The 72,089-nt window shown below is 42.4% G+C and overlaps 1 long non-coding RNA gene across 2 annotated transcripts; it reads right to left on the reverse strand.

The window, feature by feature from the left end:
- Positions 1-30,299: 30,299 nt before the first annotated feature.
- LOC134735751 (uncharacterized) lies at positions 30,300-45,536 on the reverse strand. Of its 2 annotated transcripts, XR_010119176.1 has the most exons (4): positions 44,920-45,536; positions 44,587-44,761; positions 35,466-36,425; positions 30,300-33,204 (listed from the first exon to the last, which is right to left on the reverse strand). It is a non-coding gene; the product is annotated as an uncharacterized lncRNA (long non-coding RNA). The 2 variants fall into 2 exon arrangements; XR_010119177.1 differs by having other exon boundaries at positions 44,587-45,536.
- Positions 45,537-72,089: the final 26,553 nt, after the last annotated feature.

Below are 72,089 nucleotides of genomic sequence, written 5' to 3' on the forward strand. Positions count from 1 at the left end.
TTGTGTCACAAAGACTTTGCTGACTGACAAAATACTTTAGCAGTGAAGCATGCATAGTTAAGCTTATGAATGGGGCAAATGGCTATTAATACATTGATTACTATTTGAAAGTAGATTATGATCCAGGCCTTAATACAGATTATTAAATTTTATTTTCTTAGAGTTTCTTTATCCATGAAGTCTCTTTAGAGTTGTTTATTCTAATAGAAGATCCTGACCATCCATGGGATACCATTCTTGAATACAATTGCAGAATAATTTGGAGATCAGTCAATCACAAAAGCTTTTTTGCCTTTGCGTATACACAATTCAAACCAAAGCCATGTTTCTTTTTTTAAATGAAAATATATTTACTATTTCTGATAATTGCAAATAATATGTGCTCCTTGTAAAAAAGTGAACAGGAAATAATCTGATGTGTATTCTTCCAAAGGCAATTTAAATTTGTATTTCAGCAAATTATTACACTTCATGGATATCTGAATGCAGTCATGCAACATGTAATCATGTTTCAGTCAACAACAAACCACATATAGGACGATGATCCCATAATATTAAAATACCATATTCTTACTTCACCTTTTCATGTTTATATCACAAATGCTATTGTGTCACAGTTGCCTATGATATTCAGTACAGTAACATGCCATATAGGTTTGTAGCCTGGGAGTAATAGGCTATATCATATAGCCTAGGTATGTAGTAGGCTAGGTTTGTGTAAGTACATTCTATGATGTCCCCACAAGGACAAAGTCACCTAAGGATGCATTTCTCAGAATGTAGCCCCACCATTAAGCAGTGCATGACTGTAGTTGAATCAAATGTGAAATCCTGGAATGCCAAAGCTAATAGTAGAAACCCTGGAATGCTAATAACCATAGTTCCCTTGTGTTGAGTGCCTACTTTCATGAGCATCTGGCTAGGTGCTCTGGCAGTATTATGCTCTTTACATATTGTAATTGATGGGGTTCAGGACATGCTACCCAAAAATACGGCACCTTGGCATTTGAGAAAACCGCAGAAGCAAGAAGGTCTCTCTGACCTTCTCTCACCCTTCTCTTTTGAAGCAGATCATAAAAGAATTCCCTGAGCTTCCTCTAAAGCAGGTCTTAAGACCCTGCTCATCCCAGAGGTGCCCTCCTTATACCTGGAGGAAAGGAATGTCCTTAACTCTGAAGACACAAGGATACAGAGAAGAATCTGAACAAACAGGCCTTGCTAAGTTCCCTCCTGTTTATTACATCAGACCCCCTTTGTCCAATCACAGTTCTGCACAACTGTCCATCCATCACCAAACCTAAGCATAAGAATACACATATTTTTCTGTTTTTTTTTTTTTTTTGGAGGGGGGTCTTCATTTCTAAAGCCTCCCATGTTACATAAAACGTAAATACATTTGTATAATTTTTTTTTCGCTAATCTTTTATTGTGGGTCTCTCAGCCATGAATCTTGCAATAGGTGAAAAGACATATTACTTTTTCTCCCCTTGATAATGATCAGAGCTTCTGGATTCAAGCAAAAGACAATACTTATTAATTTTGAGCAGAAAAGGAATTTGTTGGAAAAGTGTCAGTAATTCATAGAATTGACCCAAGGGCTAGAAAACCAAGCTCTTAGCATGAGTCAACATGAAGGAGAGCTGGGGAGTGGGGATAATGTGTGGATTTTGTCACAGGTTCTCTCCGCTTAGGATCTGCTTCCAGCCTCACCACCATCAGAACCTGGATCCCTGACGCATCTGTATGGGTGAAAAAGTAATAAGTCTTCCTTAACCGTTCCAAGGTTTATGGCTGACACCCCTATAACAAAAGACAGATTAAATGCATAACACATTTATCAAGTTTTACATGACATAGGAACCCTCAGAAATGAAGGCCTAAAGACACAGGGAAAACTGTATTTTGATGCTAAGTCTGATGAAAGAAGTGGATAGTTGTGGAGAAACTCAACTAGACAAGAAGGGTATGATCTAATGACATAAAACTGAGTGGGAATCCCAGCAAAACTATTTGTTCATATTCTTCTCAATCTCTCCACGTAACATTCCTTTCCTCTGGGTATAGGGCAGGACACCTGTCACATGAGGATCTTATGACCTACTTTTGGAGAGGTAGGTCAGAGAGTGACCTTTCTGTGTTTTATGGCTTGCTTTTGAGGAGAGAGAGGGGCAGAAGACAGGAGGGTAGGAGAAGGTCAGAGAGACCTCCTTGCTTCTGAGGCCTTCCTGTCTCCTTCAGCTCAAAAATAATCAGCACCCCAAGATGCCATACTTTGGCATTCTGAGCCCCGACACAGCCACCACAGGTAATTTTGCAGCTGTCCCCTGGAAGGGAGAACCTGGAAGAAGAAATATGAAAGGTTCAGCTTCCATGGTGGCCAGAATCCTACCTCCCCATCAGGACTCACACAATACAGGAATCCAAAACAAGATCCACCACTTCTCATTATCTTGTTTAATTCTCACACCAAACCAGAAAGGCTGCTGTAATTGTTATTTTAAAGAAGAAGTTACTGGACCTCCTGGAGGTGAGGTGACTTGCCCAGGAAGCCAAGAGCCAGCCATTTAACCCAGCACTGTCTCACCCCAGAGCCTGTACTTGCCCACTTCCTAGTTCTTGGTGCCACTCTTCGCCCTGCCATGGAGAGAGTTGCACACCATTCATCTGTGTGTCTTTTGGATCATAATCTTATTTGTTTTCTAAGTGGGTGGGCAGGAGAAGAAAAAACCCGCACAAAAATAAAGGAATTGGGTTTCTTCCCTCCTTCTGATAACCTTCACCTGGAGACTTTAGGTAATGGTATTAGTCTTTCAGGCTCATCTTCAAGGGAAATCCCCTTCCTGCCTCCCCAGCCCAGGGGCTCCTTCTGCAGCTGGTATAAATCTTAGATGTTCACCACCAGTTTCACCTTATGGAGTGCATTCAGCCCTGAAGACCTAAAAACGACCCCTTTGCTAATGATGGGGTTCAGGACGTGTCGACCCAAAATATGACAATAAGCACCAGAATATGCCACCCCAAAAAATGTCCTTTTGGCATTAGGATTATTTTGAGCTGATTATTTTGAGAAACCGTAGCCACAGGAGAGGCTCTGGAAACAGCAGAAGTGACCCTTTTATAAGATAAATTTGGCCAAGTGTGGTGGCTCACGCCTGTCATCTCAGCACTTTGGGAGACCAAGGCGGGAGGACTGCTTGCCTCCAGAAGTTCAAGCCAAGCCTGGGCAGCATAGAAAGACGCCATCCCTACAAAAGTTTTTTTTTTTTTTTTCAGTTTTGCCACTCGTTGTGGCACATGCCTGTAGTCTCATCTATTCAGGAGGCTGAGATGGGAGGATCACTTGAGCCCAGGAGGCAGAGGTCAAGGTTTCAGTGAGCTATGATCACACCACTGCACTCAGCCTGGGTGACAGTGAGACTCTGTCTCAAAAAAAAAAAAAAAAAAGAAAAAAGAAAAAAGCGAAATTCACACGTAAGAGAAATCTCCATTTGTAAAGGTGTCTCCCTCTCTGCACAAGGAAGAGAAGAGTGACTCAGTCAATACAGACTCTGATCAAGGGAGAAGGAACCAAATTAAATGTGCATAACAAACCTTGCTCTTGTTTCTAGTACTTTTCTGGTCATCTTCCCATAACTGGCTTTCTCTACCTGCTTCTTTCTTTGTTTTGGGAAATGATGATATTTAAGCCTGAAGTCAAAGCCACAGCTTTGAGATTTACTCTTGAAACCCACTCATTTTCCCTGCATGTTTCCTGTATACGTGAGATGTACATGTTCATAAACTTCTGTTTGTTTTTCTCTTGCTAGTCTGTCTTTACAGGTGTCTGTCCCAACTAAGAACTCAGAAAGGGCAGAGGAAGCATTATTTTCCCCTCCCCTTTACTGTGATAAGCTATAGCATGGGAAGGAAAACCTTTTGGTGCAGTGAGGGCTCTGGAGTGAGTGGCTCATTGTTCTAATGGAACTTCTAGCCCAGACGTGACCTGGAGTGTTGGCTTTGTTCTTAAAAGGTCACAAAACCAGGATTGAGGAGAGTGCAGGGTGCTCATGATAAACTGAATTCCATGGCTCTCAGCCAGCCAGGGCACTCTATCAAGGTGCCTTTGTGAGGTTAGAGAAAGAGAACGACTTCATATATTTTCTGAATTCTGGAAATGAAATTTTTCCCCTATTACTTTCACAGTGCTCTGGATTTCACTTCCTCTCCCAGCCTTATTCCCACTTTGGTAGAAAGAAATGCTAAGATCAGCAGAAAGATTAATATATCAGCAATTCTGTTATTGTGTGTATTGATTCTCAAGGGGCCAGAACAGAACCTCAAAGGTGAGTGTAAGTGGAAAATACATGCAGCAATATTCCACCAGTTGTATTTATGAGCCATTTAGAGTCTCCCAGGAGGGCTCCAGTTTAATATCTATCAAAGCTTTGGGTTTTCTCTTCTTCCCAAGGAGATGCCAACAACTGTTTATTTTGCAAGCTCCTATAAGGTCTGAATATTTCTCATGAATGGTACCTGGAAGGAAAATAGTGATTGTCCTGCCTATAAATGAGAAAGGCCCAGTAGTTGGGGGAAAGAAAACCTGTGATGTATCATTCTAATGTTGAGAATATGACATTCCAAGCATGCCAGTTACTTTCAGTCTTACATATGATGAGTTTTATCATTATCTATAGGCATGCAATGTTTTAAGAACCAAAATATTGAATCCAATTTCTTTATTTTGTTCTTTTCCCTGTTCTGATCGCCTCATTGTTTAGAATGGCCTCTAATCTCCAATAGGTCCCAAGAAACAGGCCCGCTGAATAACGCACAAACCAAGCCAGGCTATTTAAAGATGTCCATTAATTCCCATTAATTCATTCATCCAAAACACATTTATGTAACATCCACTCCATGCCAGCTTTTGTTCCAAAGTTCGGGGATACAAAAATAGTCTCAAAAAGAGCTCACAGTCCTGAGGGGAAGACAGACAAGTGAGCATGATCACTGTACAGTGTGGGAAGTGCTAGAATAATAAAAAAAGCTACCATTCTTGAACATTTGCTTTTTTGGTACTACATATGCTAATGTGTATTATCTCTAATCCTCCTAGTACGCTGCAAGAAGTTTTGCTATCTCTTTTTTTAAGGAAATAGACAGATATTCAGAAGCTTGCTTATGGTTACAATGCTATAAGCATTAGGACTGGGATTTAAACTCAGGTCTTGAAGGCGCTAAAACTCCTGTTCTTTGCATGTTGCTCCTAAATGCACTGACAGAGGGCAAGGATAACTAATCCTGACTCAGGGAGGGCTCAGGGAAGGTTTTTAAAGGAGATAAAGAGGAAGAGGAGAGAGCCCAGGGGAGGGGAGAGACTTGCTTTCCCCATGACTCTTTAGACAAAGCCTCATAACAATGTGCCCAGACTTCCAAGTTGTAGGAAAAGAAAGGTGACAATCCCAGCTTTCTTTGTTTGCTATAGAAAAACCATAACTAGGTCAGGGAAGGAACAAAGACAATAACCAGCAAGATGGCACAGCGGGCTCAAGAGGCAGCTGCGGTAGGGAGAAAAGGTGAAGCATCTCTTGGCCATAGTGGGCCTGGAAAGAAGGGGCTGTCGATGGGTAATAGCCAACAGTCTACAACCACATCGAGTCAACTCTGATACTTTGAACAACCACACCTCCCTCCGGAATTAGCTTCCACTGACTCACTTGTCCATGACTAAAGAAAGCTGCTGAGGAACCGGGTCCAAAACCAATACAGTAAAATCTTACTATTTTGAATGATGGGAGATTGTGAGTCCCAACTGAATTAATTTTTATAAAACATTCAAACTCTAGGATGTGTTAAAAGAAACACCAATAATTATGTTACATGTTACAGATGCTATAAACTCAGAAATAAATGGGGTGCTAATAAGAAAAATTGGCTAAACGAACCTGAGATTACAATTTATAAAAACCCTGTGGCTTCTGTATAGTGCTCATAAAAGTACAGATTTCTAAGTTACAAGTCTTCTTTCAAACTTCTTACCCAATACAATCACTGTGTTGTAATTAATACAAATTCCAAAATTCTGGGCCCAATTAGAGAAATTTTACTATACAGCAAAGAATGAGGTGAGTTGTTGTAACGTTGTACTAATGTGAGGAAAGACCTCTTAAAATAGTGGTATCAAAAAAATTTTAAATCAGTGGGGGAGATTTTGTGCATATGCTGTATTGTGTCAGAAGTCCCTAATTGCCCTGGGACTGCTTAACTTTTTATTTACTGGTCCCTGAGTGCCTACCATGTAATCAAGTCTATACATATGTGTATGGCCCAATCATTAAGGTGCTAGAGTCTAATATGCCTCTCACACACGTAAATGTTGAACGCATATACAACACACAATCCACATCCTTCTATGGCCCCATTTTCCCTGGAGAGTGAGTTCTGTACTTGGACAGAGAGATAAACTATCCTACTGAAAGAAAGCGTAGGGAAGGAAAAAAGAATTTTCTCTCTACCCTTAGGTTTTAGTTAGAATGGAACCCTGTAACAAAAGACAAATTAACAAAAGAAAAACAGAAGTTTATTAACATGTCTTTCAACTATGCATGGGAGATACCCAAGGAATGAATCATTTTCACAGAGGGCTTTGATTTTAGGCTTATAAAGCCTCTTCAGCAAAGAACAGAAGATTGGCAAGACAAAGGAAAAGAACCTTGAGTCTCCAGGAGCAGCAAAGTGTGAGAAGGCAAATACAGTCATGCAGCATTTAGTGACAGAGATACATTCTGAGAAATGTGTCACTAGGCAATTCCCTGATTGTGTGAACATCATCGAAGGTACTTAACGCAAACCTAGATGGCAGAGCCTACTACATACCCGGGCTGTATGGTACAGCCTATTGCTCCCAGGCTATAAACCTGTACTGCTTGCTGCTGTACTGAACACCGTAGGCAATTGGAACACAACGGGGAGTATTTATGCATCTAAATATAGAAATGGTACAGTAAAAACACCACGTGAAAGATAAGAAATGGTACATCTGTATAGGGCAGCTCTATTATAATCTTATGGGGTCACCATTATATATGTGTTGACCAAGCAACATTATGGGGAGCATTACTATATACGATAGTGGAAGGCTAGTTAGTGAAGTTTGTCATGTAGATTCCTCTAGTGGTGGTCTCCAGATAAGTGATCCTTATATTTATCCTCTCATTGGTAAGGATCCTAAGTTGTCTTTAGAGATCAACCTTTGTTCTTCCTGGCGAGAGGGGAGAAGGGACACTGTTGTCTATATAAATGGATGTCCTGCTTTTAGGCAAATGGGGGAGGCGGAGAGCTTTTCGTCTGCATCTTCTCAATTGCTTTCAGCTCAGATTAATCCTTATGCCAAAGAGCCATCTTTTGGAGTGACCTTGTCTCCTACAGAAGGTAACAATGGCTTAGAATTCTTCCACCATCTCTCCAGGACCCAATTTCTAGGAGAAATATCAAGGATGGGAAAATCAGCCTTTTGTAAACAGATAGAACCTGAAGTATGCATCCATCAGGAAGGGTTCCAGCTTTGGCTGAAACAGCACACTGGGATCACAGATAAATGGGAAAGAAAGGAATACAAGGGAGGAGGAGTGTGAGGGTGAGAAAGAGAAACAGAGAAAGGAAGGTGGGGAGAGAAACAGAGAGAGAGAGAGAAAACCAATGCTTTCTACGCTGGAACTTGCTTTTTAAAGTACCTTATTTTAATTATGTTAATCCTTTTAAACCAGTCTCAATTCCCAGCTTAATGATAAGGAGAGTTGAAGGATGGAGAAAGAGGACCCTCTTTGCATCCCCACTCCCAGGCCTGTGTCCTCCTGCACAGTTTATTTGCCCAGTGATCTGACCCACACACCTCCTACATAAGAAGGTGAGGCCCTTTCTACTGGGAACTGAAGGGAAGGAACAAATTGCTTAGTGTCCTCCAAACTACTTATGGGATTTTTCTAACAAAGATCAGAACTGTGCCTCCATCTCAGCCACAACTCTGACTCAGTGGCCTTGATAGGTTTTTTCACATGTCTCAATTTGATGCCAAAAGTTTCTGATTATTTCCTATCTCTTACTTACAGTAGGCACTTTCTGCAGCTGGACAGATGAGCTAATTTCCCCTGTAGGTTTCATGGCTCCCAATTTCCCCTTCCTCTCCCCATAATCCCTTTCCTGCTTGTCGGCACCCACACAACTATTTTCCCCATATTTACAATACAATTTATTTATTTTTTTCAATGCGTAATTTTATTCACCTATTCCTTAAACAAACACTTATGAAACACCTATTGATGCCAAATTCTGCACTGGGTCCTATCCCCAAGTTGCTAAAAATCTGCAAGTGGATGGGTAGAGGTGTCATCAGCCTCAGTACTGGGTGGGCTGACTGCAGATTCCTGTCTCTCCAGCTGTGTACAGTTGAATCCATCCTCATGGAAGCTACCCTCAAGAATTCTGTACATAAATATGGTTATAATTAAGCATTAATCAGGCTGCACTTTGACACACTTCCTTGTAACTGAAAGTCACAGTACACTAGATGCTGTCCATTCGCATCCCCATTGTTCCTATAGTTAGGATTTCTGACGTGAGGATTATAGGGCTTTTGCTTAAGAATTGCTTAAACAGATTGTGAATTCTCATGGAACAGGTGACACCAATCTGTTTGAAGACCCCTACAGAGAAACTCAATCAGCAAGAGGATACAGTTTCTTCATCTCCCTGTCCCAAGATGTCACCTTGCACTCTTCAGCCAACCAATGATACCACTCTTCAGCCCACTCCAAAACCCTTAAAATCCCTAGCTTCAAGCTTCTCTGGGAGACAGCTTTGAGGTTTCCTCTTGCCTCCTCATTTGGCAGCCCTATAATTAAACCTCTAACTCTGCTGCAACTCAGTGTCTCATTGTATTGATTTGCCATGCACATTGGACAACAGATCTATTATTAGAGAAAGGAAGATGGGGAGAGAGAGAGAACCAATACTTCAGCTTTATATGGTTGAGGAAATCTCATAGTCTCTCTGAATTCTCTTTCCTCCTCTACTCATTGCACTCGGAATCAGAACACTCGAGTGTAAACCTGGATACCAGGTGATTTGAACAAGTTATTTAACCCTGCTAATCTCAGTTTGCTCCTCTGTAAAATGGGCATCTGCTAACATGTATCTGACAAGGCTATTCTTACCAGTACATGTGATAATATGTGCCAAATGTGAGTTTTCTTTGAAGTTCAAAGATGCCTCCTTCTCTTTGTGAAAACACCTTTCTCTACCAAAACAGATATATAGACCAATGGAACAGAACAGGGGCCTCAGAAATAACACCACACATTTACCACCATCTGATCTTTGACAAATCTGACAAAAACAAGAAATGGGGAAAGGATTCCCTATTTAATAAATGGTGCTGGGAAAACTGGCAAGCCATATGTAGAAAGCTGAAACTGGATCCCTTCCTTACACCTTGTACAAAAATTAATTCAAGATGGATTAAAGACTTAAATGTTAGACCTAAAACCATAAAAACCCTAGAAGAAAACCTAGGCAATACCATTCAGGACATAGGCATTGGCAAGGGCTTCATGACTAAAACACCAAAAGCAATGGCAACAAAAGCCAAAATAGACAAATGGGATCTAATTAAACTAAAGAGCTTCTGCATGGCAAAAGAAACTATCATCAGAGTGAACAGGCAACCTACAGAATGGGAGAAAATTTTTGCAATCTACCCATCTGACAAAGGGCTAATATCCAGAATCTACAAAGAACTCTAACAAATTTACAAGAAAAAAAACCAACCCCATCAAAAAGTGGGCAAAGGATACGAACAGGCACTTCTCAAAAGAAGATGTCTATGCAGCCAACAGACACATGAAAAAATGCTCATCATCACTGGTCATCAGAGAAATGCAAATCAAAACCACAATGAGATACCATCTCACACCAGTTAGAATGGCAATCATTAAAAAGTCAGGAAACAACAGACGCTGGAGAGGATGTGGAGAAATAGGAACGCTTTTACACTGTTGGTGGGTGTGTAAATTAGTTCAACCATTGTGGAAGACAGTGTGGCAATCCCTCGAGGATCTAGAACTAGAAATACCATTTGACCCAGCAATCCCATTACTGGGTATATACCCAAAGGATTACAAATCATGCTACCATAAAGACACATGCACACGTATGTTTATTGCGGCACTATTCACAATAGCAAAGACTTGGAACCAACCCAAATGTCCATCAATGATAGACTGGATTAAGAAATTGTGGCACATATATACCATGGAATACTATGCAGCCATAAAAAAGGATGAGTTCATGTCCTTTGCAGGGACATGGATGAAGTTGGAAACCATAATTCTCAGCAAACTATCATGAGGACAGAAAACCAAACACCACATGTTCTCATTCATAGGTGGGAATTGAACAATGAGATCACTTGGACACAGGGTGAGGAACATCACACACCAGGGCCTGTCAGGGGCTGAGGGGCTAGGGGAGGGGTAGCATTAGGAGAAATACCTAATGTAAATGATGAGTTGAAGGGTGCAGCAAACCAACATGGCACATGTTTACCTATGTATCAAACCTGCACATTGTGCACATGTACCCTAGAACTTAAAGTATAATAACAAAAAATAAATAAAATAAAAAAAGAAAATACCTTTCTCTTTCCTAGCAGTCCCTACTCTCTTCTTTCATCCCCCCATTTGTAAGGATTTTCTTTCCTAATGATTTTGTTTCCTCCCTCTCTTCCTCCTCTTTCTTCATCTTCATCTTTATATTATTATTATTAACCAAAGTCCAACATCACAGATTAATCAATTTAAACAGAGACCTAGAAGAGGCAAAAGCAGTGGAGGAGGTGAAGAATCAGAATCGGCGGCCAGTCAAAGGCACAAATCAGATTGACGCCAAGTTATTAGAAGTGAATACTGTTAAGATAAGTCAACTTGAACTTTCTTTGAGACAAGTTAGTCACAATAAGAGTGATGCATTACTTCTGCACTGGCTCTCAGCCAGGCCAGCCCTGGGAAGTGCGGTCAGTCTCTCTAACGGAACTTGGCTCCAGAAATAGAGGTAAACCTCTTTGACAGTAGGAAGAGTTTCCCCTGCCCATTACACTATTTGCAAAAGAAAAGAGAATGAGAAGTATAAATACTGGAAGATCATAAATACTACTAATAATGGATAATGCAGTCCTCCTCTGGTCTGCACACACATCCAGGTCCTTGTGCCTCCCTTCCTCCAGTCATAGGGTAGCTGTGTGCAATTTGTTCCCTAGGTCAGGGTGTGGCCGGGTGAGGGGTGGTAGGGTCAGCCCTTTCTGCACTCATCAAGCTGTTTGCATGTTGGGCTGCACTTACCAGGAAGAGGTACCATTTTCTAATTCATACAAAGGCATCATGGTGTGAGCTGGCGTTAGCCTACTCTTCCTCCATGTTTCGTGGAGAAAGCCTTTCAGAAACCACTTTCTCCTTGTGTATCCCTGGCATGCTTTAACCCATCTGGATATCATTCCATCTTTTTTCTCCCTTCCATGCAGTGTTTGTGGTGGAGAAAGTGTAACTATTTGAAGTCAGACTGAACTCAGATTGAATCTCACATCTGCTGCTTTCCATCCAAATGACCATGTCTGCATGATGTACCTTTCCCAAGCTCCTATTTCCTCATCCACAAAATAGGCGCAACAATAGCTGTTCCTGAAGGATTGTTTAAGAATTAGAAATGGTTTAATTTATATATTTGGCACAGAGTGAGTATAGACATGTAGTCAGTAAATCACCAAGAAGAGAGAAATGCCTTTCTTCAAGTTTCTAGAAAAACAAAACAAAACAAAATAAAACTTCTGGGCCTGGCCCCTATCTTAAACAAACTATACCAACTGGAGTAGGTTTTGAAAAACTGTCTGCGGCTCATGCTAAAGTAAACTGAATGTATAAAAATACAGATTTACCAAACAGAAATAGGTCGCATCCATTTTTTTATTTTCTCTTTATAAAAATACAAGCTGCCTACTACATTGAAAGAAGGATTTGATTTGCAGTTCCTTGATTTGTTTATTGTTTTCCAAGGGAAGCATATAGTTTATAATTAAGTATACCTCTAGATTTTGGATGTGGACATGTCTCTTACAGAACTGAATATTACGAATAATGACAAAGGTAAAGTGTCCGCAAATGACAAATGAATCAGGGGCAGAGAAACAAGCACCACAGATTAAGCAGTATATCATTGGGAGAACCTAGGGCCTAGGATGAGAAACACAAGTCAACACCTGAAACTTTCAAAATGGGTCTCAGGCTTCATTTGTCTAGAAACAGGATTGAAATAAGGAACTCAAATGCATTGATGAAGTGCTAGAGATGAGAAGGACCTAGACATGATACGGCCTAAACCTCTGGTTGCACAGATGGGGAAATAGGCCCAGGGAGTCATATCACTTATTTTGTGGCAAAGTTAGTGCGACTACCCAGGTTTTCTGGCACTCTGGCCACTGGAGAATTCTGTATTTCGTCTGTAGTGATATCACATATTTTCCTAAAAGGCCCATCATTATTCTGATGGTAGAGGAAAGAAATTTAGGTTTAATCTTCTCGGCCTGCACTTGTCCAGGTTATGTTCTTCAGGGGGCAGCCCTAACAGAAGAGGAAATGCATGCAGTGGGGAAGGGGGGCTCGCTCTCTAGTTTTCTGTGTGGCTTACCATGTCTCCATGCTAGCACAATGCCTGACATATGGCAAGAATTTAGTGACTCTTGACTGAACAAATTTTGAGTGCACACTTTCAAATCTTGTTAGTTTAAACAATGCAATGATCATGACCTTTTGCTAACTTTCAAAGAAAGAGAGCAAGGAAGTGGGGGAGGGTGGCTGATATAGCGTAAGTAGAAAGCTCAGGGTCTAGGCAGTCAAGAAGAGTGGGTCTCCTATCCTGGCTTCACCACCTACCTACTCAATAACTCAGGACAAGTAGTTACTTGTCTTTTTTGAACTTTGTTTTTCTCAAGTGTAAAATGGAATAAAATGTCTATTTCATGAAGTTTTATGCAGATTACATGATAATATTTATTAAGTGCTTGGCATTGTACCCGGCATAGGCTAGGAGCTCAATAAATATAACTGAGACAAAAAAGAAAGAAGATATTGTGTAAACAGGGTCCTGTTGGGTTTTAAGTGCATGCAGAGAAGTAGCTTCATCTTACACTACATTCCGGCAAACTGTGGATGCCTCCCCACATCAATTCAAATCCAGCACATTTGCCCTTAGACCTAACAGGAGGTGGTCTCCGGTCTCCAGTCTCCACCGTTTCTCCCTTCCTTTTGCTTCTTCTCAATTTTTTTTTTATTTTTTCAGGTTTTGGGTGCTCCAGTGGCTCAGGTCTCTGAAAATCCATACAATCAGGAAAACTGAGAGTTGGTGGAGCCAAGGACGAGCCCTCTAGTCCCAGAGGGACAGCCATGGCTCTGTCCTTTCAGCCCAGTATGGGTCTAGAAGCAAGGCCCTGAAGCCACTTGTCTCTAGTAGGGACCCAGGTCAGGAGAGGCTCAGGGGGAAGGCTACAGTGCTGGAGCCCTGCTTGGAAGGCAGGCCCACTGGGGCAAACCTCTGAGCAGCTTGGTACTCCTTTCCTAGTGACCAGGGTAATACTTGAGGCACTAACCTCACCACAACTTCATCCCACCCACACCCCTAAATGCCATCTTCTGCAACTGCTTGAACCACTTCCCTGTTTGCGAACATGGGTTCAAACAAGCAATTTAAAATCAAAGCAGCGGGAACAGTTTGCAGCAGCGAGCGAGTCCACAGGGAGAGCCTGTCAGAAGAGTTACACCTGTGTAGCTACCAGCAGGCAGAAGCCCACTGCTTAAATGTGCATGCTTAGGGAAGATGCAAACTCAGGCTGTAAATGCACCCACCTGACCCTAGAAACCATGCTGCCTCCGTGCTCCCATGTCTCCTTGGCACTCACAGTTTGACAAGGGCTTTCACAGCCCCATTTGCACCTTAAGGAAGCATGATTCTTTCAGGCATTATTACTTCCATTTTACCATGAGAAAACCTGATGCTCAGAGAGGTAAAGTGACTTGTCCAAAGTCACGAATGACAGAGTGGCAAAACTCGACCTAGAACCAAGGTCTGCTAACTGCTAATCAATCCAGAGCTCTTGACTCTACCCCAGTAGGTTCATGGAGGATCCTCTGGAGCCCATAACCGTGAGATTTGAAAAGGGGTGTTTACATTGCTGGACTGTTTTCAGTGAGATGGACTTAGAAAATTCCCTTCTAGCCAGCCTCTTTCTGAAATCTCACCTGTGGCCCCTGGAGTTCCTTGGTTGCTTTCACTTGTCTCTGTGGCCTCTCTTGGGAAGGAGGACATTGAAAAGTAGGAGCAAGTGCACTTGATTTTCTTCCCTGTGAAGCTGGGAGACAGTCCCCGCCTTCTGACAGAATGACCATAGCAGGGGCTATTGCCTAAATGTCTGTGATCCTCCCAACGTTCATATGTGGAAACCTAACCTTAAAGGTGATGTTATCAAGAGGTGGGGCTTTTGGGAAGTGATTAGACACATGAAGGTGGAGGCCCCATAAATGGGATTAATGCTCTAAGAGGCCCAAGAGATACTCATCAGCCCTTCCATCATGTGAGGACATAGCCTAAAAGGCCATCTATGAACCAGGAAGTGGACCCTCACCAGACACCAAATATGCTGGTGCCTTGATTTTGGACTTCCCAGCTTCCAGAACCATGAGAAATACACTTTTGCTGATTACAAGCCACCTATCTATGGTATTTGGTTATAGCCGCACAAATGGATGATGACGCAGGTTCCCCACATTTTCTCTAGGAGAAAATCCTTCCTTGCCTCTTCTAGTGTCTGGTGGCTCCAGGCTCGTCTTGACTGTGGCTTCATCACTCCAATCTTTGCCCTTAAGTTTCCTTATAAGAGGAAGGCAGAGGGTGTTATGAGACCCACAGAAGAGGCAAAAACACACACGTAATGTGATGTGAAGATGGAGGCAAAGATTGGAGTGACATATCTACAAGTCAAGGCAACCTTGGAGCCATCAGACACTGGGAGAGGCAAGGAAGGATTTTCTCCTAGAGGCTCTAAGAGGGAGTATGGCCCTGTGGACACCTTGATTTTGGACTTCTAGCTTCCAGAACTAGAACCAGAGACTAGAATAGCTTCCAGAACTAGAGAATAAGTGACTGTTGTTTAAGCCACCCAGTTTGGTATAATTTGTTACAGCAGCCTCAGGAAACTAATGCCTTTGGGAAAGCTCATGGTTTCCGTTCCTGTTTCCATCATGCTCTGGCCATGCTTGGCTTTCTCAGCTGGAGTCCAGGAATCATCAGCTTCTAGTCTCAGCTAGATCCCTGGGGCCCCGCTGTGCTGTGACTGGCCATGCTGCCTGCAGAGAAAGCTCCCTGCTGGTGCTGGCCCTGGCCCATCAATGACCCTGTTGCAGGGCTGCTCTGGGATGCTGAGACCATACAGTCCTGGATTATATGTAGTTCACAGACTCCTCAGAGCCAATAGACCAGAAGAAAGGAGTCAAAAGAGCCCAGGGGACAGGGACAGCATGGGATGGTTAGTGAGACCCTTCTGGATCCTTCAGGACTTGCAGAGCCTTTCCCCTCCTGGGGGTGTGCACTTGAATGGGCTCCTGCTCTTTGTTGCTTGGTGAGGAGGTTACAGCAACAGAGCAAGGATTTTTCTGTAGGAAAACACCCCAGAACCCAAGAGCTGCCTTGGGTTGCCAGTGGTATCCTTGCTGAAAGGATCCACAGCTCTTGGCAGAATAAGTGCTGGAAACCTCAAAGGGAATGAGGCCTCTCAAAGCCAGAGCTTTGTTATTTCTCAAAATCCACAAGGGAGCCCTCTTTTCAGACATGGGACTCAAGTGCCGGCTACAGCTGAGCGCGGCCCAGTTCCCCAGCAACCCCATCAATCCCAGCCCTTGGGTCTGTGTTTCTTTGTAATGTGTGTGCTTTATATGACATTAGTTATAAGCATTTCTGTGCATTGGTAGGCAGAGGCTCTCCTTCCCTGATTTGGACTCATCTTTCCTCTTTAAAGCTTTCCCCTCGGCCCTGCGTGCTCTTCATTCAGACTAACAATAGCCCTGGCAATATCGAGGTGGCAGCAGGGAAGAGCTACAGTTTAATAAAGCCAGGGCCCAGCGGCCTCCCCCTACCCACACTAGGGCTCTAATAAAGCCCTTTCATCGTTCCAGGCTGCGTTTCCACCCCAGTGTCTGCAAATGGCTTTCTCAACTGAAAGGACGCTTTGTTTGTACTTAGGACGCAGTTGAGAGTGGTCACAGATTTCAGCCACCGTTCGTGGGATGGGAAAGAGAGTCAGGTGTGGGACTGCGTCCTGAGAACCCAGCTCCCACCTAATCAACTGACAGCACATCCAGGGACTTTGCAGAGTCTGGAAGGTTCTAGAAATGCCTAGCACAGATCATGTCCAAGTTCACCTTTAGTCAAAAGTCCAGGTGGGCTACTTCCCTGCCTTAAAACATAGCTAGCTTGTTCTCCAGACTTTCCCGTGTACAGAAGCTGTCTTTTCGCTGTCCTTTCTGAAATCATGCAATCAAACAGAAATGAAACTCTATGAACTGTCTGCCTTTCTCCAAATTCCACCATTTGATAGCACTTTATAGAATGTGAGCCAAGAGCTTTCATCACCCTGGTATATTTACTCAGTGAATCCTTGTGCTGTTACTACACATGTTTGTATGCTGTTGTTATAAAGTGTTACCTTTTTTTAAATCACAAAATCATACATGACATTGGTGAAAAATTCAAGCATTCGTGAAATGTATGATTTAGGAACTGAAAGACCCCTGTAATCCTACCCTTCCAACACCTGTGTAATGTATGTGTGTGAGGTTTTATTTTAATTTTCCATCTTAGTCATGGGGAAAACAAAATGATGGCTGTCTGGATGGGAAATCAACAGGAAATCCACAAACCGAATCAGGTAGTTATCCTCAGCACACCACATTGAGCCTCCTTCCCTGCAAATGGGGACAGTTTCAGCCTCTGTAACAACTTTCTCCACTCAGAAAAATACCTACTTTCAGCAGGCAGGGTACCTAGGAATCTTGGCTGCTGTGGAAAAAGGACAAATGGATCAGTGTGGGCCGGGATATGTTCTGAAATGGGGTGCTATGGGCTGAACTGTGACTCTCACAAATTCCTTTGCTAAAGCACTGACTCTCCAATGTGGCTATATTTGGAGATGGATCCTTTGTGGAAATAACTGAGGTTAACTAAGGTTATAAAGGTGGGGCTCTGATCCAATAGGATTAGTGTCCTTTTAAGAAGAGACAGGAGAGAGCTCACTCACTCGACCACGTGAGGACACAGCAGGAAGGTGCATGCGAGGACACAGCAGGAAGGCGGCCACCTGCAAGCCAGGAAGAGAGCCCTTACCAGAACCTGACCATGCTTGCACCTTGATCTTGGACTTCTAGCCCCCAGAACTGTGCGAAAAACAAATTTCTATTGTTTAAGCCATCCAGCTTGAGGTATTTTGTTATGGTAACACGGGCAGACTAATGAAGTGGTGAAGGAGTGGGGAGTATTGTACCTGGTCTAGCTGCCCCCCCACCAATCTTTGCCTCTGCCCAATATTGATACATTCACATTTCTTTCCCTACTGTCACCCTACTGTCCCTACTGTCCCTAGAACTCTGAAAATGGAGGACTGGGTGGGGGTAATAGGAGTGTCCTCTTAGAGACATACGTGTCTGGACCTAGCCTCTTTCCTCACACTGGGACCTTTGCTTCTCCTTTCTCTTCTGCGGCTGGGGGCCACTGTGGCTAAACTTGATGACAGTAGGACAGAGAACTTTGGGGGCATACACTGGGCACCCTTGAATCACACTGACAGTGCATTTTGAGCTCTCGGTAGTCTTAGCTCAGAAACAAATCCGCTCACCAAAACCAAATACCTCTGATGGCCTTGATTTAAAAGTTTAAAATTTCCCCTTCCACTCTCGCAAGTTCCTAGCCTTCTCTAAGTGAAAATAATTGCATTACTGATGCTTTAGCCTCTTGCTCTCCCTGTTTTGCCCACAGATCCTATGTGTAGACTCTAGGTTTGCCTCCTCAACTTCAGGACACACAGACCCTACAAGCAGCTTCAACAACACAAGGCCCACATGCAACCCCCCAAAATTAAATAAACTAAATCTCAGGAAGCATGTGGAGTTGAAAGGAAGATTTTTCATTTTTGCTGTCACCTTTAGGAAAAATGTCACCAGTACCACTTAGGTGTATCCCAAGATGCAGGGTGTCTTTTTGAAGTGGCTGTGAATGGGGAGAAGGCAAATTTGAGGAAACAGAGTGATAGAGGAGTGGTCCCTTAAATCAGTGCTTCTCAGACTTTTCTGTTGTGACCTGCAATAAATACGCTTTACATCACCACCCAGCAGTCTGTGTACATACACACATTTCAAAAAATAATAACTACCCTTATTACCTGGGGTGCACTGATACTGTCTAGTCTAGTCTGATCTGTTTCACTTAAAATGTTGCTTGGGAACTAAATTGATTTCATTCATAGACAGCAGCATTTGTTAGTATTCCCAAAGGTATGGAGAAGGATGGGTGTTTACATTTTAGCAACACACTGATCAGAGAGAGCATAGGACAGTGGTTGAGACCCTTGTCTTTGGAGTTCAGCAACAGCTCTAGGTTTGAGTCTCAGCATTGCTGTTTAAGCAGCTGCACAGACGTGGGTAAGTCCTCTAAGGTCCCTGTTCAATGGGGATAATGAGGCTTTCTTCATAAGGTTGTGATAAGAGCTTTGAAAAGTAAATTACATGCGATGTTTAGCACAGTTCCCCAGAAAGAGTAAGTTCCTAAGGAAATAGTTATTATTATTAATGGGCATTGAGGCATTTCAGGTGCCCTCCCTGGAGAGACACATTGCTCTGTGTCATCTGCGTTTGCTGTGAGCTGATGCTATGCTGTAGGGTGAGCAGTGAAGTCTGTTTTAAAGGAGTCTCTGCGACGGAGACACTGAGAAGTTTATTAATAATTATAAATGGAACATCAGTCATTTCAGCTGCTAAACATGCTCATCCCCAAACAGACTAGCGTCTTAGATCTTGGTTTCTGCTCTGCCATTTTGTGTCATCCTGTAGCACCATGATCTTTCCAGGGATGGGCACCAGAAGGCTGGAGTTCTAGTCTCTCTCAGAGGCTAATGTGTTATATGAGCTTATACAAGGCATTTCATTTTTCTGTGCCTGTTCTTGTAATAATGGGGATAATAATACCTGCCCACCCTGTCTCACAGGCCAGTTGAGAGGCACAAGCACATTTAAAAATACAGAAAGAGGTATGGAACCACTCACAGAAAGGCATAATATCAATACAAAGGCTTAACTATTTATTATTACTGTCTATCTTTCCTTAGTATTCCATTGTGAAGATTTGTGGTTAGCACTTCATTTTTTTTTTCTTCCTTTTTAAAGGATAAAATTCATCTCTAACTACCTTTTGAAAGTCAATTTATGCTCTGGTCAATTGATTTATAGGAGTGGGGGAGAACAGCTTCCCAATCAAAGTGCTTTTGAATAATGCAATACCCGACATTAAAAGAGGAGCGTCGCTGCCTGATGTGGTTTACTTTCTCCATTGCAGAGAAAATCAGAGCTGCCCTACAGCATGGAGGACATCTCGGTCCAGCCACCTGGCATCCGTGTTCTCCCTCTCCCTGCTCAAATGAGTACTACCAGTCCCATAAATGGCTGCGCAATTTGTGCATAAATATAAAAGCCCAGTCAGGACCAGCCCAGCCCTGTGCCCTGCCTGGGGCTGAGGGCCCAGACTCCAAGGAAGGGATGTCTTTCCTAATTGGTCCACCCCCAGGAGCTGCCATTTTCAAATTTACACAAAGTCACTGTCTAGACTAGCAAAGGTCTTGCTACTAAGTAAAAAAGTTTGGGAAAATATGAGGCCAGGCAATGTCCCTGGATAGACTCTGTGAGTCATAGCTGCAAAGGCCTTGCAAATACCTGAATGCAACTGACATCTGGACTGCAGAGCTCCAGCGTGCAGGTGGCCCCTAAGTTGTCTGTGTTAGCATAAAGCAGGAAAGACAGGAGCCGCTTTCCTCTCTCCTTCCAGGGGGCAGCGCCTGCAGTCCTTAAGACTGTGGCCTTGGGTATTGAGCACACCTGAGGTGAATCCTTGCTTGGCCTTCCAGGGGACTTGGCAGCTTAGAGTAGTCAAGCTTCAATGTTCTCATTTCAAAGACTGACATGTATATTAAGTGAGATATGAGGACATTATGACCATACTGCTCAAGAAGTGCCAGCTATTGCTCCCTTCCCTCCACCATTCATTATCCACCTCCAACTCTTTCCACTCCAGCCCCTTTGCCCTGTTTCTTCCTTCCTCCTCCTCTCTCTCCTCTTTTCTCTTCCTGAATCCAGGCCTTTGAACAGTTCCCATAGACTCCAGCTGTGTCGTGCATCTAAAATTATCCCCTGACGTCAATATTCTAGCTTGCTTCCTCCTTCCTTAGTTTTCTGGCTTTCTTTCTTGTTTACCAACTTCCTTCCATTTTAAGGGTAAGATAAATGAGAGTACAGATGGTGGATTTTTTTCCTCCTTCCTTCTGGAAACTCTATGCTAACTGCTTCAAAAGCAAAAGTCCTACTGTGTGCAGTGTACTCTCCCAAAATGAGGCTGGGGTCCCTGAAGCCACACACATGTTAATGTTGGTCCTAGTGCCGCCAGGCGCTCTATGGCCATGGGATCCCAAATCTGGCTGGGCAATGGTGGCAGCTGGCAGTGAAGTTCAGATAGCACGAGACCAATTTGGAAACAGTTGTTTCCAAGGGCTGGCATTAGGCATAGTCAAAATCTTAGTGCTCAATATAGTATGTTTTGAGGAGTATCTAAAAGTCTACTCTTGGAATTGAGTCCTTCTATATTAAACACTGTTCTAGAGGGGTCTTATTTTACAATTAAAATAACTTACTACACTTTACTGCGACTTCATTTATCAGATTATAGAGGCAGAAGAGACAATTCAGTCCACCTAACAATGACCGGTTTTACCACAGTATAAACTTCTAAAGGCAGAGACTGTTAGAAAACTGTCTTCTCAGTACCTCCTGAATGCCCAGCGCATGAGTCTCTCTCAACAAATGCTTGTAGAATGAATAAATAAGAGAATGATGTGTGCTTCATATGAAGCCAAACTCCTTGGTTTACCAAGATGAGAAGGCTGGTAATGGAAGCCCACATAACCATACACTTACAATCTGTTATAGTAACTATCATAATAGTGGATGTGTAAAGACTTTTGGAAACACAAATGAGGAACAATGAATTGAGTGGCGTGTGGACTGGGGAGGGTGGGAAAGACCATTTACATAATTCAGAAAGAGGCCAGAATTTACCTCCTGGACAGACAGACCTCATGTCAAAATAGGACATCTTTTCAAGTCACACATAAAAATTTTAACAACAGAAAAACATTTTAACTTAGGGTAATACAAATTCCCTAAATACAGCTGAACACCACAGGACAACTATACACCAAATGATAGCAGTGGGTCGTGAGGGCGGCAGCCTCCTGTCCTGGCAGCTTCTTGGGGCTGTTCCCCTGAGCCCAGCCTTACAATGGGGCTTAGGGTTTTCTGGACCAGCCGTCCCAGAGTGGAAACAGGCTCCTCACCACCGCTACGCCTTCCTTCCTTCTCCGTCAGAACTGGGAAGAGACTTTAGTAATCAGCTGTGTAACCAAATGAGTGTGGTTGCATTTTCTTTGATTCTTTCCTTGCCTGTGGTAACCCAAAGCAATGAACCACCTTGGGAGGCTTAATAAGAATGAAAATGACTGGGCTTCACCCCAGATCTATTGAGTTAGAATCTCTGGAGACGAAGCCCAGGGATCTACATCGTATTAACTCAACTGCCCTAGATGAATTTTTTTTAGTGAATGGACTTTACTTTTTAGAACAATTTTAGATATTACAAAAACACTGAAAAGCTAGTGCTGAATTCCCACATACTCCTTGCTCAGTTTCCCCTATTATGAACATCTTGCATTAGTATGGTACATTTGTTACAAGTAATGAACTAATAATGATACATTATTATTAATTAAAGTTCACAGTTTATTCAGATTTTCTTAGTTTTCACCTAATGTCTCTTTCTGTTCCAGAATTCCCTCCAGGATTACATGTTACAGTCCCTAGATGATTTTTGTTTATTTTTAAAATTAATTTTTAATTATAAAATAAATACATGAATATATTCTCTTGTTAAAATTTAAATATTACTTTGTGTGTGTTTTGTTTTGTTTTTCTGAGACAAAATCTTGCTTGGTTGCCCAGGCTGGAGTGCAATGGCGTGGTCTCAGCTCACTGCAACCTCCGCCTCCCAGGTTCAAGCAATCCTCCTGTCTCAGCCTCCCAAGTAGGTGGGATTACAGGCACCCACCAACACACCCAGCTAATTTTTGTATTTTTAGTAGAGACAGGGTTTCACCATGTTGGCCAGGCTGGTCTCAAACTCCTGACTTCGTGATCTGCCTACCTCGGCCTCCCAAAGTGCTGGGGTTACAGCTGTGAGCCACCATACCTGGCCGAAAATTTAAATATTACTATTGAAGAAAGAACTCCTTTAACAACCCTCCAGTTTCTAACCCTTTCCCCAGAGGCAAACAAGGTCGCAGGTTTAGAGCACATCCTTCCGGTTGTTTTTCTATATGTTCATATTCATAGACACATGTATTGAAGGATATAGTATTCTTTTGCATTTCTTCAACATAAGTTAAATGATATTGTTCTATGCTTGTCATTCGGCACCTTCCTTTTTTAATTCTATAAGTTACTGGTGAATGCTCAGTGTCAGTATAGTGGGATCTACCACATTTTTTTAAACTAAATATTTGTAATATGAATATGTGATATTTTATTTGGCTACTGATAAACATTTACGTTGTTTATAATTTTATTCTGCTATTACACGCTTGCAAAGAACACATCCCTATGCGTATTTGTGAGTTGCTCTCAGGCACTGTATTTGTTTGCTAGGGCTGCTGTAACAAAGCACCACAAACTGAGGGGCTTACATTTATTTTCTCACAATTCTGGAAGCCGAAGTTCGAGGCCAAGATATCATCGGGCCGTGCTTCCTCTGAACCTGCTTGTAAAGGGTCATTAACAAGCCTCTCTCCTAGCTTCCAGTAAGTCCTTGGCTGTGGCAGCATAACTCCAACATCCACATGACATTCCCATTCCCCTAGTGTGTATTTGTCTATGCCCAAATTTCCCTTTTTTTATAAGGACACCAATCATATTGGGTTAGGAATCCACCTTACTCCAGTATGATGTCACCTTCACTTCACTAATTAAATCTGCAATGACCCTATTTCCAAATAAAGTCATATTCTGAGATATTGGGGTTTAGGACTTCAACATATGAATTGTGGGGAGGCACAATTCAACCTATGACAGACATTGATTTCTAAACTTCTCTGATCCTGCCACCCTATCAGTAAAAAATATGTTTGCCCATGTACCAAAATATATGTGCATTTAAGTATTTGCAAATTATACATGTGCTTTTGTACTAATGTGTACATTATGAAACTGCTTTCGGTCAGTTCTCCAGAGTGCAGACACTGGGGCTCTGAGATTTGTATGCAGAAACTTTACTGGGGAGAGCGGAATGGGGTGGAGAGGAAGGTGAACTGCAGTATGGATGCCACAGAGAGCTCAGAGGATCCAGAGTTCAGGAGCACAGGAGCCAGGATGGCCTTCAGAGCTGTCCAGAATTGAGGCCAGGACTAGGCTTTCTACCCACACACTGACCAGTCATTGCATACACACTGCCCAGGATGAACAGATCCCTTGGCCAAGGGCAATCTCCTATGAGCTGCTCAACCATGAGCCATTGGTAGCCAACTGCCCCGCCAGCTGAGTCCTGAAAGGGCATCTAGATGGTGCTTTATAGCTGACTCCTCAAAAACAGACCCTCAACAAAAAATTTAAAGGGCTGGCATAACGTTAAACATACACAGAAGTTATCAAATCTTCTCTGATAATCAATAAATCTTGCATATCCCCAAGATATACAGAATCTACCTTTTAGACTACTGCAGGGCTAGACCAATGCTGAACATATAGAAAACGAACATTTTAAGTTTTAATAGAAACTGGGGCCATGCGCAGCGGCTCACGCCTGTAATCCTGTAACTTTGGGAGGCCAAGGTGGGCAGATCACTTGAGATCAGGAGTTCGAGACCAACATGGTAAAACCTTATCTCTACTAAAGTCTGGCCAACACGGTGAAACCCCATCCCTACTAAAAATAGACAGATTAGCCAGGCGGTGGTGGCGGGTGCCTGTAATCCCAGCTATTCAGGTGGCTGAGGCAGGAGAATCCCTTGAACCCAGGAGGCGGAGGTTGCAGTGAGCTGAGATTGTGCCACTGCACTCCAGCCTGGGTGATGGAGTGAAACTCCATTTCAAAAAAAAAAAAGTTGTAATAGAAACTGGTAATTGTCTCCTAAAGGGCTACACTACATGACACTCCCATCAAGAATGTAGGATGGCACCCACTGCATTTCTGCCCTCTCCTACCAACACTTGATATTATAGAACTTCTTAAATTTTTACCAACCGTGGGTTAAGAACATCTCATTCATTTAATTTGTGGTTCCCTAATTCCTAGACAAGCTGAAAATCTTTCCTTTTTTTTTGTGAATTGCATGTTCATACCTTTTGCTCGTCATTATTTTACGTTATGTGTCTTTTTCTTACTAATGAGTAGGCATCATTTATATTTTTGACTACTAAATCTTAATTCATTCTTAAGTGTAGTAAAATCTGATAGCCATAAATACTCTGCCTTTTCCTCCCTAACTGTCTTCTCATTTTCATGTGATGAATTTCTCTATGAGACTAGCCAGACAGCTCTGGTATTGTCTACTTGGAACTGAAAGATGTGGAGCCTTGGTCCTAATATTGTCACATTCTAGTTGGGTGGTTGATTGATCTCTCTGATCCTCAGTTTTTTCATAAGAAAAATGGGAATAACCCTACTTCCCAGGGTTGCTATGAGAACTTAATGAGATTATGTGTGAAGAATTATTTATCATTATGTTTTATTTTTTAGCCTTTATTATAAAACTGTAAAAGTCCAGATACATTCTATCACCTACAAAATCCATTCATTAATTCATTTGTTCATTGCTCACTAAATGGAAATTTATTATTGCCAACCACTAACTCTGTTATGCATTAGTGGCTCCAGGAGGAGAGCCATAGGAGAAAAGAGATATAAAAAATAATGAAAGCCCAATTTGATGAAGATAATGAAGAGTACTGCATTCCTTCTGATGTTTTACTCTTAGACTCAAAGAAAGGTATTACCATACCTCCCAGACGCAGGGGAGGAAGGACCACAGCTATATTTACAGATTCCCTCTGTGTCCCAGTAAATCAGAACTTGTCATTCCTTGAGCAATGCCTTAGCCCTGGGCAGGGTGACTGCTCTGTGAAAGTTCTGTAGGTAAAGTCCTAACTACTTTTGCACATAAGCCTCCCTGTAGCAAATCGTGTAGGCATGCCTGGCCATCTTCCTCACCTTGCCTCCCCTTCCTTCCAGTGACTAGGTGAAGGATGTTGGCTGTGTCTGGAAAGGCGACTGCCTCAAAGGGATTTGGCATTGGCTCTGCAGGCCTAGGTATATTCTTCTCTGTCTGCAAGTGCCCCCGAATATGTAAGTTACCAATCAGATATTTGTAATGAAAGGTAAGGGTAGATGCAGCCCTGAAAGGAACCATGTTTTCCAATCATGCTTTTATCAGAGAGCCCTGCTTCTGCAGTGAGCAGGATTTTGTGCATCTATTAATACAGGACTATGTTCCCATTTCTCTGTCGTTCTTGAGTTAGTGCTCGCCTGGTTATAAAGACATAGTTTGCTTAAGATGTAGAGAGAAATTTCATGCCATCGAAGCTTCAATAAGGTCCACTGGGTAGAGGTGCTGGAAAGGTAGGTTTCAACTAAATTGTAAATGCCTTTGTTTTCCAGACTTTGCAGTGGTGGGAATCAGTGTGTTTAAAATAGGAGACTCACATGTTCAGATTTCATTTTTAAGAACACGGCATTAGTGTGATAGAGTGACAGGTGGCAGGAAACTTCCATTGTCAGCATATTCTTCTTCCTTCTCTAGCCCTGTCTCCTCTCTTTATCCTAACAATCCCAGGACTATCTGGAACATAGTGCAAATAAGCCTGCCAACTCTCTTGCCAGCATTCTGACCACAAGGTTAGGAGATAGAAACATACTTAAAAGGAAATCACAGAAAACATACTATAAGGCAGTAAAAGAGGTATAAAAGCCGAAGTTGCCCTTGAAACCTAACTTTCTTTTTTCAAGTGTTTTTCTCTTCATTCACAGTGGCTGCAACTGAGGCCTGTGTTGTCCAGGCACCTGCCACCTGGCCCCTGGCCCACACTCTCTCCAGCTGCAACTCTTTCTCTTTCTCTCTCCTAAGGTTTTAGTGTCTTGTGTTTTCTTTTCCCTGTGGCCTTTCATAACCTTCCACTTGGATGTTTTAAGATGCAGGTTTTATTATCATTCAGGTATGGTGAGGCCAACTGATCAGGAGACAATTGTCATCGAAAAGATAGTTTGTTTTACAGTCAGAGCCTGAGAGGAGAGGAACACCATGCCGTGGGAGAGGAGGGCACGCAGAGAAGCACCAGGTGGGTCAGGGGGTGGAGGGAGTGAGGGGAAATGTGACAAATCACAGCTTTGATTATGGTTTTGTGTGAAGCATTGTAAGCAGGATTAGGATTGGCTAGTGTGAATAATTCCAGTGGGCTCTGGCACACAGGGGCTCTCCCTAGTTGTCTGGTGTCTGGTCTTGGGGTGATCAGGGCAGGTGGAAAGTAGCCCTGAGTGTAATAGACCAATATAGGGAGCATGGGCTCTGGATTGGTTGGTTTGCATTTGAAAGGTGCACTTACATACAGGCAAGTCCCTTACTCTCTCTAGGAACTGGCTAGCCCTGGAAGGGGCAATCTCTTCAGGCTAAGCAAGGCCGCAAGATACCAAAGCACGAGAATAAAAGGACATGCTTCATATGCCCATATTCTTCATGGAATACAAAGAGTTTATTGGGCACCATTTTCCCCCATGGCTATCCTTGTCTTTCTCTATTTTTTTTTCTTACTAGTCACAAAGTTAATTCTCTTTTAGAGGGCCTCTTTTCTACCAACTCATGACCCCCTTCACTCAGCCACCTCTTTGTTGAATGTTCCCTATAACGAGACACGGGTCCACTGGGTCAATTTGCTTACGGTTGTGTTTAGGCACCATTTTTATGGACCTGCCTCTCCCTAGACTGAAAGCAGAAACAATGATTTGTTTGTTTTGGTGACCCCAACACTCTCCACAGTACCTTGCACATAGTCGGGACTTAATACATGTCTGTTAAAATAAATGTTGACTAAGTAACATATCTATTAGTATCAGACCAAGATTCCTTTTTGGTCAGTCACCTGGCTTTATCATTGAAAATAAAATCTTTTGGAAAAAAACAATTTACTCGAGGTTGCACAGCAAATAGTAGAAGAGGAAATGTTAGAATCTATGCTTGTTAGAAATTACAGATTGGAGTGACATGAAAAGATGATCATTGTGATTATTCACTTGGGTATTTTGATGGTATTTGGGCCAGAAATTTTTAGAATGTGCACATTCTGTCCTCAAGTGGTCTTACCTCCCCACAAGACCCCCAGAGGAAATATATGCATGGAGAAATACCATGCAAAGCCAAGCAACATTTTGTCTTTAGCCGAGACTTCAGCCCCTAAAACACAATGCACCTACCTGAGCTAGGCCAGGTCCTGTCTGAGTGAGCTCTGCCTAGAATCAAAGCAGACAGTCCTGGTGTCATTTGTTTCTTCCCCCAAACCTAAGCTTTCAACTATATCACCCTGGAGAGACTAAAAGCCAATCCAAACTTCCAGAGACAGCCAGAAAGTAAGTGAGAGCTCTGGCCCAATGCTAGAATGAAGCTGACCTAAATTTTCTGCCCCAAGCTTTCTTAGGCCAGCCAGGTTCCCATTCCATGGGGAAAGAAAAAACATCTAGAATTGTTAGTAAGAGAGGGATTGTTTCAGCCAGGAGAAAGGAAGTGCCAAAACAGGGACAAGCCTATCTTTTAATGCACAATGGCTTCATCTGTAACACTCACTCCTACATTGGCCAATGAAATATCACAAAATGTGACCAATGACAGCAACACTTCCTTTTGAGAATGAAGATTTTTCCTCCCCTCAAAGAAAAGGGGATATCTCTGTTTTCAAAGGAATGGGAGAGTGCTGAGCTTTTTCTGGAAGAAGATGGTATAGAGTGCTCCTTCTAGCTTGCACCAATCCCCACCCTGTTGCCTCAGGTTAGGAGTTTTAATGCAATTTTACTTCTGCTATACCTTTACCATGCACTCTGGTTACCTCCCTTTGTAATCAAGCACCTCTGTTGATCAAAGCAGGTAACGGTGTTAAGGTTTCTCTCTCCACAGAGAAAGAATGGAATGTGTGTGTAGAAAAGCTGATCACGGCCAGGTGTGGTGGTTCACACCTATAATCCCAGCATTTTGGGAGGCCGAGGCGGGTGGATCACCTCAGGTCAGGAATTCGTGACCAACCTGGCCAACATGGTGAAATCCCGCCTCTACTTAAAAAAAAAAAAAAAATACAAAAATTAGCCGGGTGTGGTGGCAGGTGCCTGTAATCCCAGCTACTCAGGTGGCTGAGGTAGAAGGCTCGCTTGAACCTGGGAGGCAGAGGTTGCAGTGAGCTGAGATTGCACCACTGCTCTCCAGCCTGGGTGATAGAGTGAGACTCCATCTCAAAAAAAGAAAGAAAAGCTGATTGCAAAATTAACCATAATGCATACAGCATGGTGTTGAAATACTTAAGCAACTGCTCATCCTGTTAGGCAGAAAATGTTCTTAGATCTTGAAGTCTACTCTAGCCTGTATATATGAATCCACATTTCCTGTAAAAACACATCTGCCCCTATTTCCTGGTGGCATTGGGAAGAGCGCATATTGCTTTTCTTCTACAAAGCTACCGTTCTGTCATTTCCTTTAGTTGTGAGGTCTCTTATCCTTTTTTCCAGTGATTACTGGGATTCCCCAGAAAACCTTTTTTGGCTAACTCCATCAAGCTTCATTCACAGAGCCATGCCCATCTCGTTTCTCTTCTCCTGTGTCCTAAGTCTTAGTACTTATTTATCTACTTTTATCCCACTAAGAAAAGTTGGGTAACTGATTCCAGCTTTCCATACCTTGTATTCATGTCTCACACAATTTGGGTCTCTTCTTGTTTTCTTCTTGGAGTAGATACTTCTTAAGACAGGGATAATTTCTGGAGCTTTGCTTGGAGTCACCCAGAGCCTAGTCAAGAGCAGTTCTCTGCACAGAATGAGCATTCAATAAATATCAGCTGACTCTGGTGATGAGTAAATGAGGATGTACTCAGGATTGGTAGAAAAACTAACATGTAGTCTTCTTGCCTACTTTTGCTAGCTAACAAAGCCCTAGTTGCTTAGGTTATTTTTTCCTATATAGTTATAATAGTTACTTTCTAGGACTCTTCCCTTAGCTTAGCTAATAATTCTTCCCTTAGCTTCAATACTTTCTCCAGATGTTGTTACTGAACAGGAAAAAATACATATGACCCTGATCTTATTAAACAGCATATTAATCAGAAGCCAATTATTCTGCCCAATACAAATGTGTATTAGTTTCGTATTATGTGCAAATATTTAGGCATGGGTCCGTGTACACATATATCCATTAACTAGTCAAATACCTAAATTAAAAATGGCAAGCTGAAAAAAATTCCAAGTGCAAAGGTGTGATTGCTTTGAAAATAGCCAATTTAGGAAAGTTTGGCCTTTAATTGGCCAAGCTAAACAAGGCACAATTACTACTAACTTGGTCCCCAAAGATTGGCTCTAATCACGTCATGTTTAACTTGGCTGGTTAAATTGCAAATAGTATTCTCTTTTTCTGATTTGGTTCATTTGGCTGATATAATCTTTCTGTGGCTTTTTCTCTCCTGACTTAGCTCTTTCTGTGAATGGAAACTCCATGGATTAGGAAATACAGATCTATTTTTTTAAAAACAGCAAAATATGTGTGTGGTTTTTGTTGCTGTCTTAAACAGTCTCTGAGAAAACTTTATGAGCTCATAGTTATAAAACATGATAGACTCATCACAAAATTAGTATGCATATGTCAACGGTTTTATAGACCTGATATCTCAAAATATTCTTGCATATTTTTGTTTTGCTTTACATTACAGGTGAGGAAGAATTTTTTTGTACTAACTCTACCGTCTTCTGTTACTGACAGATGAGGACTCTAACTTATACATTCAATGTTAAATGAGCCAGCCCAAGGAGGCCACACAGTTCCATGAGGGCACAGAGAAGGATGGTTAAACATTTATCTCTATTTTTGTCTGAGAGCATCAGAATTCAAAGAAGTCCAATTTCTTAGTTCAGAATGGTCAATTGCATGCATATTAGATGAAAAGGGCATCTAATTTCCTATGTACTACCATGGAATACATCAATCTAAGAAACAAGAAATTATTTTCTCTGGTAGAGAAACACATATACACGGGTGTGTGTTAAATACTCACTTATTTACTAAAAACAATAAACATTTAAGGAGGAATTACAGTGTGTCAGGTTCTATATTAGGCATTGGATATGCAGAAAGGAGTAAGACAATTTTGCCTTTAAAAACCTGTAGCATATATTATATGTCTGTATTGGGTTATTTGCACTGGATAAGTCAGAAAAATAATAGCTTTAGATTCCAAATTTTAGCTCCCCCTGCTTCTTTTTAGTTTATAACATAGGTAGAGCTGGTCTTCAGCATCTTTCCCTTGCATACCACCACGTGATTCTGTTTGTGCCCCCAGTGACATTCCATCTCCCATGCCAGTTTCCACTGCTTTCATGCTTTCTCCAACCTCAAAATGAACTCTTAGGAAGAGCTAATTAGTCTACCCTGGTTATAAGGAATTTCTAATAAGAACTTTCTGTATTAACTCTCCCGTGGTTATTTGCCTTGAGGCAAAGCCAGCAAAACTGTACGCTCATGAAAGAAAGATAATTTTCAGATACCTTCAGGTATATTATTTACTTGTGAGTAAGCCACAGCTACCAAATCATTTCCATCTGAATTCACAGCTAAGTCTGAAGTTTAACACTTTCTACGTTTTCTATTCCACCAAATGTCCTGCTTTCAGGACAAAACCTGTGTTGTGGGTGTGGAAGGGAGGAGAGGGGATGCCCCCACAGTATTTCAGGTCTACATACCAGGCTGTGGGGATACTACAGTTTGTACATTTATTATCAAAAGTAATATTCTGATGTGCCTTTATCAGTTGTGCAGATGACCCCCAACTTACGATGGTTGGGCTTTGGTTTTTTGACTTCACAATGGTGTGAAGGCAATAATCTTTCAGTAGAAACTGATTTTCGAATTTTGGATTTTGATCTTTTCTTTGGATAGCAATATGTGGTATGACACTATCTCAAAATACTGGGCAGAGGTAGTGAGCACATGGCCCAGTCAGCCTTGTGAACACAAGGTGAAACACCTGATACTCTACAGTGGACTGTGTTGCCAGATGTTTTTGCCCAACTGTAGGCTAATATAAGTGTTTGAGCATGCTTAAGGGAGGCTAGGCTAAGCAGTTATGATCAGTAGGTTGGGTATATTAAATGCATTTTCAATTTATGAAGCGATGGGTTTATTGGGACGTAACCAATCACAAGTCAAGGAGCATCTGTATTCTTTTGGAAAGATCCAAGCTTGTGGCCCAAACTGATCAATTTGGTGCATCAGCATATTGTTCTATTGTAAAGTTTTGATTTTCAAGTATGCATATGAAAAAAATGATACTACATATAAAATGTCTGCTAGCCACACTGATCATTAAACAGAAAGCAAGCCAACAAATAAAAACCAGCCAATAAATAATGAATGGAGCATGAAAACCAGAAAGCCCAAAGTGATAAACTGTCAACAGTATTGGACTCTATACTGTACATGATAATTTTACAATTAAAATAGAATTTTTTTCTTCTGGGACTCAAAGAAAAGTAATGATGGGATATGATGATGTGTGTTTCCAGGCATGTCTGACATCATAGGCATTTTTGTTGTTGTTTTTCCAACAAAATCTTACCAGAGTAAGTGGGTTACAAAGAGTCAATCTTATCAAAGTTGGGGGACAAGATGTTAAGCCTTGCCTCCATTACACATGCACATACATGTGCGTATGAGCCACACACACATGCACACACTCACATGTGATTATAACCATGCAGTGGCTCCTGAGGAGGCTTCACAGGGCACAGTCAGAAAATCTCTGCCTTAAATATTTACCCCGACAGAACCTGAAGCAATAATAGTTGGGTTTCACTCAGTGCCTGAACTCTAAGTTTGTAATTAGTCCCAGGAAAGAAAAAAAAAGATTTTCATGAAAAATGAGTTTGGGAGGGAGGGTGGGAGAAATCTGGTTTGAAATGTCTGTATTTGCTTATGGGGACATGTGCAGTTCACTGGGAATCTTGAGTCTTGGGTTTAACTTTGGCTGCTAACTAATCTGATGACCTTGAACAAGTTATTTAAGTTCTCATATTTATCATATTTGTCCCTATTTCCTCGTACTTGTAACCATAGAATTGCAACAAATGATCTCTGTTGACGATCCTTTATGGAGAAGCTGTGTGCTACCATATGTAGGAAAATATATTCCAAAGACAAACACGAGGGTGCCTAAAAATTCTTTCCCACGAACATTCCGTTTACTAGGCAATAAATAGAAGAAAACAAGGTCGTTCTGCAAAATACAGTCTGTCATTTTCAATAACTCTTGTCATCTTTCACCAAGCAGTCCCTGCTGGCAGTGGAACCAATTCCTGGATTTAGAAAAAATTTACAGCATGGTGCTTCAACTTCACCAAATGTCTTAAGCTGCCATCCATCCATGGCAAAAAGGAATCCAGCAGTGGGGACCAATCCCAGTGTGATGCTCCAATGTCTGGCCAACCACTGTATGTGCAGGACCTTGATCTTCTTGCTTTCCTGGATTTCCAAGTGGATCAACCCTACAGCATGAAAGGCATTATTAGACAAGAGAAGCATGTCATTGGGATGGACCAAAGCCAAGTGAAGATGACTTAGAGCTCCATGTACATGCTCAAGCATTCATACACAATTAAGTGAGACAACTTGGAAGTACAGAACCCCTTGAAAGGTCCGCAAAATATACTCATCAGTTTCTGCCCAAAGTTATCTTGTCCAACTCCTGTTGGAGCTCTTTACTTACAGTTTTCCTAATTGTTTAGTTGATGCCTTTCCGCCCATGTCTTCGTTTTCCTCCAGTAGAAGCAAGAAGTTTGCTAATTACGCTGTTGTCATTACAGATAATATTGACTATATATTCTGAATGTTATGGTCAGCCTAATGAAAATGAAGCCCGTATAAAAGGCACATAGTCAACAGACATATTGAAATATGCTTCAATATGACTCCAAATATGTTTACATATCATTCAACTCATGCTCAACTAAACTATTCCCCCTTGTTTTTTGGAGACAGGGTCTTACTCTGTTGCCCAGGCTGGAGTGCACTGGCATGATCTCGGCTCACTGCAGCCTCAACCTCCCAAACTTAAGTGATCTTCCCACCTCAGCCTCCCAAGTAGCTGGAACTACAGGTTTGTGCCACTACGCCTGGCTAATTTTTGTATTTTTTGTAGAGACAGGGTCTTCCCATGCCAAGGCTGGTCTCAAACTCCTGAGCTCAAGCAAAGTGCTGGGATCATAGGAGTGAGCCACTGTGCCCAGCCTAAACCATCCTTTTTGGGGAAGATCTTTTGAGACATCCTATTATAACAATTCTGGTACTATTAATTTCTGAAATTATTGGATAATCAGTTCTCTTTAATTAGCTTGGCTAATTGAAATTTTCTTATATAAGATTAAGAATGTTCACCTCGACATTGGGTTTTATAGGTTGTGTAAGTTCAAGTGAATAAGCAGGGCAGTTTGTGTAACTTAAGATCATGCTCTATGTGAAGAAAGAAGGAAAATAGGGTTTCCTTTCTTTAAAACAACACTAAAACCTAATTTGATCAATTCTAAATTCTAAATCTGTACTCTGTATAGTAAAGCTATACAGACTATATATATATATATGGAGAGAGAGAGAGAGGAAGAGAGGGGGTGCACATGACAGAGAGGGCATGAGAGAAAACGCACAATTAAAAAAAATACAGCTGGGCGTGGTGGCTCACGCCTGTAATCCCAGCACTTTGGGAGGCCGAGGTGGGTGGATCATGAGGTCAGGAGATCCAGACCATCCTGGCTAACACGGTGAAACCCCGTCTCTACTAAAAATACAAAAAAATTAGCCTGGCGTGGTGGCGGGCACCTGTAGTCCCAGCTACTCGGGAGGCTGAGGCAGGAGAATGGCGTGAACCCGGAAGGCGGAGCTTGCAGTGAGCTGAGATGGTGCCACTGCACTCCAGCCTGGGTGACAGAGCGAGACTCCGTCTCAAAAAAAAAAAAAAAAAATTATTCATTTATTCATTCAACATTTATCAAGCAACTACTATGTGCCAAGCATTGTTCTAGGTGCAGAGTAGACAGAAAAGAGTAAAACAATCTAATCTTGTGAATTTTTTTGTAACAATATTTTTGACATAGGTAGCACATTGTAGAGAAAAATAGATTTGAGAAGTTACATTCAGTCGTGTCTTCTTAAAGTTTTAGTGCAACTATATGTAAAGGAAATGAGAGCTCTGATATTTTATCAGAATTTACCAGTAAAATGAAAATGGGCCAAAACATAGAATAGGTAGGGGAAATTGTCTAGATTTAATAAATTCCTATAATATTAGTTATTATTGCACAGCAGATTTTCACCTGAAGTTACATTTGTGTGACAAAGAAGTATTACCTAACAATCAAAACTATTTGTCATAAGAAATAGGAGACATAATGGGAAAAAGCAGTAGCTCTTGCTTGTAGTTCTGGGAATGGGGTCCCTGAATCTCAGTGAGCCTCAGTTTTCTCCTCGGTAAAATAAAGGAAAGAAATTGTCATTCTACCTTGGAATTAAGTAATATCTATAATTAGTGTCTTCTTCCAGCACAAGCTAAATTTGTGAGGCCAGAGACCACACCTGTCTGTTCCCCTACGATGTCCCAAGTAGCTCACTTAGTTACGAATTCTACAAGGCACTCAGAAATATTTGTTGAAAGACAGCAAATGTTTGTTAAAGATTATCCTGAGGGTGAGATGAGAAAATACATGACAAATTACTCAAACATTGTGAAACATTATTCTTAAGTTAAAGAACTCACTTCGTATCCTGCTGTTTTGAGATTTTGCAGTTTGGGCAAATGCTTGATCTCTCTTCAGGGATAAGTTGCTCACCAGGAAGACCTCTGGGCCTAAACTTTTGTGAACAAAATCTGGCTTAGTTGCTAGCAGCATTAGTATTTCCCAACTTTGCCCTGAGCTGGCTTATCATTCCCAGGCATTTCAAAACCAGGTTTCAAAATGAAACTTCATCTAAGCCTCTGAAAGCATCGTCCACTTTTGGCACCAAGATGGGATTTTATGATGTTCAGGGGCAAAGGTGCAGACCCCAGCAGTTTTGCCGAGTCTGTCTTTTTTTTTTTTTTTTTGAGAGGAGTCTTGCACTGTTCCCCGGGCTGGAGTGCAGTGGCGTGATCTCGGCTCACTTCAACCTCTGGCTTCCCAGGTTCAAACAATTCTCCTGCCTCAGACTTCTGAGTAGCTGGGATTACAGGTGCCCGCCACCACGCCCAGCTAATTTTTTGTATTTTTAGTAGAGACGGGGTTTCACTATGTTGGCCAGGCTGGTCTCGAATGCCTGACCTCGTGATTCGCCCGCCTCGGCCTCCCAAAGTGCTGGGATTACAGGCATGAGCCACTGTGCCCGGCCTGCCGAGTCTGTCTTTGAAACAAACTGCTTTTATGTAATGAATGACTAGGAGGGAAACCCATACAAACCTAAATTAGGAAAAGATTTGGGCAACCTCCTGAGAACGCAATTGCAGTACGTCACGCAGCTTTAATCAGTAGTCAGTTTCTCCCTGTTGGTCTTCAGAAGAAACCAAATTCTTTCCCAGTTGCCAAGCACAGCAATTCTTCATCCACGTCTACTGTACTTGGTTTCCTATGAGGCAGTTGTTTGTCCCAATTCCCAGCCATCTTCCAGGCAGAGGACCGTGCTGATTAATCACTCACGGTTCTAGGCGAGCTCAGTGAAGAAAATGCATTTTCTTTGAAGGTCCCTATAAAACAACCGCCCTCACAAATGACCTGTGAGATCTCTGGTCCCCTAGCATCTTCCTCCCACCTCCACCCCAGATGGCAGCATTGCATCTCCAAGCCCCTCCTTGCTGCGCTATAGACTACCAAGTCCCTGCCAACCAGCAGGCTCCATGTCATGACTGAGCGCGCTCCCAGACATGACCATCTCTTTATCACCCTGCCAATTCCATCTCAAGCCAAACCTCATTCCAGACAGTGGCTCGTCGAGGTCCCCTCTGAACTCCAATCCCTGAGTATCTGAGAGCTGGCTCCTGACCATTCTGCAACGCTGCCCCAGTTAAACTGTGTGCCGCAGCTTGATGACCACATAGTCTGGTATCACATCTGAAGCATTTCATTTATTTCCCTTCAGGGACATCAATAATATATTTTGTCCTACCTTCAATGAATGCCCTATTGAAACCCCTACGGAAAGACAACTAACTGTTAAGGACATTTACCATCAGCATGGAAGTTCTGAGGTTTTATGATGTGTCTGACAGAATCAGACACAGATATCTTATACTGGGCATTTATAATTTTCTGGAAAGCCAGCGTTGCCCTGCTTGCACCTGGAGCCCTGCTGAGTGTTCCTGACTGGCGATTGTGCCCAGATGTCATACTTAACTGTTGATGTTCAGTTTCTGGGTACTGAGTAATGTAAGACCAAGACAGGCCCAGGGAAATCTTGTGTAAGGAGATGGTCTCCATTAGTATGTGTGCATATGTGTGTGTTGTGTGTGCGCAGCTACATATGTGTGTGTGAGTGGGTGCGTGTGTGTGTGTGTGAAGGGGTAGTATTCTAGCAGGGAAGGATTAATTCTTCAGAAGGGCTAGGGAACCCCGGAGAAGACATACCTGATAACAATGATTAGGGAAAAAAACTCTTTAAAAGGTTCTGAAGGTCAGCACGCTATTCCTGGAGAGGAGAGTGAAAGCAGAGATGTCCCCTCACCTCCATCCCCTCTCCTTCCCTCAGTGTCACACTCAGCTCCTTACTGGAAGGGAGTGCTTTTTGTGCCTACCAGTTCAGAGCAGCCCGTAGTCACCAAAGTGCTGGGAAGATGCAAGGAGACAGCCTGGCTTCCTGAGCCACCCCGCAGCTTCCCACAGATGCGCCTAGCCCCATGCCCACCAGCCATGGCTGCGTCCCAGGTGACTGTCTACAGAGACACAGCAGCAAGGCCCCTGGGCCCACTGACAACCCGAGACAAGGCCAGCGGTGACAAACACCAAGCAGCTGGAAGAGAAGAAGGGGGACTTGGGGAAGGAACTGTGTAACTCCCGTGAAGAAGCTGAAGTCAAAACTCTGCAGGGAGAAAATGACAGTTTATCAACTATTGGAAAAATAAGCCACTACTGCTTGATGCTAAGAAAAATGAGTGGTATGTATTTATTTATTATTTTGAAATAATTCCAGACTTAGAAAAAAGTTGCAACAGAACAAAATATTTCCAAAATAACTTTACCCCACATCCCCAAATGTTAGTATTTTGCCTTTACCACATTTTCTTTGCTGTATTCTCTGTGTGTGTGTGTGTGTGCACCTACATATATATATAATTTTAATAATATATCTAAGATATATAATTTTCTTTTCTGCACCTGATCTTAGCCAAAAGGCCGAGAAGCAGTATATACTTTTCTTTTCTGAACTGTTTAAGATTAAGTTGCAGGCTGATATGGTTTGGCTCTGTCTCTACCCAAATCTCATCCTGAATTGTAGCTCCCACAATTCCCATGTGTCATGGGAGGGACAAAGTCGGAGACGATTGAATCATGGAGGTGGGTCTTTTCCATGCTGTCCTCATGATAGTGAATGAGTCTCGTGAGATCCGATGGTTTTATAAAAAGGAGTTCCCCTGCATAAGTTCTCTCTTCCCTGCCGCCATGGAGAATGTGACTTGCTCCTCCTTGCCTTTCGCCATGATTGTGAAACCTCCCCAGCCATGTGGAACTGTGAGCCAATTAAACCTCTTTTCTTCATAAATTATCCAATCTCGGGTATGTCTTTATCAGCAGCGTGAAAATGGACTAATACACAGGCATTATGTCCTTTGACTCCTAAATTCTTCGGTTAATATCATGTAATTCATAGACTTCGTCCAAAGTTTTAAATTCTCCTAATCATATACTTTATAGCAAAATAAAATATTTTTTTCTGGCTCAGGATTCAGTCCAGGATTGTGTGTTGCATTTAATTGTTTTGACTTTTCAGTCTCCTCTAAACTAGAATAGTTCTGGAGTATTTTATAGTCTTTGTCTCTCATGAACTTGAAATTTTTGTAGAATGTCCCTCAGTTTGGATTTGTTTGCTGTTTTCCCTGTGATTAGATTAAGATAATGTGCTTTGGGCAGGGATGTCGCCACACAAGATGTGACTCCCTCATGCGCTGGGTCAGGAGGCACAGGACACTTATTTGCTGGGTAAGTGATGAGGTTAACTTTGATCATTTGGTTAAAGCTCAGCCTGTCGGGTTTCTCCACTATAAAGTTACAACTGGGCCTTCATAATTAATAATAATCTTGTGGCAAGATAATTCACAACTAGGTCAACATCCTGTTTGTCATCAAACTTTTGCTCGCCAATTTTAGCACCCACTGATGATTCTTCCCTCAATCCACTATAACCATGATGTTTGTCAAATGATAATTTCCTAATTTTATTATTCCTGTGACACTTATTTGTTGGCATTCCACTTCCTTTTCTCTTATTTTTTATTTTTATTTATATCAATGTGGACCCACAGATTCTGATTTTATTCAATAGATAATAATCTGTTAATGTGGTACTGATTTTTAAATAGTGACAGTAAAACATTGGGATCTGGAAGGCCATACAGAAGTGTTGCCTGACTTTTGAAGAGTCCTGGGATCCAGTTTCCTTAGAGATAACTGGGAAATGGAACTTGGGAGATGTTGAGATGTTGTGAGACGAGTGAGATGTTGGTTTGGACTGTGGTCAATGAAGGAAACTGAGCCCACGTGCCCAGCCTGCAGCTGTCCACACTAAGTGGAATTAGGAGATAACATCTCCTCCAGAAACCCAGTATTTGGACCTTCAGAAGGTTGCAGTACCTAATGGAAGTCAGAAAACAGGAGCTGGAGGGTATGCTAGCCAACCTTATGGCCATGAAGGTCAAGTTGGTAAAGGCTTCTCTAATTTTGGAACTAATTTGACCTTCATAAAAGGCAAGCTGAACAGTGACCGAATCTGAATGAAATATGACCCAGGGTCAGGAGTGCCTTTTGAAGGAATTTGTTTTGGCATTCTAGATTCTAGGGCCCTCTCATCGTCTAGGCTTCCTTTCCCCTCTACTGGCTTCCTCTTTCATCTGCCTCCTGCTTACCTTTTCCTTCTCATCATCAGCTTACTTTTATGACTTTTCTTCATTCATTGGCTTGTGCCTCACACACTCAGAGGCATGGCTGTCTCCAGAAGGTTGGTCCTCATATCGGAGGATGTCGCTTACTGAACTCTCCTTAGAATTGGAAATACCTGTCTGTGGTCATCTGCAAGTTATGCTTTGCAGAAACTGTGAAGGGTCTCGTATTGGTCAAAACTCTTTGGTTGCATGAAAGAGAAATCAAATCAAGCTCATGTTAACACAAGAAGACATTTATTATCAACATAAAGAAGTGTTGGAATGAACCCAGGAGCAGAAATATCAAGAGATCTGGGAAGGGATTAAATCGTATCTGAAGAGTTGTCCAGACCCTCTGTGGTTTTGTCTTTGTACCTCTTTTGACATCAGTTTTATTATCATTTCTCTTCTCCACAGATTGAGTTTCCCTGCATCCCTGGTCCACATGGTAGAATATGCCTACCCCTTTGGATCCAGAGTTTACAGGAGATGGTGCCATTGAAATTTAGGGAAAGAGAAATCTTTGTGCATTAGGCAAATAACCCCATAAATATCCCCTATGGTATTACCTCCAAATTTACTTAATTTATGTCTTAAATTTCACTATTGCTAAGTCACTATTTTGTGTTAGAAATCCTTTATCAAATATATTTAAAAGAATTTTAAATGGGATTTAAAAGTAAATTGGTGGAAAAAAATTAAAGCCTATGCATAATCTATCATCTAGTGATAGTACTGTAAGTTTTCTAGTGTACATTCTTCTATCCTTAACTCTGTGTGTTTGTGTATGTGTATGTATGTGTGCATATTAGCCACATGGGAATAATATACATATATTGTCTTATAACTTGCTTGTCTCACTTAATTATCAGTATGTTACCTTGACATTTGCGTTTCTTCTGAAAACAATTTTTTTTTGAGACAGAGTCTCACTCTGTTGCCAGGCTGGAGTGCAGTGGTGCAATCTCCGCTCACTGCAACCTCTGCCTCCTGGGTTCAAGTGATTCTCCTGCCTCAGCCTTCCTAGTAGCTGGGACTACAGGTGCGTGCCACCACGCCCAACTAATTTTTGTATTTTTAGTAGAAACGGGGTTTCACCATGTTGGCCAGGATGGTCTCGATCTCTTAACCTCATGATCCACCTGCCATGGCCTCCCAAAGTGCTGGGATTACAGGTGTGAGTCACTGCACCCAGCCTGCAAAATAATTTTTGATTGTACTTCTTTATATGACTGTGCCATAATTTAACCCATTCTCTGTGTATAAGATATTCTTTGGGTGTCCACGTAGCTCACAAGCCAACCAGAGAATTAATAGCCTTTGCTCCAAAGATATGATAACACTGTGGCTCCATTCTTCTGGTCAAAGTATATACGCCTGGAATGAACCCATAAACTAAGCTCAGCCAAGAAGATTCTCCTTCCTAGGAAATGAAATTTGGACCCTATAGACTCCCAGTTTCTTGTGGAGTTATAAACCATTTTGGGGAGGTGTGGAACAGCCATATCCTCCCATGAGAAAGAAGAAGCAGAACAGTTGGCTAAGATACGGATAATTGGAGAAGATTTTTAGAGAGAAGCAGGGACAAGAGTTGGAAAGAAAGAAATTCCTTGGACTCCCTATAATTTTTCATTTTCCAGTTTCAGTCCTGTGTTGGGATGAGTGTCGCCTCCCCAGAATTCATGTCCCCCTGGAACCTCAGACTGTGGCCTTATTTTGAAAGAGAGTATTAACAGACGTAATTAGTTAAGGATCTCGAGATGAAATTGTTCTGAGTTTAAGATGGGCTACCTAAATCAAATGACTTGTGTTCTTATATGAAAAAGAACAGACACAATAGGTTATTTTCAGTTTGTGGCCATTATAAATTATACTACAGTGAACATTCAAGTGCATACATTTTAGTGCACATTTCCAATTATTCCCTTAAGATAAGGTCCTAGAAAGGGAATTACTGAATCAATGGGTGGACTGATTTTTAAGACTTTTGTAGACCAAATTCTCCCCCACAAAGTAGTATAAAAGAGAATGCCTACTCTCCTCATCCTTGCCAACAATTACAAAATATCTTTCAGAGTTTTTTCTTTAACTTGAAATGCACGAAATTATTCGTGTAAATGAGTTGATCAGGTCGTTTTTTCTGCTCCATAGAACATTCTAGAAAATATTAGGCCCTGAGTTCGGGGACCACGCAGGACTTGCTACAAGGATTAAGGAGGTATACACATGGAGGAAGGTGAAGGCAAACATCCCTTATCTCAGCTGTGCCTACGGCCATGCTGACCCTTCCACCTTGAGGATGTGGGTGTTCCCGCATCTCTTCAATACATCACTGAAGGTGACCTTCAAACAGTGATTTGGGGGAAGAATCCCACGTGACCTTGTACATCTTATTTATTTATTTATGTTTTTTCTGGAGAGGTGGAAGTGATATTAGTGGTAAAATGACGGAAGAGCACCCATATGTTCCTGCTTCTGAAGATTAGTGTGGCCTTTCTCTCCACTCCGTTAAGGACAAAGATGAAAGTGTGAGGCTGCAACAGCGGAGTATAGAGCTGATGGGTGATGTCACAGTCACCAGTGCTGGGGAGAGAGCGAGGACTTTTTAAAAAGAGTTGACAAAGGCTATAAAAGCCTACAAGTTAGGGTGAAGGAAGAATAGGCATTATTTCAATACTAAGAAGAATTGAAAGCCAAAGATATTAGTCATCAAGTTCTTTCTGCAAAGTTAAGTTAAATTAAAACTCACCCTCATGATCTGCCCAGGTTCTCTGACACACACACACACACACACAGACAGTTATACACATAAATGGGCGGCACACAATTCTTCAGCCTCTGCCTGCAGAAACAAAATCAATATCGTGTTGTACATAAAACACCTATTTAATCTAAAATTGCATTTTATAGTCCATTTACCCCAGCAGAGTAGCCCAAAGTCAGTCACTTCTTTCTGTTCATTTCTAAGCTGCGGCTCACTTTTCATTGTTCTCCCTGTCAGTGTTAAACTTGTGAAGGGGCTTTGAAATAGACAAGAAAAGCTCCAAGAGGGAAACTGCAGCTCGGAGACCCTGGGTGAAAAAGGCACAGTGCACACACACACACACACACACATACTTGCACACATGCCTCTAAGCGGGCATGTATTTCTTTAGCTTTTTTTTTGTTCTCCCAGTTCACTGTAGCATGAAGAAAAAAGAAAGAAAAAGAAATAAAAGCCTCAGAAGACAGTGTCCGTGTGTGTGTGTGTGTGTGTGTGTGTATGTGTGTGTGCAAGCGCACATGCACCCCTGTGGTTCTATGTGTTGGGCACATGGGTTATGATGTCAAAACCGCTGACATAGAATCAAAGTCATGTCTGTAAAGTATATTCTCTTCCTTAGGGGCCTGGGTTTTACTTGTGTAATCTATCCCTCGGTCAGTCGATTCAGTCCTGGCACAGTGTATCGGAGTCTAATTCATTCTTTATGTAAGAAAGAGAAAATTTCAACAAAGCAGTACTTATGCTGAGCTAAAACAGGCTGAGCTAACACCTGTCATCAGAAGCATCGTGTATATAGTTCAGAAATTTTCACAAGACCGTGTTAATAGTTACTACCTATGGCAGTGGCAAACTCATGCCATAAATGCATGTGGATGAGAAATGTAGCTTTCTTTAGTTTCCTTGAACTCAGTTTCTATTCTCAGCCTCTATCTGTACAGGTGACTGAACGTGTTCTTGGTCAGTTCAGGGTCCCCTCATCTCCCATGTGAATTCAGGGGTAATGATGTCCTCTACCAAGATGCCAGGCAGGATATGGGTCCCCACTGCTCTGTGTTCACATTGGCATCCACTGAGTGCCATTGCCTGGCCTGGTCCTGAGAGATCCACGCACACAGATGGCTGCACCCTCCCCTGCGGCTCTAATGTTCTGTCCTCCTCCAGTCACAGGATTGTCCTGCTGCTCCTATCCACCCTAGGACACCCAGAACTCTAGGACACCTCAGCCACCTCCCTTCCTCTCCCAGGCACGTGGGAATCTTTGGCTACACCCCTCTCTGACAAGCTCCACAAGGCCCCTTGTAGACCCCACACAGCCCTCTTCTCTCTGGAGTCCACTTTCCCCACAAGGCTCTCCGTGAAAGGGAGGCCGAGAGTCTCTCTGCTCTCCTGTCCCTCAAGCCCACCTGGGACCCAGTGCTCTCTTAGCAGATGCATATGCCTTTTCTTAGCGACTCATCTCTCTCCTCCTATTCACTGCTTACCTCCAGTTCAGGGAATGCGCTCGGGTCTATAGAAGCTGGAGCAGATGATCACATGGATTCTTTCAACTGCCCCTTTGTGCCCATCCCCTGGCCTCTGCGTACATTTGCTTTTAATGGCGTGCACCTGTGACTGTCTTCTGAGATCTACCCTTGGACATGCACACGCAGAGAGCCTGAAGTGTCTCAGAGTTTAGATCCAAATCTTCCCACTCCCGGGGTGGTGTTTAGCCTAAGACTAATGGGTGAGGGAGTTTAAAAGCTCAGATCTCTTATCTCAGGTTGGCACACACTCTGAAGCATCATTTATACTCAGATGCCCTTGAGGGATGAGACTGAAGCGAGGAATTGCACCCCCGCTTGGCTTCTCCCCTTTCTGTAGTACTAGGACACTGGCGTGCCATCCAGATTGGGCCTGATGACTGAAGGACTTCTCCCCCAGCTACTGGGAGTGCTGCTGGAAGATAGCCCTCTGCTGGGCACCCACATGGGAATTCCCACAACTGAAGAGAGTAACCTCCATCCAAAGCCATACCTGTCTCAGGGCAGCCTGCATCCAATGACTGGTCCATGCAGGAATATGAAGACCCAAATGCGTTGCCCCAGTTTGAGATGGCTCTGAAGGGTCACTCCAGCCTCAGATCTCTCTGGTCAGCCAAAGGCTTTCTTGCGTCACCCCAGAGCCCAGCTTCTTCTCCTATCCAATGCTGCTAAAAAAAAAAAAAAAAATCCCTTCCTTTTCACAGGTGGAAATACTGAGTACATTCCCAAGAACTTCCTGCACATTAACAAGGAGGTTGGTGCAGTGGTTTGAAATGTGAGCACTGGAGACACACTGCTGGAATAGTGAGCCAATTCTGCTACTCACCAGAGATGCTATGATGGGCAAAGTACTCCATTTCTCTCTACCTCAGTTTTCTCATCTGTAAAATAGGGGTATTAAGAGTACCTATCTTACTGAGTTGTAGAGAAAAGCAAACACACACACACACACACACACACACACACACAAGCATGCTTTAAATGGTACATATAACACAGAAAGTTCTCAGGAATGCCAGCTATTTTATAATGCTTACAAGTTCTTTGCATTTTTTCTCAGGGCAAGACTTTTGAAATTCAAAAGCCAGGAAAAAACTCCAGGTTTCCCCTAGGTCACTGCTTCCTGAGATAATGAATTTGGAACAGCCTAGCTTGAAAGAGGTGAACAGGTAAAAGGAAGAACAGGCAGGAGGAAAGGGGGAAAATTGGTTAATATTTTAAAATATTATCCTGCTGTGTGTACTTAGACCCTTTCATCTTGGAATAAGCTTACGCACGTAACACGGAAAAAAATCATCTCATTATCTTGAGATAAGATTTTTTTTTTAATAGGAAATCACGATGTTTGGTCACCATCTTCAGATCCTTAAAGTGCTGTTTAGCCAAACTTCAAGCTATAAGTTTTCAATTAAACCTTTTCTAATCTGAACAGGATCATAGAGAAAAAAGACATAATCAAATTAGTCAAAACAGTGTAGCAATAGCCTCATTTGGTGGGAAGGGAGGAGAAAGGTTAGTTCTCTGTTAACTTGACAATGAATTCTCCCCAAAACAAGGAATAAGGTCATTTCACATTGAAGGGCTATTTTGGACTCTGCAGATGTAAAAAATAAGGCCTTATTTTTAACAGGCGTGCACACGATGTTTAGCTCTTGACTTGCAAGAAACCTTTCCTCTCTGGTATAAAACAACAGCTTTAGGCATTGCCTGCTAATTAAAAAACAAGTGTAAAAGGCTCAGCCCTTCTAACCTTCATAACTGTGAGAATCATCCAGTTCTAAAGCCAGCAACGTTGGGGGGACACCTTATTGACAAGAATGCCAGAAGTGCAGCTCGGATTTGGAATAAATATTTCTAATCCCTCTCTGGGGGAAGTGAGCTTAGCACAATGAATCCGCAGGCTTGGGCTCTCCTGAGGTATTTTTCTCTTTCTCCCTGGCATGGATAAAATCTAAACTGTACTTAAGAAACTGTGTTAAATGTGTTAGTTGACTGGATCTGGCATTTATAATGCAATTTAGCAAAGTTTTATATTGACAGCATGACATTTTTAAAGGGCCCTTTCTGATTAACAAGGTTCAGAATCACTCCCTTGATTACGCTTGCAGAGTGAGTATAAAACGCTACAGGCTCTGGAAGCAATGAATCAGGGCTCTGTTAGCATTGGACACATTTTGCTTTCTTAGTGACCATTCTGAGGGAGGATCAGGCTGGAACTACATTTTTTAGGACAGAAGAAAATCTGCTTTCTCACTTCGGGGGAACTTTTTTGTCAGAAGAAGACCTCTGCAGTCCAAGGAGAGGCCGTAGTTTCCAAGCCAAGGCCGAGTAACTTGTTCTCATGGAGGTCCCAATGTTACTTACCATTTTCTTAAAGAAAGTCTAAGAAATCCAGCTTGGGGCAGATGGAAGAGGGGCAGAAATTTCTCTCTTCAAAGAGCAAATTGACAAAGTTTTAAATTGATCTTAGCTCCATTATTTTCAATGATTCTATTAAACTAAATATTTCCTGAATATCCCATAAAGATTCAACGATCTCATTTGGAGGTCACAAAGGAAAGATGGAGAAATGTCAGGCATCTATTTACAAATGGAGCAAGGGCAACACAGAGAATCGTAAATGGTTCCAGCTGGTTCACAGTGGACTCAGACCTGTGTCCAATCTCCTGCAAATGATGATCGTAGCAACCATCTACTGAGCTTCCGAACATGTGCCAGACACTCTCAGTGTGCCACCTACAGTGATTTTCAGTGTATACTATATGTGCAGTAAGCTATTCATAACAAATTTACCATTTTAGCCATTTTTTCAATTACAATTCAGTGGCATTAAATACATTCACATTGCTATGCAACCATCGCCACTATCTACTCCAGAACTTTTTCATTATTCTAAACTGAAACTCTGTGCCTATTAAACTATAACTGTCTCTTCCCCACGCTCAGTCCCTGGTACTCACCATCCTACTTTCTGTCTCTATGAATTTGACTATTCTAGGCACCTTATGTAAGTGGAATCATACAATATTCGTCCTTTTGACTGGCTTATTCTACTGAGCATAGTTCTTCATTCACCCATGTTGCAGCACATGTCAGAATTTGAATCATATTTCATTGTATGTACGGACCACACATTTTGTTCATCCTTCATCTGTCAGTGGCCACTTGGGTTGCTTCTACCTTCTGGCTGTTGTGAATGATGCTACCATGAACATGAATATACAAATGTGTGTACATGGGTGTATGTGAGTGTATAAACCTACCTTATCTCTGATTTCTGTGATAACCCTGGAGCAGAGGTTTCCATTTTACAGGTAAGAAAACTAGCACTCAGAGAAATGACCTGCCTAAGACCATACTCCCGAATAAGTGGTGATTCTGGGATGTGAAGCCATGTCTATCAGCCATACTCCCTTCCTCTGTCCCTTAGTTCAGTGCAATCCATGTGCTCTGTCCATTCAGCGTTCATACTTCTGTAGATAGCAAGTATTCTTTGGGACAATCTCTTTTTCATCATCTGTTGTGATGTTTTCTATTGATGGATTAAATCAGAAACTCACAAGAATCCAATAACAAATGCCCAGAGACTTCCGAGATGTTGAATGCCCCTTCCTCAGCATGCAGGGAAAAGTTAAGGAACCTGGGAACTTAGGAGATTGGTCCCAAGCATGCCTGTACACTGGGATCCACCTTGAAGGAGGAGGGAAAGCGGTTTCACTCTCAAAGCCATGTGTCAACCTGGGATCAGAGGGGAGAGACCAGACCGAAGTGGGTGCACAGGTGTCTAATTCTCACCCCCTGCATTGCAGCCCACCGGGGGCTTAGGGAAAGGGATATTGGAACCAGTCCAAAGAAAAAAAACTTGATGTTCCTGATACTTAAAATTACATTTCCACCTCTCTGGGCCTTGGACTCCTTACAGATGTTTCAGGAATACTATTTTGAACCTAAAGGGAGAGTTTAGTGTTTCTGATCAATTGTGAGCAAGTCCAAAATAATTCTATTTGCAGAATCTTACTAGCATAGGTTTTGCTTTGAACTAAGGGGAAAGAAGAAGCAGGGGATAGAGCACTCAAGTGAGGGTACATGTGGGCGCACAACTGTGCCAGTGTGGCCATGAGTTGGTAGAGGTTAGTTGTATAAAGGCACAGGGCACACACCCTGCAGTCCATGTCCCCAGTAGAAGGCAAGGAAGGGAGCTCCCCTCTGGCATCCTAAGCCCCCAGACCTCAGGGAGCATTGGGAGATGTGGCATTCTCCAGGGAGCTGGGGGCAGTGGAGGTGGGGAGAAATCTTCAGGCAACTTAGGGAACAGAGGCTGTCACCACCTAGGAGCAACTAGAGAGGAAGACAATGACAGGTGCTAGTGACAAACCGCTACAGATGGGGGCCCTCCAGACCTCACAGGCGTGAGACCTTGACAGTGATCCTACCTGCGTGAGAGGGGCAAGAGCTGAGACATCAGGCTACTGTGCTATTTCTCTGGACCACTCTATCCCCACAGCCTGATGCTTTTAGAAATCAGATGGTACCTCCCACCCCTAACATCCTATGACTCGAAGCAGCAATATTAACAATGTTCCACAGAGTACAAGAAAGACCGAGAACCCACCTGCGGGGCAGGGGATCAGTCAGCACACACACCACAAACGCCATGACGATGTCAGTTCCTTGAAAACAAGTTGTACAACATGTTGTTTCTGATGAGCCTGGGACCCACAGCTCCGTGCTGCTGATTCCAGCACTAATGTGAGACTCCTGGGCCCAGGCACAGCATCTGAGCTCTGCGCCCCCCTCCCCCCAACGCCGTGGTCCTGATGCATGCCATCCAATCCTCCGGGCACACTGCAGCGCTCCGTGTCAAAGCAGTGCCTGGCAGCATGTCACAATTAAAGGACCTATCAGCATTTCCATTCTAAATACCCCCTTTGGAAGGATTTATTATTTGTCCATTAAAATAAATTGAAGGCTTGCTGGAACACAGAGCCTCGGCATGTAAGCAATTTGTTGGAAGAGCTTTATTTTGGGGTGTGTGTGTGTGTGTGTGTGAATGTGAGACTAGATTCAAACCCAATTTATTTGTAAGCTAACAGAAAACACCATCAAAGGAACACTTCACAATCAGTCTTTTTTTTTCTAGAAACAATAGCAAAGGACACTCAAGGAGTGCAAATGTAACCTGGAAAGGAGCTGTCAGGCATCTTTCCTCTTCCTAAATATCAAAGCCAAGCTCTGTTTGTGGCTCAGCCCCAGTGGATTGATCTATTGACAATCTAAATGACAGAGCTGCAGACAGATGGCGCCTGTCCCAGGCAGTTTCTCCGGGTGGTTTCCTGTGATGGGCTGACATCCCCCAGTTCTGGGGAACGAGCAGCACCCTAACAGTAAGGCCACTGTTAGCAGAAACTTCTCCAGCAGAAACTCCTGCCAGCCATCACCCCTTCCTCTTCTGTGCTTATTATTGGGAGAGGAGAGCCCTAGGTCCAAATCATAAATCACCTCCAACACCAGCGTACACACTCTTAATGTTTGTGTTTCCAAGTGACTTTGGGGGCGGGGGAGGTTTGGGCTGGTCGCTTTTGTTTGTTTTAGAGACTGAAATGTGATTTTACTAACGCAGCGCTGGAAGAGGCTTTTGCTAGGAATTTTCAAAGATTCTTGTCAGTGCATTTCTCAGCCTAAGTTGGCAGGACCGAGAGCTGAGATGAAAAGGAAAGAAATCTCAGCAGAAAAGAAAAGCCAGAGGTTTACCCAGAGATGGCTTGGTGAGGTAATGAGAGCCAACACATCACTGTCTCTGCTAGTAGGTGCCAGGTCCTGTTCTAGGAGCGTCCAATGTGTGGACACCAGCAATCCTAACAAAAGTCTTGCGAGGCTGGAACTGCTACTACCTGGCTTTTACTGCAGAGGATGCTGAGGCCCTTGGAGAGTGGCTTGCCCAAGGACACACGCAGGGAGCATGGCATGGAGGAAAGGATTAGGCCAGGCACTGAAGCCGCACCCACACAGCCAGCAAGCCCGGCCTGCTCTCCTTTCACTGTAGCAGATGTGCCCAAAGAAAGGGTAGCCTGGGTGAATTTGAAGGAAAGGATAGTCTGAACCTTTATTTTTCACCTTGAAAATAGGTTTGTCCTCTTACTTGGGCACTGAAAGGAAGTGTGTGTGTGTGCATGTGTCTGTGTGTGAGTGTTTGTGTGTGTGTATTGGCATGTGTGAGGGTGTGCCCGTGTGATGGCATGAGGCTATGCGTTGTATGCCTGCTCTTTATGCTTGATGCCACGGCCGTAAGAACCGAAGAGAAAGGACTTTAGGGAGAAGATATTTGGTCCAGAAGCATGAGGTGACCATCCACAGCCCACCTCACACACAGCCCCTGTCGGCAGCACAGTGGGGCCTGCAACCTAGGCCTCCTGCTCAGTCCAGAGCTCTTCTGACTACAGAGGGTCCTTTGACAAAAGGAAAGGTGGGGGTAGAATTTGCTCCAGGTGTCAGAAAAGACCAAATGAGACCAGTCCAGGAGGGAATTCATGTTAGCTGGACAGTCTCTGGTGCTAGGGCTTTCCACAGTCTTCCAGTAAATTCTAATCCTTGTGTAGGAAACACACTTGTTACTCTTGGCAGAGGGAAGGAACATAAAGGGAGTGTCATGCTTCACAGACTGGAGTGCCCCATCATTACATAGGATGGACCACCCACCCTTCTGGATAGATCCTTGTTCCTCACTTACAACCCAGCTTGTTTTTAAGGGGTCTAATTAGCAGAAAATGTCGTTGACAAATATTGCATAGGCAGTGCCCCAGGGGTGCTTGGAAGTCCCAGTCTTCCCAGCTCTTTGAAGTCCAAGAATGAATGTTGCTTGTCATCTGCCTTCCCACCCCCACCCCAGGGATTACTCAGAATCCCTGGAAAGGGGACAGAGAACCTTCTCAGCTTCAGCACCATAGATCTCTAGTAATGAATAGTGCTAGGTCCCCTCTCTCAGATACTGCTGGTTTGGGTGAATCAATTTCTTTCTTTCTTTCTTTCTTTCTTTCTTTCTTTCTTTCTTTCTTTCTTTCTTTCTTTCTTTTTTCTTCTTTCTTTCTTTCTTTCTCTTTCTTTCTTCTTTCTTTCTTTCTCTTTCTTTCTCTTTTCTTTCTTCTTTCTCTTTCTTTCCCTTTCTTTCTCTCTTTCCCTTTCTTTCTTTTCTTTCTTTCTTTCCCTTTCTTTTTCTTTCTTTCTTTTTTCTTTCTTTCTTTCCCTTTCTTTCTCTTTCTTTCTTTCTTTCCCTTTCTTTCTCTCTTTCTTTCTTTCTCTTTCTTTCTTTCTATCTCTTTCTTTCTTCCTTCCTTCCTTCCTTCCCTTCCCTTCCCTTCCCCTTCCCTCTTTCCTTCCTTCCTTCCTTCTTCTTTCTTAGATCTCACTTTGTAGTCCAGGCTGGAGTGCAATGGTGTAATCATGTATCACTGCTACTTTGAACTCTAGGACTCAGGTGATCCTTCCACCCCAGCCACACAAGTAGCTAGGACCACCATGCTCGGCTAATTTTTATTTATTTATTCATTTTTGTAGAGACAGGATCTCACTATGTCACCTAGGGTGCTCTCAGACTCCTGAGCTCAAGTAATCCTCCCACCTCGACCTCCCAAAATGGTGGGATTATAGACATGAGCCACTGTGCATGGCCAGTGTGGGTAAAGCTTAAAATGTTAGGAGTATATATCTTCTCCTAGCTAATTATTGTACTTATTCTTGCACATCTGCAGCTGTTCTTCTTAACCTCCTTTGTCTGGATGATGGAAAACTTTCCTTATCACTTTAGAGGCCACTAGCACCCCACACAATTTTTCAAAAGCATAAAACGGACCTTCTCTTCTGCAAATTTCACCGCTCTCTCTGGTTTTTCTTTGCTTCTCATTGACAGTCTAGTCATCTCTGTCCCTCTGAGGGGAGCCACCTCCTCCTGCCCAAGACTTCCTGCTTGCATCCTGAGGGAGCACAGTGGAGAAGGACAGGTGGGCTGCTGACTTTCTTCCTCTGAGTGCCCCCGCCTAGGTGAGGGGTGTTAGCAGGCACCTCAGCGGTGGCAGGGCATGGGCCAGGGTCTGAAACCCAGCTCAGTGACTAGAATCTATGTGGACAGTTTACTTAACTAGTCGTTCCTCAGTTTCCTCATTTATAAAATTGGAAAAATAGTTCCCACTTCATTAGGCCTGCTGTGATGATTAAATGAGATGACATAAATAACTTGTGCGGCAACTAATAGGTCCTCAGGAAATGTCATTTCTCTTAGTAACTGTTACGGACTAAATGTTTGTCCATATGGACCAAATGTTTGCAAACTGGGAACTGAGGAGCCCTTACCAGACACCAGATTTGTCAGCACCTAGATCTTGGACTTCCCAGCCTCTAGAACTGTGTGAAATACATGTTTATTGTTTAAGCCACCCAGTCTATGGTATCCATTATAGCAGTCCAAGAAGGCCAAGGTAGTCACCTAGAGCTGGCAGGACTGAATTCAGGGTTTGGGATGCCAGTTATTTCTCTTCTCATCTTAGGCACAACAAACAACTTTCCCTGTCCAAAGAGGATACTGAGGGCCAGTTGCTGTCATCATTTCCTACTTCCCTCAATTTGCAAAAACTACGAACTTCTTTTTTTTTTGTATTCAAAGTGCTAAGTTGCTGGATATTTTGCAGGTAGAGAGACATCAGACCACCATGAGCCCTCTAGAGAGCATGTTAACCCAAGCAGCCCTGCAGGTGAGGGCTTTGAGCAAGCATGTAATGAGCATTCTAGGATTCCTCCCTAGATCACAGACTTCCAGAGAGAGGCCTGAAATACAGACTTCCAGAGGACAGAGGTCTTTGCCTATTCAGTTCGCTGATATATATATATATATAAAGCTCCTAGAAAAGTGCCTGGCAGATGGCAGGCCCTGAAAAAATATGTGTTGAATAAATACATATTTGCTGACTGAATGAATGCTTCTGTGGCTAAATGGCTCCAAAACCAGCCAGCCTCAGGCCGCCTGACCACCTTCTCTACCACTTACTCACTGTGGGGCTTCTTAAAAGTCACTTATCTTTCCCCTACTCTATTCCCTTTTCCCTAAAGTAGAGAGAATCCCACCAACTACGGGGATAGTCTTATGAATTAGGGGCTGTACCCACAAAGCATGTGACATGAAGAAGAATTCAGGGTGACTTGGCACCCTTAGATACTGTGCTCAGGATCTGGAGTCGGGAGGATCTGGCCAACTCTCTGAGGAAAGAACTGTCATCTGATGCTGGTGACCTCCAAAGTGTAAAGTGTTGCTACAACCTTCAACCTCTTGGGGCAGAGAAGGAAGACTATGGTTTCACAATTCTTGGCCCCAGCCACAGTTTCTCAAGAAAGCTCATGTAATGAGCTCATGGCCAGGTGCTTTTAATGAGACCTCCCGATCCTCCTAGCTGGTTTCTCTTGTGACAAATAATCCTGTCTGGCAAGACCCTGTCTGTGTCATTGTGGGCTTGTGCTCACAACCAGTTACCTAGGCATCCCATGCCTTCTCACTTCCTCCTCCCTCTCTCTCTCTTTCTTTCCAGGTTCAGTGATTCAAGGCCCAAACTACCAAGATGCGTCTTACTTATCCTCAGGGGGGATTGCTGAACCAAGTTATAGATTCTGAATTTGTGAAGCAATTTGGTCAAGTTTATACTTTCTATTTTTGGTCAGGAGTGGGAGGGGCAACTGTATGCCAATAGGCTATCTCAATTCTAGAAACATCCCCTCTTGCAAGATGAAATTATCCCCACTATATCAACATTCGCAGCCTGTTTGCACTGGTATGGCTTTGATAGAACTTGTATCTGTATAAATATTACTTTAGCTTTTAACTGCTAATTATATCAACATAAACTTAATTTATAGTGATAATCACCGTCATAATGTGCTGCTGCCAAACATCCCCACTGATGCTTTGAGGCATCGTGTAAACTCAGCCATTAGCAATCATGTAAATGTTCCCATTACTCATTATGATACTGGCTAAAGAACTCTAATTGACTTCTTCCCAAAGTCCATAATAAGCAAGAACAACAGAAGACCAGAGAGTGTTGATCAATTTATGACAACCATCTTGTTTCTTACAATAGCCCATGCTGATAAATATAAAGTTGCAAAAGAGGACCTCAATATAGCATGAACAGATTCTCAATTCCAAATTTAGTTTTGGTCACATCAATCGAATTACAACACTATCACTCAGACAAATGCCAAGTAACACTTAGTTTGTATAGCGTGCCACTTCTATCTCCCTATGTCAGCATGAAAAAAAAAAGGGGGGGGTTTTGCATCTTGTAAATTCATATTGCTTTTTAATTCAACAGATTCAAAGTGCTTTACTTTTATCAATTATTGCTCCTTTTTCTGTGATAGTTTAGTGGATATTTATTGTTTATACCACTCACTATCCACTCTCCCATCTAGAGGCAGCAGTGCCCTAATATTATTGGGCATATACCCACCCAACTCTTAGTCTATATTGTTTTCATTCAGCCAACTCCATCCCCCAGGCTTGAGAGTGAAGCATGTAATCTAGGATAACCCAATCACCACACTCTACCTGCCGCCTGTCCACAGTGATTTGTTCATGAGTGTGCATGTGACCCAAAGTCTGGCCCATCAAGGTTAATGAGATTCAAGTCTAGGAATCACAATTTCTGTTTCTCCATTGGGTATGAGGCTCAGAGAAAGGCACTATGGGGCTGCAGTCCCAATCCTGATGAGAAGAGTAGAGCTAAACTCAGGGTAGTAGAGAAACAAGCCATCACGATATCTAAGCTTCTAAATCACAGTGCATCTGAAACCAGCCCCTTACCTGGACTTTTCAATTATATGTGTGTCAAAAATCCCATTTTACTTAACCCAGTTGTGCTGTTTACTGTCACTCACAACCAAAATAATCCTAATTGATACAGGCAACCAGCAGACTTTGGGTATGATTACGTCTGTTTCTAAGATAAAGAAATGTGAGCATAAAGAAATGATCTCCAGTCAGTAAAAGAGCTGTGTGAATTAAATACAGAGGCTGAAGATACCAAATATTCTAAAACTAAAGTGCCCTATAAATACATGAGTTTTAACAAAATTTAAAACTCAAAAGCCAGAGTTTCTGATCACATCCAGTCTCAAATATTTCTGATTCTTCAATTGATTCAGTGCCAGAGAAACCAAATTTCCACGTAGGCCAACAGAAGCTTCAGGAAAGTAGCAGGGAATTCAGGGTGAGGCGAAAGGGGGAGGTATAGGGAGTCTAGGAAATGATCAATTCCAAATTCAGAAAAGCCAGCAAGGGTCTAAAGTAAAATCTAAGCTAGATCTGTAAGAATCTCTGATACTTGCGAAATCTAGTTGACTGTGCACAGCTGAGTAAGCAAGTGCGAGGAAAATCAAATCCTGGGGGCTTGGAAAATGCCATTTTTCTTCTCTGCACCCACAGTCCCAGCACTCCACCTGCTGCTCTCCGCAGTGCCGGAGGATGTTATCTGTCATGGTCCCCCCAGTTAGCACTTTGAATGCAATCAAAACAATAGGGACCATGCCTTCATCTGCTATGGGCGGGCTGGTTTCTGCAATTAAGCTAAAGTTCAGGTTTTGGCTAATAACAGGCAAGGAATGTGACAGGGAAGGGAATGCTTACTCATTAACTCATGCTAATGGGTGCTAGAACCAACCAGCCACCAGCCCACTAGCGTGAGAGTGAGGCACGCTGTGTCACTCTGATCGCGGAATGTTTGCAGGTTTATTTCACATTACTGGAGTCTGGCAGTTATCTAATCAGGAGCGGTTTTAAGGGAAAAGAAAAGGATAATTTTGTTTTAAGTGCCAGTCTTAGGTCTCAATATTTTATGAAATAGTCATTAATTTTCAATACAAGGCTGATGGTGATATGATGAGGCCTGCATGTTTATGCAGACAACGTTCCTTGGCTATCTCTAAGAGTTTGGTGAATGTAGGGAAAACAATTATCTCTTATTTTTGTAAGGCAAATGGTAATTATCACACCAGTCTCAGCTGTCTGAGAAGATAGGTCACTGCAAAGAAAGAGGAGGACTGACAGTGGGTATAACACTGGGTAACATGGGAAGTGGGAGAATGAAGCTATTTTGCTTGTGGCAGAAACCATAGAATCCATTGATTTAATCAATCATTCCCTCAACACAAATGTATTGAGTACCTACTAAGTGCCAGGCACTCCACTAGGTGCTGTGCCATTCAATACTAAATGATGCAGAGGCTGTTCCTGCCCTCTGGGAGTTGACATGCATTTGGCCACGAGGACTTAGGTCTCAGGAGACCCAATTAGGTCTCTTGTATGCAGGAAAAATTTTAAAGCAGCAATTTCTGCCACCCAAGTCTGACTACTTCTCACACTTGGGTCACCCAATTTTAGGCACTGGTGACCTAGAAAAGTATTGACTTTAATGTAAACATTATGTTCGAGTATTGGGGATCTTAGGGATTAACCTACAGGCATCGATGCAGACTTTGTTCTTTTTAGGTCAGTTGGATAAAGCAGGCACGTGGCCCCTGATCCTCTTTGTCCCAGTTAAACTATTATTCTCTATCTCAGCGTCACAGACAGTACTTAGTCCCGGCCCCAGTTAGCTGCCTTGCACATCCACAGTTCAGAACACATAAAGGCAGGGCGTGGATAAGACTATATTTGTCATGACTATAGGATAAACAGCTTAAAACACATATTGGAGACATAATGGGTCATTTTTCAAAACCGATAATGTCTTCGAAAACCCACTGAACAGTTTTAAGGACTACGCAAATCTACAGCGCAATCAGGGTCACCTATTGTGGGGGTCACTTTGTTGGACTCTATATTACAACAGCTGCAGATGTGTTCCTAAATTGATGCTTCCATTTTAACTATTAATAACATGAAGGCAAGACCCAACCTCCCTCCAGAGTACCATCTATTCAAAATTAATTTATTAAAAATGCATTCTAGTCATTAGCGCTAAGCAGATTTATGAAAAGCAGATTGGCTAGGATACAAAGATGTGCAAGCCCTTAAGTTTAGATCTGTGCCATGTTTGCTATCATTTATCTAGAATTCTGGTCATGTGTGTCAATATTTGCAGACTACCACTTTGCAGGTTATTTATTTCCCCTGGTCCATTTCTCATGACGACAAGGCTTTCCAGCATTGTGTGACAGGTGGTAGTTGACACCAATCTATATTAACTTCAGTTTATGCTGAAAATATTCTACTAAGTGAAGACAGTGTTCAGATTATGGTCTGGGCATATGTCAAATGCTAGGAGGAGTCTTAAAATTTCTCCTCATTTTAAAATGGTGAGCAATTTGGCTTTAATTTTTTGACTGGTATTTTTACTATTCTTTTGGTAGGCTGTCAGCGGATTTAGTGACAGCTGGTAACACCAGCTACAAAATATATTTTTAAAAGAAAATATTTAATAAGAACTCAGGTAAGCCCTTGTGTAGGGTTTCTATATTAACTATTTCATCAATGGAGGAATGGATTATGCAGTGCAAAAGTAGATTTTTTTAAAAATCAAAGATCTTTTTGTTTTTAAATAGTAACCATAAAAAGAGTCAATTTAGGGGCCAGCTGTCTATGCCGGAATTCTGCTTTCCTTGAAATTGTATTATTTTTAAAAATGTAAGCAAGTTTATAATTTTAGAAAGAAAATTATTTGTATCTATTTATCATTGAATTTTAGAGCCAAAAATGACCAGAGTGACCCTGTGGTCTCTTTAACTATTGAGCATACTGAAGTAAGGAGGTAAGTGGATGGCTCCTGGGTGCACAGCTGTAGCAATACAACCTGTGTTGGAACTCAGCTCTTTCCATGCCATCACAGACTATTAGCTCTCTGCTTATCATTCTGTGTGCATCTACACTTTCTATTACTTTATCTTACTGCTTATCAGTGGGAAGGAGCAAAATGCAGAATTTTTGAGTTGGAAAAGATCCATTTACTGATACACATTGCATAAGTGTTTATTTGGCTAGCCTCTATTATGTGCCAGGCATTATGTTAGTTATTATGGAAACTAACATAAATCATTTCCCTCACTAAAGATTTTATAATTTGGAGTGTGAAAATGCACACGTGTGTGTGTGTGTGTGTGTGTGTGTGTGTGTTGGTGCAGGGATGGACACGGGGGTTGAGAGAGACATTTACCAAGGGAGAAAAGCAATTCAGGAAGTGAACTGAAGTGTTATAGGGGATATACAAAGCCTGTCCTAGGGAAGGAGGGTGCCCAGGAGAAGGTGGGCTTCAGGCTTCAGAATCAGCCAGAGAGTTTTAGTTCTTAAATCAAAATACACCTTCCAGAGCATATCCCAGAACCATGACATTAGAATTTCCAGAGCAGGTGGAGAACAAAATTTACATTTAAAAAATGCTTCCACATTGTTCTGCTTTTCAGCCAAGCTTGCCATCCACTGTCTATTCTACCCAGGGCTAAGGTGGCTGGCTGGTCAGGAAGGATTTATAAGAGCAGATGCCTCTTGCATGAAAATTTGGAAGCTAAAGAAAACATTTCCAGGCAGTCAGAGATGACCTTTGTATTAAGTCATTCTCACATTGCTATAAAGAAATACCTGATACTGGGTAATTTATAAAGAAAAGAGGCTTAATTGGCTCACAGTTCTGCAAGCTGTACAGGAAGCATAGGGGCAACTGCTTCTGGGGAGACTTCAAGAAGCTCCCAATCATGGCAGAAGATGAAGGGGGAGGGTGTCTTATGATGAAAGCAGGATCCCGAGAAAGAGGGTGGAGGTACCACACACATTTAAAAGATCAGATCTCATGAGAACTCACTGACTATTGTGAGGACAGTACCGAGGAGATGGTGCTAAACCATTCATGAGAAATCTGCCCCCATGATCCAGTCACCTCCCACCAGGCCCCAACTCCAACAATGAGGATTACATTTCAACATGAGATTTGGGTGGGGACACAGATCCCAACCATATCAATGTTAGATCTAGTTAAGTCCAGAGTTCTTCGCCCAGTCATTGTCCCCACCAGGCCATCTCTGACAATCCCTGGCAGAACAAAAGCTAATGGGTGCCTGTACACAACATCCTAGCTGAATGTTTCTCTCTGATCAGGAACCTGAGTAGTCAGCAGACAAAAGCACCTGAGGACAGCTCACAGGACCAAGGTGCGGGGGTGGGGGAAATCTCTTCCTAAAATATTGAAGACCTCACTGGCATTAAAAGTAGGTCTCCATGGAACCTGCAGCAAATCCTAAACAGTTGTCTGCGTTCCATTACAAAGTAATGGCAAAATGAGAAAATAAAGGATGATAAGGTGAATTTTCCCTAAAGTTTAACTGATTTAGTTTTTAAAACTCTGAGTAAAAGGATCCTTATTGTTTAGAAGAATGCAAAATGATAGTTAACAACATTTTTACGTCCTTTATTTGGAAAAATTAAAAGCTATCAACCATATGTCAGTCTCTGAAATTTAAAAAAAGATTTTACTGGTCTTTGAAACCCAGATGTCTGGGGACAGCCAGTCCAGAACTTCTAAACAGAACTCTTTTTTCTCTCCACTCTTATCTTGTCACTCTTTGTCCTTACATACACTAAAATCCCACTGCAGATAACCCCTCAACCTTTATAAATTGCCTCTTTTTTTGTACTATCTTAACAAACTTTGATTTCTTTTCGATTTATCTTATTCACCATTACTATACTTGCTGAAATCAACCCAAATGCAAGCACAGTTGAAACGACTTATTTAAACTTTCATTAGAACATGACCACTTATTTGAATCCCTAAAATTGCTAGACAGAATTTCAGATATATTAACATTTTTTCTCCACAACGAAAGTAGAAAGATGATTATTCCTTCTCCCCAAACCAGTTTCCCCAGGAGAGCTTTCTTTTTTGCAGTCATAATATTTGATGTCATCCACTGCTCCAGAATCTTATATCAGTGAGTAGAAGTACTTGTTTCCCTCGTGGTTAGGGGCTCAATTTATGTGGATATGAATACGATTTATGGTGTGTAATAAACATTACTAAAACGTGACAAAAGAGTGAAGATTTAAAGACACTTACTAATTTAAGATGACATTTTAAACATTCACAGTCTTTAGAGCAATACATATTTCAGGTCTTTATACAGGTTTCCAGGCAGAATGCCTATTAGGAAATGAAAATCAGCTGTGTACTTTCTCTCTCTTTGCACAACTCCCCACCCCCATTTATTGCTACCCAGTAGGGACCCTATCCATCAGTGTTTAGTGTTGCCTTTTTGCTCAGCACCTAGATGTTAAACAAATTAGAATCTTAATATATGAGGTGTGACCATGAGGTCTAAAAGGAAATAGAGAAGAAAAAACATAGAAAAAAAAAAAAAAAAAAAGACTGCCCACAACTTCATTATGGATGCCCGGCTAGACCTCTAAGTTTTCAAGGACTGAAATTGACTTAGTGCCAGTCTTCTGGAAAATGCTGCCCAAGCTATTTTTCCTCTTACATAGGAAATTATACAAGTAAATCTACCAAGAAAACATGCCACGGAAAGTTGATTCTCGGCCAATTTTCACACATCTGGTTCGCTGGGCAGTCTTTGCTCATCAGCTAATAAGGACTTAGGTGAACCCAGCTTAGTCCAGGTTGGCCCCCCCATTCCGTGTTTGATCTCCCCTGGATGCCGCCCTCAGCTCTGGCCTGGCACTCTTCATTCAGGGCCTCTTTTATTTCCAACACAAAATGGTCTCTTGTTGTTAAATGGTTTCTAATTTTTCTAACAGGGGACAGTAGAGTTTCTTGCTGGTTTTCAGTAAGTGTGCTTTATTTTGCCTCCCTAATTTGTTCCCAGTTGAATCTGATTGCATTTACTTGGGCAAAAAGGAGGGGCTGTGGTAACCCTGAAAGCCATGTGCTTGAAGTAGCCCTAATGATCTCATGGGGTGTTGTGTGTAATGCAAACCCCAGGTCTCCTCCACTCTGAGTAGATGCCAGTCTCAGTGACTGACATGTACTTAAGCACTCAGGGCTGTTTTTCAGTGTGTGATTTACTCTCTCCCCTTTATTTACCCTGGAGATGGCAAGCCGTGAATACTTGAGGCTTGGCTTTTAGGGTACAGAGTATTCCCTGGCACAGGTCACAGATAGCACCTGGTCCCTTTGGGGCCTGAGCTAATTCAGGGAGGAACGCCATTACAGGTTCCAGGGTGGACTTATCTCTGCATGTCTAGGAATTTCAAAAATATATATCTAGGAGAGGAGTCTCTATGGTGAATTATGGTCAGCCACAGAAGAGAATTTAACTCATTCTGAGGAGCCCATAATGTTCAACAACCCATATTATAGAGAGCTATTTTTCTCTCTTCTCACACAGCAGCACCCCATGCCCCGCACACGGAGGGCTTAATAAGGATGGTTCGTCTTCTTCCATGGGTAGCACTCACCCTAGGGGCTACCCACATTCCTGCCACACCTTTATGAGTAAATGAGAGTTAAGTCTTGACATCATTTCTAGTTCCTGTCATCAACCTGGGCACTGTTCAAACTTGGAAGAACAAGAAATGAGTCAGGGCAACACGGGTTGCAAGGACGGTTTCTTACAGCTGCGGGCTTTTGCATGGCCCTTCCCTTGAATGTTAGTGAGCGAGCCTATTTCCTCTCACCTTTCTGGATGCTGCACCTCACCTACCACTGTGCGGATACATGCCTTGAGTGAGTTTTCTACTGGTGAGGGAGTTGTGGCTTGTCAGGCCTGCCTTCTTCCCAGCGCAGAGAGAATCTCAGGCCTTCCCAGTTCATCCTGGCCTCACTCTCCCATCTGAGCTAACCGTGCCACTGGGAGGGCCTTTTCCTTAAAAAATGGTAATTTTCTTATATCATGGGCCATTTTATGCTATCACCTAGTATATATCTAGCACTAATCTAATATGTATTGGTTACAAATAAAGCAAATGACTTCTTTGAAGAAAATGTCAACAGTTAAAGATACTTAAGGCTAGGCTAACCCCTTACCATTGTCTCAGACAATCACCCTTCCTCACTCTTCCACGCCTTGGTACTTTTACCAGTACCTGGAGGCTGCGGGGTGGTGTGGTTTAAGGGCTCAGACTTAAGTATCAGAAAGCAAGCCGTGTGACCTCAAATAAATTACTTAGTATCTCTGGATCCATAAAATGAGGGTGTTATGGCCAAACAGTTGCTAAAGTTCTTAGGGCACTAAAAATCTGTGATTCCACACTAACAATGGTTTGCAGGCAACTCTGGATGTGCAGTTTGGGAAATTTGCCTCTGTTTTTCACATTGTGCTCATCTTTACTCAATGTCTTGTAGTTAGGCACATTGATTGTTTTTCTCTTCCATTCATTCATAAGGTTAACTGGCTCCACCTGCTTTTCTCTCAAAGCAAATGAAGCTATTCAGGCTTGTGCTTAAGTGGAGGTGCAAAGGCTAGATTTTCGAAGTAAACATAATAAGAACTATCAAGAAGGAATTGTAAAAATCAACTCAGATTAATAGACGTAATGTGACTAAGCTAGCTGGGCCACTGTGAAAATTTTGTAGGAACCATGGCCCCCAAAGTGTAGGCAGAACCAGCACTAACACTTAGTGAACCCAGAATATACAGGGTAAGGTCCCCATGTCAAACCGCTGCCTGAAAAGATTACCCCTCCCAAGCAGGTAGGAGTGAAATTACATCACATTAAACAAGCAAACAAAAACACCAATGTGGAGGGAAAAGATAAATGAAATAAAACTGGTGTAATAATAATTGATGACACTGGGTAGCAGATGATGGGTACATGGAGTCATTATTCTCTTCCCTTTACTTACGTGCATATTTAAAATTTTTCAATATAGAACATTAAAAGGGGATCACAGATTTAAATGTAAAATGTATAAAACTTTTAGGAGACAGTATAGGAGAAAATCTAGATGACCTTGGACCTAGCCATGACTTTTTATGTAATGACACCAAAGGCACAAGGAAAGAAATAATAAACTTGACATTATTCAAATTAAAAATTTCTGCTCTGCAAAAGATATTGTCAAGAGAATGAAAAGACAAGCTACAGACTGGGGGCAAATATTTGCAAAAGACATATCTGATAAAGGACTGTTATCCAAAATATACATAAGAATGCTTTGAACTCAACAGTAAGAACACAAACAATCAAATTTTTAAAATGGACCAAAGTCCTTAACAGGCACCTATCCAAAGAAGATATAGGGATGGTAAACAAGCATATGAAAAGATGCTCCACATCACATGCAATCAAGGAAATGCAAATTAAAACAATAATGAGATACCACTACACACCTATTCAAATAGCCAAAAAACACTGACAACACCAAATGCTAGTGAGGATGCGGAGCAACAGGAACTCTCATTTATCACTGGTGGAAACGCAAAAGTATACAGCCACTTCAGAGGACCATTTGACAGTTTCTTACAAAACTAAACACGCTCTTACCATATGATCCAGCAATCATGCTCCTTGGTATGTACCCAAATGAGCTGGAAATGTATGTCCACACAAAAACCTACACAGGATGTTTATAATGGCTTGTCTGTAGTTGCCAAAACATGGAGACAACCAAGATGTCCTTCATTAGGTGAATGGACAAACAAACTGTGGCACATTCAGACAAAGGAATATCATCCAGCACTAAAACAAAATGAGCTATCAAGCCATGAAAAGCCATGGAGGAAGTTTAAATGCATATTACTAAGTGAAACAAGCCAATCTAAAAAGGTTACATACTTTATGACTCTAACTGTGTGACATCCTGGAAAAGCAAAATTATGGAAACAGGAAAAAGATCAATGATTGCCAGAGGTTAGAGGGGAGGGAGGGATGAACAGGCAGAGTACAGAGGATTTTCAGGCAGTAAAACTACTCTGTAGGATACTATAATGGTAGATATACACCATCATACATTTGTCCAAACCCATAGGACATCCAACACCAAGAGTGAATCCTAATATAAACTGTGGACTCTGAGTGATAATGATATGTCAATGTAGATTTATCAATGGTGACAAGTGTACTGCTCTAGTTGGGGCTGGGTTGATAATGGAGGAGGCTGTGCATCTGTGGGGGCAGGAGACACATGGAAAATCTCTGTACCTTCTGCTCAATTTTGCTGTGAACCTCAAACTGCTCTAAAAAATGAAGTCTTGGCTGGGGGCAGTGGCTCACACCTGTAATCCCAGCATTTTGGGAGGCCAAGGAGGGCGGATTATGAGGTCAGGAATTCAAGACCAGCCTGGCCAACATGGTGAAACTCCGTCTCTACTAAAAACACAAAAAGTAGCCAGGCATGGTGGCACACGCCTGTAATCCTAGCTACTCAGAAGACTGATACAGGAGAATTGCTTGAACCCGGGAGGCGGAGGTTGCAGTGAGCTAAGATCATGCCACTGCACTACAGCCTGGGTGACAGAGTAAGACTCCATCTCAGGAAAAAAAAAAAAAAATGAAGTCTTTTTTAAAAAAAGTTAAAAGATTCAGCCCTGTAGCAGGTCCCATTCAAGGACTAAGTAATAGGCTGCAGAAGAAAGGGTGGAAGGCTGAGGAATTGATCTGGCTGAAGTCCCTGAAGGCACTAATGAGAGAGGAGGCTGGGTGTCCATCCTTCTTCCATTAACTGCTTTGGGAATACCAGAAGAGCCCCATAATGATTTTACTAACGTCAGAGTTCCTCCTTGGAGAGATGGAATTATTGCACATCATATCTAAAGGTGGACCACAAACCTTGAAATCAATTAGACAAGGGCCAGGAAATTATTTTCTTTTGCTTCATATAAGTTTACTTGACCTCATCTTCCCTCAATGGGCAGTACTTGGTGTACGTGCCTGTGCATGTGTGCGTGCATGTGTGTGTGTGTGTGTGTGTGTATTTGTGCATGTGTGTGTTTTGTAGGCTTTTCCATGGATCTTTTTAATATGGGCTCTGGAGGTTTGCTGCAAAGCTAAATTGGGTGAAGAATGAAGACTCATTGGCAAATATTTCTTTATGTGCCTGTTTCCTTGAGTAGACTGTGACCTACTCATTTCTATATCCTCTGACCTAGCTAGCACAGAGCCTGCTCTCTGCTAAGGGCAGAGGGAATGCTGGTTGAATGGGGTTAGAATGATACTAAAGAATGGGGTTTACCAGATGTGCCTAGAGGAAACCAAACCCTCGATGCAACCATGTTGACAAGAGCACACACTTTAGATTCAGACACACTCAGGTTCAAATCCTGCTTCATACAAGGAAACCAGGTGGCACTAGGTCTGTGATTGTCTCTGTGTCTCAGTGATAGGGTGGGTACCTCTGCTGAGCTACATCACAATGCCGAGCATTGTGGTGTGACCATGAACCAGAATATAAACGTGCTTTGGGAATAAAGTTACATTTAAATGCATTATATAATTGTAAACATTTTAGAGATAAGTGTAAGAATTATGTGCAGTTTTTAAATAATGGAAGCAATTTGTTTCAAAATAATAAATGTCCTAAGGTAATTTTTAACCAAAAGTCATAGCTGTTTAAGTCCAAAAGCCTCACAACTGCTTAAAAGTAATGATTAATCATTTCTTCCCTTCTCAATTGAAAATAGAAAGGTTAAAATCTACACTGGAAAACACACTGGTGAACAGGCATGAGGACTGCACAGGACAGTCTGATAACAGGAGCTGAATGGCTTTGAGGACTGTGGCCAGCATCAGTTGCAAAAGTAGTGCTGTATTTCTTCACTCTTTTTTTCTGGCTAAATATGTATTTTTTCAACTATCTCTCTAATACCATAGGAAAGCTCTAAATGTCCTTCTATTTTTCTTAAGAGATAAAAATAAAGCACATCTGAGCTCCTATCCCAGCCCCTTGCCAGGATTTTGGGGGTCAACATAATCTCTCCCCAAGGCAGGAAATGGTATTCCAGCCCTTCAGATCAGCCTGAGCTTTCAAATCCTGTGCCCACCTGGAGGCTTAGGCTGATCTGAAGGGCTGGAATACCATGCATCAACTAGCCATGGCCAAGACCAAGGCTGGCATATTGTGTTCTACTAGTCATCAGTGTATCTGATTTGCATTTTAAGTACCAGCTCAGCCACAGGTGGGAAGAGCATCAGGTGGGCTCTTGGGGCCCTGACTCCAGGCCTTGGCTCTTGGATGGCATTTCTGGACCTGGCCTGGGCCAGACGGGAGCCCACTGCTCTGAAGTGGTGAGTCCCAGGTTTGGCAACATCCACCACAATCTGACTGAAGAGCCCTTGGGCCTTAAGCAAACATCGGTGGAAGCCTGGCAGTACTCCCTGTGGGCCTGTGGTGGTGGCCATAGGGTGAGGCTCCTGTGCCTGTGGGAAGTAGAGGGAAGAGTAGGAAGAGTGGGCCCTAGAGACAATGAGCCTCTTGCTTTCTGTTGCCATCATTGAAAGGAAGGAGAGATATCCAGGGCCATATCAGCCATACACAAGGCTGCTAAAAGTGACCTTTTCATTGGACAACCATTAAGTGGAGGGCTCTCTTCATAGCTATAACTTGTGGATCGACCTTGGACACAGCTTGATGACTGGAGCCCAAAGCTGCTGCATGTACCAGGCTGTATCCCTTTGCTTTAGGGGGGGCTCTCCCTCTTTTAGCCTCATACTCTAGATCCTGGAGGAGGGCAGAGGAATTATGACTCAGGTTGGCAGCTCTATGGTATTTGGAGAAAGGCACACAGGGTTATGAATGAGCTTTTCCCACCTTTTCAGCCTCCCATCTAAGCCCCACTTCCAGGCTCCAGGAAGTCCTGCAGACACAGAAGGAAGTCCTAGACCAGTATCCGTCGTTCCTAGGCACTCAGAGACTCCCTGGAGTGAGCAGTAGAACCCTGTCTCAAGTTCTTCCTCTTCGATGCTTTATCACTCATCATGTTTGTCTATAGTGTGAATAGAATATTCAATCGTTTACTTACCCACTGATTTGTCAACTATCTATTAAACTCCTTCTGTGTTACAGGTGTCAGGCCAGGCTCTGGGGGAAGAATAGTGAATGAGATATCTCTTTACCTTTAGGATCTTTCCAGGACTGTGTGTGTGTGTGTGTGTGTGTGTGTATTGGTTTTTGTTTGGTTTAGTCTGGTTTGGTTTGGTTTGGTTTCAATTCTTTGTCTCAGTGCCCAGTGAGATAGATGCCTCTTTGCTTTCATGGTCCTTCCAGGTCAGGAATTTTGTCTGTGCGTTTGTTTGTTTATTTGTTTGGTTCAGTTCTTTGTTGCAGTGCCCAGGATGGTAGCTGATCCTGAATGGTTGTACAGCTCGTATGTTATTACTAATGAAAATGGCCAGGCCCACCCACGAGAAGCGCTGGACCCAGGACACTTCATGCCTTACGAGACTCATTCTCTGCCCCCTTCGCTTTCCCTAGAAGGTAACATCTAACCAAAATGAACAACAAGAAAACCTTAAGAAACAAACACAAGGAAATTAGCCAAAGGGGCAGCTTGCACCTGAAGTGCAGGTGAGGCAGCATGGGGTGTGGGGACAAGCAAGGAGAAGAGGTTGCTGTAGACCAGCAGTAATGATGTTCTTGGTATGTTAACTTTTCATGGTATGGGAACTTTAAAACCCTTTCCACAGGTTTTAATTAGTACCTCCCACTTCCCTTTCCGCAATCCCCTCGCCCCCAAGTGGTTTTAACTGCCTTGTTTTAAAACATCACAGGGCACCAGAAAACCCCAAGACCAGGATTGAGCATTCCTTTTACTCAGCCACAAGAGAGGACCCAGGAGCCAAAAGAAGCCAGGAAGCCCCATCTCCTCTCTCTGCCATCGGCAGAAGCACTGCTACCCAGGCAAATCCTTTTCCTCCTGTTCCCCAGGTGAGGGCTCCTGACAGAAAGCCAGAGCTGAAGATTAAAACAATGGCATGGAATCCTATACCTCTAATTGGACAAAACCAGAGAAAAGTATCAGAATGGGGCAAGAGGACATCCACAGAGCAAGGAGGCACAGAGGCTAGCTTCCTAGCTGAGCGCCCTTGAGTTGTCTCCTAAGTTTTCTGTCTTGTATCACAGTTCCCTACCCTCACCCCATAGGGGAGTCATGACGATCAAGGAAATAATCCATGCAAAAAGCATTTCCAAAGTTCCTGCCTTAATTTTTTAATCTATAAAATGGGTAGAGCAACAGCATCTACCTCATAGGGTTATTGCAAAGGTTAAATATACATAAAGCATTTAGAATAGGGGCAGAGTTAAGAGTAAGCATTTATGGCCGGATGCGGTTGGTCACGCCTGTAATCCCAACCCTTTGGGAGGCCAAGGTGGGTGGATCACGAGGTCAGGAGTTCAAGACCACCCTGGCCAACATGGTGAAACCCCATCTCTACAAAAGATACAAAAGAGTTAGCCTGGCGTGGTGGCAGGTGCCAGTAATTCCAGCTACTCAGGAGGCTGAGTCAGGAGAATCGCTTGAACCCAGGAGGCGGAGGTTGCAGTGAGCCGAGATCAGGCCATTGCACTCTAGCCTGGACGACAGAGAGAGAGACTCCAACTCAAAAAAAACAAAAAACAAACAACAACCAAAAAAAAAAAAAAAGAGTAAGCATTTATACAAGATTTGTATAAGCGTTCACTATTGTAACAATCGGGTCTGGGCAGGGCATACATAGTGCAGATAAGAGTTTAACTGAAGAGTTATTTAATGTTGATACTATTTACACAGGTGGTAGCGGGTTTCAGGAATCAATGAAGCGTGGTGAAAGGACCAAGAACTAGCCTGAGGCTGGAGCTGTGCAAGAGGCAAGGTGGGAATTGGAGGAATGAACACACCAACCTTTCTCTCCTCCCACCTTCTGATCTCCTCTCTATGTCTCCATTGCCAAACCAGCCAGAAGCAGAGGGCAAGTGAGCCCACATGAAGCAGTCCATGGGGTCAGTTTTGGGGGGCATAGAGCTTGGATCTGATGGAGGAGAAAAACCAAGATAACTAGCACAGCTATTCTTAGGAGTGAAGTTGGCATTAATACTAATATTAGTATTAACCACTGCAAATTAATATTATTGCTATTACCATTGTGTATCTCTAGTAACAGGACCTGTTTCTTTTATTATAGATCTGAGTTTTCTGCTTTGTGTATATTTTATTTAACAGGGCCTGACTTTCTGTTTGAAGGATTTGTTGATGTGGCTCTTTTCATTTGAGCAGCTGTTGTTGCCAATGAATTAAAGAGTAACCAGGGCTCAAAGTGATTGGAGTCTGGTCCTGATTTGGAATCCACTGTGTGAAGCCCATCCATCCTCAGGAACCTCAATTTCCTTTATTATAAAAAGGAAAAAAAAAGTTAGAGCTCTTACAGCAGAGTTGTAAGAAAGACTCCCCTGCCAGGACTGTTCAAATATGAGGAATTGGCAAATATAAAATTCTAAAATATTTCTTAATAATATGCACAAGTTCTGACTTAACAAGCATGGCATATTGTGACTACCCTGTTAAAAAAATCCGCTGATCATTTTTCACAACTTATTTATTCTTGGTGCCTATTTCCTTTCCAAGGAAGGAAAAGGGATAAAAGAACTTTAACATCTTTTTTCGTTACCAAGTGCTTTTTACATTATTCCTGAAATTCACTTCTACACGCAGAATATATTTAGGAGTCTGCTTTCTGATTTAAAATATATATTTATATATATCTAAATCATTTCCTATAGACTTTTTAAGCATTTTGTTCATCTAAATGTGTATGTTTCTGCTCTAATTGAAATTCCTAAATAGTCACTTTCTGAACTGTCAAAATTGTAAAGCTGTTGATGGGTGCAGCTCTGGGGTTTCCATGGTAACTACTTTCATTGCCTAGGAGATGCTGGTCTGCTGATACTATCACTGAACTGGCTCAAATCTTGAAAACTTGGCGGTGCCCAAAAATGTGCAAGCATGTCCTGAAAGTTTAACGGGCTTTCATTTTTAATGGCTGGCACCAAGCGTGGCCTCATCAGGGCTTGGGAAGAGGCAGCTCTGTTTCGAGGTTCTTCATTGTGTAGAGGATGGGAGATTTGACAAGCATGCTAATACTACCAGATCCTCTTTGGATGGTAAGCTTTTATGTGAATAGCTCCTAAATAACATCACCATCACTCACTACTACTGGTATGGAAATGGAGTTAGCATAACAGAGCCTGAGTTCCCCATGAGATAACAAGATGCTTCTGAATATAAGTCAAAATTGGAGTATAGACTGTCTCACAACTCTACTGTTTTTTGTTTCTTTTCATCTTTCTTTCTGTTTTCTCTTTTTGTCCCTCTTTTTCTCTCTTGTCTGAAGAGGCTGGGACACCGAAGGCTGTAAACATCATGGTTTGTTATACACTTTCGACGTCTGCTCAAATGTGGTGCACCATTTCTAAACCACCTCCTGTTAAACCGTTTGTGGGAAAGTTACATTAAAAATAAATCATTTCATGATCAGCAGTTTTATTGGTGCGTGGTCAAAAATTACCCAGGGAGAGAGAAATCATTTAGTTCACCCTTTTTTTTTTCCTATCCTAGGAACTCGAGTTTTTTCTAATTACATCCGGAGGATCATTTAAACAGGGTGGTCCATTTTAAAGCAGTCACATTTAAATCTACTTTGCATTAAATGAGCTTGCTTTTAGATGAGTTTGGCTGGCTCAAGAATACAGCACAAAATGCAAATCTGATGATAAATAAAGCTTTGGCTACATCGTAGAAATGGGGAGCATTTCAAAAAATGATGTTAGCACTGACTGCTAAGTGAAATGGCATTCCCTGAACACTCCTCATATTTTAAACATTTAAATGTATGCTACTAAATCAAATATGTCCATTTAATATGTGGCAATTTGTAAGCCACACAAAATAAGAAGATGAGGTGCTAGTTTTTCCTCACAAGTTAACACTGGTGAAAATACAAGGGTGGAATAGGGCTGTGAGAAGTCAAAAATAGGAGGCAATGGCTCTGCATACTTATTTGAGGAGTGTTTGGAAGTAGCTAGCAGGCAGAATGTGAACTGCTGTGTGCCAATTATACCACATCTCCTTGGGACCTGAAGCTGTTGAGTTGATGCCTTCTTAGGCTTGGCTCCTAGAAGAAGACAGAAGTCATGAAGGGGTAAAATATTAGCTACGACTAACAATACTTTAATGAACTGTTGAAACAAACATCTCAGAATTTATACATGCATAAACAAAAGATTCGTCCTTTTAAAGGATTAGCCTTGTTTCTACTTTAAAGTATTATTACCCTTGTTAGCCAAAGTGATTATTACAATGATCCCACTGCCATTGTTCAAATTTTTGAATGCCAGTTTCCATTTTTTAAAAAATTGCTTTCAAAAACTGCGACATGTCTGTGGCATTTTTTTTTTTTTTTTGCATTATACGTTAAGTTCTAGGGTACATGTGCACAATGTACAGGTTTGTTACACAGGTATACACGTGCCATGTTGGTTTGCTGCACCCATTAACTGGTCATTTACATTAGGTGTTTCTCCTAATGCTATCCCTCCCCCTGACCCCCACCCCATGACAGGCCCTGGGGTGTGATGTTCCCCGCCCTATGTCCATGTGTTCTCATTGTTCAATTCCCACCTATGCGTGAGAACATGCGGTGTTTGGTTTTCTGTCCTTGTGATAGTTTGCTGAGAATGATGGTTTCCAGCTTCATCCATGTCCCTGCAAACGACATGAACTCATCCTTTCTTATGGCTGCATAGTATTCCATGGTGTGTATGGTCTGTGGCACATATTTCTAATTATTTACCAAAACTTATTCTTTCTTCTTTTGTATTATGTGGAAGCTGAGTATGTGGCTTCTATAATAGTAAAATGGCATCTGGGCACATGGCTACCCAGCTGGTGATTACCAGGTGTGGCCACGTGACTAGATTCTTAACAGAAAATAGAAGTACTATGGGTCATTTCCAGACCTTGGTACAAAATATTGCACATGAGCTCTCCATGACTGTTTCCATCTCCCAGGAACCATAGGAACCCAGCATTGACCTAGCAGAT

Source organism: Symphalangus syndactylus, chromosome 23 (genome assembly GCF_028878055.3).
Source record: "Symphalangus syndactylus isolate Jambi chromosome 23, NHGRI_mSymSyn1-v2.1_pri, whole genome shotgun sequence".
NCBI classification, from domain to species: domain Eukaryota; kingdom Metazoa; phylum Chordata; class Mammalia; order Primates; family Hylobatidae; genus Symphalangus; species Symphalangus syndactylus.